This window comes from Lynx rufus, unplaced genomic scaffold, assembly GCF_022079265.1.
Source record: "Lynx rufus isolate CCGP_SWC_20201006 ecotype Redwood Valley unplaced genomic scaffold, mLynRuf1.p SCAF_5, whole genome shotgun sequence".
Taxonomy (NCBI): Eukaryota; Metazoa; Chordata; class Mammalia; order Carnivora; family Felidae; genus Lynx; species Lynx rufus.
The window spans coordinates 102130770-102202858 of NW_025814867.1; positions in this window are offsets into that span (position 1 = coordinate 102130770).

Consider the following 72089-nt stretch of genomic DNA (forward strand, 5'->3'; position numbering starts at 1 on the left):
GAAATAAATTCCATTAGACCCTAAGTCTTGAGAATAATACTCTGTGACACGATGCTCAGCCCCTCAGCCCCTTTAGGGTAGCAACATCAACGCCACTGCTCAGCATGACAACCTCATAGCAACTCTCTACCTGGGCACTGCCTCTGACTCTTCCAGGGGCAGCTCTCTGTGGGGGTTCTGCCGGTAGCTCTCCAGGGTCCAGATCCTATATCTGCCATGGCTCCGGGAGGCTCTATCCTTTGAAAGGTAGGCAGAGGCAGCCATGTCCCCTGGGCCTATGCACTCAGTCACTGGCAGGGACTGCCCTGCACAGACACTGCCAAAGTTAGCTACCTGCAGCCTCCAGGCAGCCAGTACTGGGGTCCACCAGAGCCACACCTGGGACAACTGAGGAGTGCTGCACTGGCATGTAGGAGAGGAACCTGCTACACAGGCAGTGTGAACTGGGGTCCCAGGTGCCAGTAGACTTGTCTTTGAAACTTCTCTGTCCCTTAGCCCTTGCACTCAGCCTGTGGTAGGAAACACAGCTCTGACATCTCTGAATCACCTTTGGGATCATCCTGCCATTGTCCTGGGAAACTGCTCCTGGCTTTTGTTGAGATGGCTGATCCATACTCAGCATTGTCACTTGGCCACACCAATAGCATTATAATTTTTTATGATATGGATAGGCTGAAAAACTTTCAAATCTTTAAGTTCTGCCTCCTTTTTTGCTTAAAGGTTCTGTCTATAAGTCATTTCTCTCTTCTCACATTTTACTATAAGCAGTCGGGAAGAGCCAACCCTCACCACCAATAATTGGCTTAGAAATAGCTTCAACTAAATATCCAATAGTATCACTTGCAAGTTGCACATTCCATGAAACACTAGGACAGGAACACAATTCAGCCATGTTCTCTGCCACTTTGTAACAAGGATGTCCTTTCCTCCAGTTTATAATAACACTTTCCTCATTTCCACCTGCCATCTCCTCAGAATGAACTTTACCATCCATATTTCTCCCAATGTCATGTTCAGGGTTACTTATGTTTTGTATTCTCTAAGAAGATTGAAGCTCTCTTTACAGTTCTCCTCTTTTCTTTCTGAGCTTTCCCCAAAATCATCCTTACTAGATGGTTCACAGCAATGGAGACTTCTTCTAGCATGTACCTCAAAGCTCTTCCAGCTTCTGCCCATTACCCAGTTCCAAAACCTTTTCCACGATATTTATTACAGTAGCATCTCCACTTTTTGGTATCAATTTCTGTCTTAGTTCATCCAAGCTGCTAAAGCAAAAACACCGTGGAGTGGGTGGCTTAAGCAACAAACATTTATTTTTCATATTCCTGGAGACTGGAAAGTTCAAGATTGAGGTCAGCAGATTCAGTATCTGATGAGGCTCCTTTCTTGGTTTATAGATAGCCATCCTCTCACTGTAACCTTAAATTATGGGAGAGCGAGTTCTCTGGGGTCTCTTCTATAAGGACCCTAATCTCATTCAGAAAGGCCCCACCTTCATGAATGAACCATCTCCTAAAAGACCTCACCTCCAAAATCCATCCATGAGAGTGGGGATTAGGTTTCCACATATGAAGTTTGGTAGGACACGAACATTCAGTTTATAGCAGTAGTCTTAAGCAAGCTTAACTTTCTAAATATTAATTTTCTTATCGTTTATTATTGATAAATTTGCACCCACCTATTTATTTATTTATTTTTTATTTATTTATTTATTTATTTATTTATTGAAAGAGAGCGAGAGAGAGAGTGAGCATGGGGAGGGGCAGAGGGAAAGGAGAAAATCTTTTCTTTTAAAAAATTGTACAAGTTTATTTATTTTGAAAGAGAGAGTGAGAAAAAAAAGACAAGTGGGCAGGGGTAAGAGAGAGAGAGAGAGAGAGAGAGATTGAAATTCCTAAGCAGGCTCCTCACTGTCAGCATAGAGCCCGATGCAGGACTCAAACCCACAAAATGTAAGATCATGACCTGAGCCGAGATCAAGAGTTGCATGTTTAACCAACTGAACCATCCAGGTGCCCCTTATAGATGAGTTTTAAATAAATAATATGCATGTCATTATGTAATGGCATGACCTATGTTACATATGATGTGATATATATTATATAAAATACATGATACATATAATAGTATTATAATGTGATGTATCATATAACTCAATAAATGACATAATAAAGTGCATTTTATATGAAAAGTACTTGAGAATATATTGTGAAATTAGTCATTTCATTAAATACTTTATCAATGAATAATGAATTAATTATTTAATAAATACTATTATTAATATTTTGGCACTATGGAATTCATGACTTTACCTCTATTTCTTAGAAAATCTTCAGAATGCTTAGTCCAATCTCTTGGTTTTACACCATGACTACTACAGAGAATTAGTCAGACTTGACACTATTAATGTTAGCAGCACAAAAAGATATTGATTATCTCATCTATCAATCCTTTTGTTTCTGCTTTACAGAAAAAAAAATTCTTATCCATTCCTTTGGTACCAACTTGAGCTGATTGAATCAGAAGGGACATTTTAACCAAGCTGGCTCAAGTATACACTATATGATATTTTGAATATGTATGACCTGGCGCCACTGAACAAGTTCAGTTGACTGCTTTACCGAGAAGCCCTCTAGTGCTATGGGTGAGGTGGTATACACACAACTAAAATAGAAATAACTCATCTGTAAAATGAGAGGGAGGAAAAGGAAGAGCAAGAGGGAAGGAGGGAAGGATAAGAAGGAAGGAAAGAGAGACAAAGAGAGAAAGCTGTGTTGATGAGAAAGTATAAGACTAAACTGAGTAGTGTAGGGGTGGAAAACTCCCCTTCTTAACTTCTAGGTTCTTTAGTTGGCATAATAATTAAATTGACATGAGATTAATAGGAGAAAAACAAATTTAATTTTGTACATACATAAGCTCCATAAAAAATGTGAGAGTCTGGGCACCTGGGTGGCTCAGTCGGTTGAGTGTCTGACTTCGGTTCAGGTCATGATCTCGGTTTGTGAGTTCAAGCCCCGCATCGGGCTCTGTGCTGACAGCTCGGAGCCTGGAGCCTACTTCAGATTCTGTGTCTCCCCTTCTCTCTATCCCTCCACTGCTCATGCTCTGTGTCACTCTGTCTCTCAATAATAAATAAACATTTTTAAAAAATTGAAAAAAATGTGAGACTCAAAGAAATAACCAAAGTAGGTAGCTTTTATATCTTTTAGACAAAGAAACAATAAATTTGTAAAGAATTGGCAAGACAAAGGGGTTTTGCCTTGGGGTGCAAATTAGTGAAGTAACAAATTTTGTTTATACAGTCTTCTCTGCCTTAAATTCCCCATCTCTGGTGATAAGGGTGTCTTCTTACAGGGAGAGTACCTTTCACATAAGGTATTTATTTCCTGCTTTCAGGGTAGCAAGAGAGGGTCAGTGTGTCTTTCTTGCTGTTTCTTAAGTAACTTTAGTTCAAAATAATCAATATGCTGAAGTGGCATATTTTGGGTGGCATATGCTTCTCTCTTTCAGTTGATTTCTGCCTCTTTGGTTACTGGTTCTGTCACCAGATGAGCCCCAAAGAACCCCACAGTATGCTGACTCACACTCTGATTCTTCTGTCACAGAGAATTTTTTTAAAGCTGTTTGTTTTTAATATCTCCCCTACAGGTGTTCCTGCCCATAAGGTTGCTGCCAGACCACAAAAACCAGATCAAACTAGACAGACCCAACATGGCCAACAAAGTGGGTCAAAGTTCACATTATTCCTTCCTTATACTACATTAATATACTAAAATCTCCTCTCTACAGGCACCATGCCAGAAAACCCCTGATCAAAGAAGAAAGGATAAAGGAACGTGACCTAAGTTTCTGAAAATCCCTATCCCTTCCCCAGAATCTGGCTGACACGAAGCATCCCCCACTGTGCCCCCAGCCACATCATCTACACCACTCAGCCTCTCAGTGAGAAGGTACATTTAGGGCATGAGGTCCCCTTGCTCATTCTCTGGCCATTGAATAAATTACTGTCTTGCCATCAAATACTCTCTTGCTATTTGGCTATTTGGCAAATGATACTGAGTAGTGAAAGAACCCACCACTTTGGTAACAATTCCAGTCCTCATGAAGTTCTTGTGCATTTCTGGCTTCCAGTTTTGAGCTATAGGCTCATAGGCTGCTTTATAAGATATTGAGATCAATTAAGAATAATGTGAAGCTTGAAGTGAGCTACTTTGTGGCTCATCAGAACCCTTCTTCCCCTGTCCTCTCTTATCCCAAGGAAGCACTGAGGTGCCTGATATAGGATCTCAACATTATCGTTCCTCAGGAAGCTAAAACACCATTGTTGTTGCAATTTTCTAGGAGCATTTCTGCAACAATGTCATATGCAATAGAAGAGTCATGTGTTAAATAGGACAGAATGGGCCTTCTTTACTGATACTATCCATGTCGACTTGACACCATCGATATATCAGATCAAGAAAATTTCAGTGAGGTCTCAGAAAAAAAAAAAAAGTGAATTTCTCATATGGAGTGTAACATGTAGCCTACTAAAGTAGAAGGCTTATTAGGATGCTGTCTGGAGGTTAGGTGAGTTGCTTAGCTTATTCACCTACAACAAAATAACAAAATCTTAAACTTAAATAATATGTCCATTCTATCCAGTTCACATGCAATTCTTTGACTTAGGGCTTTTTGAACGGACCATTTTCTTGCCTTTGTGCTGCCTCACACTCTGTATATTTCTACTGAAAATATGTAGCAAATACTAAAGTCTCTATAGTGGGGTGGTTCAGATATGGATCTCCAGTTCTTCATTAAAGATCTGCCTCGGTTCTATTTTTTATCACCTGTTTTTTTTTCTATGTCCCATAAATTGTTATCCCAGGCTCTTTGCCTTCAAAGGAGATATTTGTTTCAGAGCTATTGTTCAATTTTTCTGTCACTCCATAAGTTCACATTCAGTACTGTCTTTATTAATTGATTTATCCAGAGATTTGTTTACTGCAGTAAAACTATAAAATAGCTACTATTATTTACTTAATAACCTTGATGGCCTTTTTTGTCAATCTCTAGACACTCTGTTCTATGTCTGGGTTATAATGTGATAATGAGGGGATAGCAATGCTGGAGTTAAAACCTTTTTCAACAAGATAGTCATTTCCTGATTAGGGTCTCAATTGCATAAGGATTGCATTGGGAAAAAATGTTTCCTGAAGCAAGGTCTGTTTTGCCTGTAGCAGCACAGAGATATGGTGGGTTTAATTACTTCATAACCAATATCATGTGGCCTACTTAAGCATCCGGCCAAGAAAGAAAATTCTTATTCAAGTCTATGTGCTATGGATTTTTTTATCCTTAGCTTGGAGCACAGTGTCAGACATATAGTAAAAACTCAATAAATGCTTGTGCATTTCAATTGAATTGTTTAGTCACAAAACACATGTAACCTATGTACCTTTTCAGTCTCTTTATTCCTCATATAAAAAGCATTGACTAGAATAATAATATTCTAAGATTTGACAAAGTTTCTGGTGTATGACTCAAAGGCTTCTGTAACAAATAGGGTGGCATAAGGTAGTATATCATTTTTGTAGTGGGAACATGTCAACCTCCAAGATTAAAGTATTGAAAAACAGCAAAAACTTCAAATGCCAGAAAAAATTTGAGTAAGGCTGTAGTGACAGAAAATCAGGAAGGGTAATTACAATGTCTTCTGATCTGTATTTTGTTAAAAGGCATTGTTTATCAGCCAATGAAATTCTTAATTAAGGTATTCCTAGATGAAAACTATTACAGTATTAAAACCTATTTTCAGGTGCTTAATACACAGTAATACAGAATGGTATTATTTGTAAGGTTACACTGTGTTTTACTACAATATCACCACCTCTAAGATTTCACCTTTCCCTTAACTGGACATTTCCTCTTTTGTAAGAGTTATTTCAATCTATTATTATTAGTATATCAAAGGATGTTTTAACTCTGTTTCATATGCTTTTCAGTTCTTTGAAACCATAAACTTTTTGAAGGCAGGAGCTATGATTTATTTATCTTTTCATTCTTAATACTTAGCATAATATGTTCTCAATATGTATTTGTAAAGATAAAGTGACTTTTTTTCCTAGAAGAAAACGTTTTGATAATGTGATTTGAAAATAGGAATTATCTTGTAAGTAACTATACACAATACTGTCCCCTAGTTTAATAATAAAAGCCTATTTAGAATATATTATGGTTTATGCACATGAAAGATTGGAATGCCTCCCACTTAACATTTTTTTCAACATGGCTTTCACACTTAACAGCTCCTGAGCAAAAAAAATATCAATTCTGCATACCATTACAAGTTTATCTCCTGGATAACTACAAAGCAGTTTTCTTTATACAGTTTGTGGGTCTATAGCACATGTGTGCATGTATGCATGTCTCAGAGTGAGACAGCACAGATTTTAAGCAATGCTAATCTTGATCTCATAGACTTCATTTTACTTATCTTTCATTTGCTGTTTCTTATGACTCTATTTTCTTCTTTTTTCCCTTGTGGCTGCCAGAATGAACACTTACCAGAATTGAACACTTACTCTAAAAAGTGTTTACAAGTTTTATAATAGTATGATAATTGAAATGATGTAATATGGCTTCAAGAGGAAATGAAGTAGTTTAACAGAATGCATATACTGTATATGAATTTGGTGTATAATAAAAGAGCTATCATAAACCAATAGGAAAATAAAGTATTGTTCAGTAAACTAATTTTAAAGTAGGGGTTATTTGTGGAAAAAATCAACATAAGTTTAAATTCCCATCTCATATTGTTTACATAGTACATGTCAAGTATATTAAAGAAATTACGAAAGCATCAAAGACTAGAATTATGGGAGAAAATGTGTTTTTGAAATAGAGAAATCATTTTGTAGTCTTTGAAGGAAAGGAAGAAATCATTAAAAACATAATCTGCATGCCTAAAAACTCCTAATTTCTGCACAGTAAAAACACTGTGGGGGTGCCTGGATGGCTCAGCCAGTTGAACATCTGACTCTTGATTTTAGTTCATGTCATGATCTCACAGTCATGAGATTGAGTGCTGAGTGTGCAGGCTGCTTGAGATTCTCTCTCTTCCTCTCTTTCTGTCCCTTCCCCACTCACTCTCTCTCGATATAAATAAACATTTAAAAAATATGAATCATCTGTAAAGGTAAATAATGAATTTGGCAAATTACCTGCAAAAAAACCCATTATTATAGAAAAATTATTGACCACCACAATATAAAAAAGGGGCATACTAGCTGTGTAGCCTTGGGCAAATCTCCTCACTTCTGAGGAGTTTCCTGATACGTAAAATCTATCAACATCAAGAGTATTTATGCACAAGTCTATTGCTGAGAAAATGTTGGGTAATCCATGGAAAGCTTTTAAATGAGGCCTGGCCTATAGTAAGTGCTCCATAATATAAATTGTATGATTAGATAAAAATACTGAGGAAAAATCAAGGATACAAACACAATATTTATCCAATAAAATACAAAAATGGTTAAAAGATAATTACGAAAACTATGATTTCAAGACATCTTTATCACCTTAGCAAAGATGAACAATGATACTGTTCAGTGAAGAAAGGAATATCATTGAAGTCACATCACATACTGCTAGTTATAGGTTTATATGTCTTTCTAGAAAGGAATTTTGCATAATATATTTAGATTTTTAAAATCATTTCCTTTTTAAATAAAATAACTCTTTTCAAAATATATCCTAAAGAAACAGATATTTGAATAAACATGGATATATATGTGTTGTGTGAGTGTGTGTGTGTGTGTGTCTGTGTGTACATATATATATATATATATATATATATATATATATATATACAGTTGACCCTTGAACAACACAAGGGTTAGGAGCACTGCCCCCACCCCTGTCATAGTTGCAAATCTATTTAACTTTTGGCTTCCCAAGGATTTAACTACTAACAGCCTACTCTCAACCAGAAGCCTCACTGATAATATAAACAATTAGCAGATATTCTGTATGTCATGTATATTATGTGTATTCTTAATAAAGCTAAAGAAAATGTTATTAACAGTATCTTAAAGAAGAGAAAATACATTTACAGTATTGTACTGTATTTATAAGAAAAAAACTGTGTATAAGCACACCTATGAAGTTCAAACCTATGTTGGTCAAGGGTTAACTGTGTGTGTATGCGTGTGTGTGTATATATACATATATATATAGCCATATACAAATATACATATATACATATATATATATTCACATATTCACTGCAATATTATTTCATGTCTAAGAGCTTTATCGAGATATTCAATGTGATTTATAATAGCAATTAATTAAAAAAACAAAGATTCCAAATACTGGATAATGGTTAACATTAAGCTAACATAATATTAGGCAACGCTTGAGGGTAAAATGTTTATAGATGTTATAATGATATGAGGAAATGCTTGCCAGAAATAGTATTTTTTAAGTAGAACATATTCCTGTATGCATATCACATCACTAATAAAAGCTACACATACAACGTAAAAATATGCAAAGAGATGTATAACTACTTCAAATTATTAACAGTCGTTAACTGCATAATGTGCATAAGTACGTATGTATATATGTATGTATTTTTCCTTTCTTTTGCTTCCAACCTCGGTAGGTAACTATAAAATTCTAGGGGATAGAATATTAAGACTGTATTACATAATAGTTAAGAATGAGAAATGACTTTTGCAGATCTTACTGTGATTCCTGGCACCGTCACTTACACTCTGCATGACTTTGGCCACATTACATAGCTTCTAAAGGCTCAGTTTTCTCATTTCTAAGTGAAGACAGTAATATTATAGGCCCAGTGTAAGGACTACACAAGCTCAAAGCACACAGCTTGGTAAATAGAATGCACTCAATAATTGTTAGCTACAACTACAATTGCACAATTATTACAATTATCTTGTAGTCTCCAAAGAAAACATGAAGGCAAATCTATTCCCTTCCTTTTTCAGTATTTTGATGACCCAGCATACTTATTGTGAGCTCCGGGGTATGGGTACTGCCCTTGAGGACAGTTGTCAAGATCACTATTTCTGAAACTTACACAGTCACCACAATTTCCTGGGAACTCTGTAAAAATACAGAAGGCTGCCTCTGTCTTCAACCCATGTTAGCTAAGTTCTGATTCCCATATTATGTTTGAATATTTATGTATTTACAAAGTTTCCAAGTAATTCCATGAGATTGGAACCACTGGTACACAGTTACCTAAACACTGGATACAGGGTGTTACTTTTAAAGATAGATCTATTTTAAGTATCATGAAGAATGTTGGCTTATCAAGCTAAAAAAATGTGGACTGGAAGGTTTTAATTCCCAGAGCATTTAACCTGATGGTTTTTCTTCACAGCAGAGGCCTTCAGCAAGGAGCTTTGTCTAGGAATAGTGGCATCAGGGAGAACAAATAATTTATGAAAAATGGATATATTATTCAGAGAGTTTATTCCTTAGGTTTTTTTGGTCCAAAGAGTCTGATTATTTACATAATGGGGCCAGGGAGGCTGTGCAGGTAGGGAGTGACAAAGATTATCAAGCAGAGTTTGTGAGAGAAAATGGTGCTGCCTTCTTCCGTGGCACTCTCTTCCTCCAGATATGGACAAGGATCCCCACTTGAACCAAACTTTGTTCAGAGTCCTCTGAACACTTTTTTGGCCCCATCTTTGGCCTACTGAGCCTAATTTTCACAAGGAATAGTGCTAAGCCAATTTAGAGACAATCTCTTGAACCTTATTATCCAACAAAATTCCTCTTCCCCCACACTTGATACCTAACCACTTTCTTAATAATTTTCTATCCACTTTTTCACCCTTGCCTATCATCATTTATAAATCCCTGTCCCTCTTGTATTTTGCTTTTTTTAAAAATTCCAGTATAGTTAACATACAGTCTTATATTAAATTTTTTAAATATTTATTTATTTTTGAAGGAGAGAGAGACAGAATGTGAGTGGGGGAGGGGCAGAGAGAGAGAGAGAGAGAGAGAGAGAGAGACAGAATCTGAAGCAGGTTCCAGGCTCTGAACTGTCAGCACAGAGCCCGACGCAGGACTCAAACTCACAAACTGCGAGATCATGACCTGAGCTGAAGTCGGATGCTCAACCGACTGAGCCACCCAGGCGCCCCTCAAATATTTGTAACTTCATTTATTTTTAGGTGCCATGCTCCATCTGGATTTAATCCTAGCTCCTTTCCACTCTGAGAATATCCAAGAATCTATTCATCAGGTTACACATTCCAAGGATACATCAGTATTACCCAGATTAAAGGCAGACAAATCAACATTGAATTTAGCCCTACTAGCCTCATCCATCATGAGTACTTCCATTTGAGGATCATACATGTAAACTGCTCAGCAGAAAGTCTCCCTCTGACAAAATGTGTTATCGTATTACAAAGTAAAAATTAACAAAAAATTAATTCAAGTCTAGTGAGACTTGCCATACAATGCATAACTTATTTCTGTGTATTGCAGTTCCTGACCCCTTTATAAGTAATAAAAAAGGATATATAAATGCTACTAAGAGTTAATAGTTACATATAGTAGCTGTCTCTAACTAGGTATTAAGTGTTTATATGTTATATTCCAGAACGCTTATTTCAGAAGTAGGTGTCCCTGTCCTAATGCGCTGCCTCTGAAAACAATTATTTTTATAGACATTTTTATTTAGAGAAAGCTGTGTTCAGATCTCAAAGAACATACTTAGGCTGCCATAACATACCAAAGCATATAGATGTGAGCTCTTGTAACATACCTAATGGCACTTTATGACACAAAAAAGTTTTCACTGTTAAAAGCTTTTTAGAGTGGAGAGGAGCCCATTGTTCTACTTGCTTTTTGTAAAAGAAACTATTCAGTAAATGATTTTGTAATTATTTGCTCCTGCTATTCATTTGGAGTGTGTGTTTGCTAAACAAACACTTACTATAATGGCTCCCATATATGCCAGACACCGTGCTCCATGCTCACCATCAAAGGTGAATAGGTGAGGTCTTCGCCCCGTACCAAGCACAGCAAAAAAGCGTCCTCCAGTGCACACAGCCAAGCACAGCTGGGGCTGCTGGCCGTTCTGGATGCTGGAGGAGGAGGCAGCACAGCTTGGAAAGTCCAAATGCTGACAGTGCTTCTGACATTCTTCCATCACTACAATTCAAAGATTATCTCATCCTTATTATCCCATTTACTTCCAAAACTACTTAATTTTCCAGGCTCTTACGCTTCTGTGGGGGGGTGAAACTCATGACATTTCTTTGGAAGATTCTGCAATGGTTCTGTGAAGGTCATGTAGATACAGTAAATACTGTATTTTCTTTCTTGGAGAGAATTATTTCTATTCTAACATCCAGGCTCAAATGCTTGCCTATTTTTCCATATGCTAAATCTTTCTGATTTTATTTATCTTCTGTTCCTAATATAGCACTTATACAGAAAGAAAAGGAAAAGCTCCAACTGGAACCAGAAAAAGAAAATCTAACTTAAAATATAAACTCTCTTTTAATCAAATTGCAATTCACATTTGTGTTTTTATCTTCATGGCTTTCACCCTCAGTTTCTTCATCTACAAAATGGAGATATAATACCATAAAGGGTTGCTGGGGTTGAGTTATTGTATGAGAAACACCTAGAGTTCAATGGGTGTCAAATAATAATTACTATTAGCATTTGCAATATTGAGGCCTTCACAAAAGGAGGCTCCAATAACATTTTTTCCTTTTCTAAAGAATTATTTCTTTTTAGTAATGGGATAAATGAAAAGGAAAATATATAGCAACATTGGTTCTAAAGAATTTTTTCACTTAGTATCTTATGCTTTGTTCTTTGGCAAATTGCAATAAGAATCTCAAACTAATTGTTTCTAATTCTGAAGAAGAACCTGTTCTTTCATGATCTCAGAGTTAACTAAAGTTTCTTAAGAATAGTTATATAGGCTGCTAACACAGACCTCATTTCTAGTAATAATAATAATAATAATAATAATAATACAATAATATAGAAGAAAGATTTTGTGTTAAAATGGTATGTTCTGTTCTAAATATATTAAAAGATGACATATTTCAGTATTATAAAGTAATGCAAAATGCAAATAATGTAAAAAAAAACTTTTAAAATGATATCATGATGTCTAAGCAGCTATGGCAGTGATTCTAAATGTTCAAACACTCTGTAACATAATTACTAATAAAGCACACAGGTTCCAAGGAAGAGAGAATTCTCCATGACATTCTAACAATTACAACACAGTGTAAATACATTCCTGTTGTGTGTTTAAGTACCTGGCATGAAACTTGTAAATAATCAACAAATCATACTGCAGAGGCAGTGAAATACACATATGATTGTTATTTTAGAAATAGAGTTTACTTCAGCAAGGAAATACTAACTCTAAGTACAGTCAACATGGTGATTTGTTGACTTTAGAATATTCTGACTGAATCTCCCATATTCCTTATTATATATTTACAACAATATTTAATATTATATATTAGCAACTCCTTATATGTTTGCATGTCAATCAACTATTAATGAGGAGGGGTTTTTTTCTTTCTGTTGTAGGGGCTTAAAATATATTGGGCTGACAGCTGAAGGGATGAAATTATAAAATACTATAAATCCATGTTACCAGTTTGGACTGTATTATATCCCTTTTATTTCTCTAAATAAGTGACTTCCATAATTACTATTACTGCTTTCACCACTTCATATATGCTTTTCCTTCACACATTTTATAGTTCTTTTGTCATCAAAAGTTATGGGTAAAATTGGAATTTTTTATATTTGCTGTGTTGGATCTATGTACTCTGAGTTTGCTTATCTATTGAGGTTGTATACCAGGAAGGAGATGCATGGGTCTAAGAATGCCCATTAAGCCAAGAATACAAGACAGCCTGAATCATAAGGTAGCTTTTAGAAACTATTGGCATTTGCTACACATGTGAGTATGTCAATAGCATATGAAATGAGTGGATAACATAATGTACCCATTCTATCCTCTTTACTAACAACTACCCTGCTTATTATGGTACACAGGTGACAAACAGCAAGGTGGGAAGGTATAATACAGAGAAGTCAACCTAGATAAAATTTTGTGAAACCCTGTTTCTTTGATCTGGACCAAGACACATCAGCTGTCAGCATGACAGCGGTAGGAATTCTGAGGTTAATAAAGCCCCCAGATTTCTTGAAGCCAGACTGTTCTGTCCTCACCATATTACCTGATAATACAGGAGAAGCCACCATTACTGAAGATCGATGCCAGTGCCAGCTTTCCTGGGGAATTCTACCCTTCCAACTTGGTTTAAGACAATTTATTGGGCACATTCTTCCTTTACTTACCATAGTCGAGGATCATAGACTACGCTCTTAACTTACCATAGTCGAGGATCAAAATAGCTTCAGAAGCTTAGTTTGTTTCATGATCACAGGGGAAAAAGTCATTTTCACAAAGAGTTTATACAGTTTGTTTTTCATTCCTGCATTCTCTCTAATGACAGTGGTTTTAAAAGTCTCAGCTTGAAACTGTGTTATAGTTTAGCATTTTCTCTTTCAACAGGTGTATGTGTGTGTGTGTGTGTGTGTGTGTGTGTGTGCGTGCTTGTGCATCCATGCGAGCATGCATGCACACACGTGTGGTTTCCTTCAGATTACTTTCACATTACTTCTTTCCAAAAGAAGTTTAGCTGATATTCTAGTCAATTCAATAGCAGCTCTTTTTTTAGTGCTTAAATTTTCATATTTTCCTTAGACCATTCTCAAAAAAGTCAGTTAAATGGTTGCTTAAAGCCAGACATTCACTCACAAAATGACGCTGAGACTTGCTCTCATTGAAATTGGTTTCTGCATGATATTTGTAATGGAATTAGAATGGACAAGTAGCAAAATTTGCCAGTTAACTGATTGTATGCCCACTAGGGAAAGCTGCTCCTTTCTGAGTCAGAGTTTTGCTATGCAGATGATTGGATTTGCCCTGTCTTCATCTTACAGTTATTGTGGGGGTCAAGTAAATGAAGGACTGGGGGTGCTATGCAACTTGAAAAGTACTATGAAAATCTAAGGTATTATCACTAACACATTTTGCTTTCCAGATATTTGGCAATAACTGTTGTATTCAGTTTATACATTGCTAGTATCCTAGACATTTGCTATTTCTAGAATCTAATCTGTTTAATTATGACATCCTAACTCCTGGCATCTTAACTCCTTTATATTTTAAGTTTTAAAAATATTTTAAAATTCAATATTAAAAAAAAGTCTCCCTACTCTCAGGAATATTTGAAGAATTTTGGATAGTTAAAATAATGTTGAGTCATTTCTGACTGAAAACTACCCAAGTATTATTGATTGATGGGTCATTGTCCTTTGGAAGAAACACTATTGTGGTAATCTCAGATCATGTATTTGGTTCAAAAATATACTGCAATTTTAAGGGTGCCTAGCTGGCTCAGTTGTAGAGCATGCAACTTTTGACCTCAGGCTCATGAGTTCAAGCCCCATGCTGGGTGTAGATCCTACTTAAAAAAACACAAAAATATACTACAATTTTAGCAGTTATTTTAATAAGGTAATAGAAAGCATATTTGTCAAAATTGTAACTTCAACAAATCCAATAGGAACAAAAATCAACATTTAAAAAGATTTTTTACATCCTAAAAGAATAAGATTGGCTTGAAAACAATAACAAAGATGGGGCACCTAGGTGGCTTAGTCAGTTAAGCGTCTGTCTCTTGATTTCAGCTCAGATCATGATCTGAGGGTTTGAGATTGAGTCCCACATCAGGCTTTATGCTGAGGGCATGGAGCCTGCTTGGGATTCTCTGTCTCCCTCCCTGCCCCTCCCCTGCTAATGCTCTTGCACCCTCTCTCTCTTAATAATAAGTGAATAAACAAACAAACAAACAATTTAAAAAAGGTAAAGAAAACAGTAACAAAGATACATGCAAGTTTCTAGATATGGTCTGTTCCAAGCAATCAAAATCAGATAAATAAAATTATGCACCACATCTGTTGATATCTACTTTAAAAGGTAATTTTATTCTTATTAACTTTAACTCCAAACAATTAGACTATATTAATACAATTTCAGCCTCTAGCACAAGAAATAAAAATACTATTCTACTACATGCAACTATATGTATTATAAGAGGTTTCTTTAAAAACCCTGTTTCTCAGATATTGGATGAATAAACAATAGTATGTCCACACAGTGGCATACCGCAGTTATAATAAACAATATCTATATAATTATATCTAAGATATATTACTAAATTTAAAAAAGAGAAAGATTAAGAAAAGTATATGTGCCATTTATTTGATAAATAGGGTAATATAAATAAATATATACATATGCTTGTAATAAAAACAAATGGAAGAGGGACAGATGGGTGGCTCAGTCAGTTAAGTGTCTGACTTCAGCTCAGTTTGTGATCTCACAGTGCATGACTTTGAGCCTTGCATCAGATTCTCTCGCTATCAGGACAGAGCCCGCTTCACATCCTCTGTCCTCCTTTCTCTGCCCCTCCCCCATTCATGCTATCTCTCTCTCTTTCTCTCTCTCTAAAATAAACATGTAAAAAATTTAAAAAGAAAACACACAAAAAGCCACTGGAATAATAAGCCATCACTTTTTTTTCAAATTGATATTTATAACAGCGGTCACTCAATACAGGAGGCAAACAGAGAACTGGGACACCTGGCTGGCTTAGTTGGAAGAACATGTGACCCTTGATTTTAGGGATATGAGTTCGAGCCCCACATTGGGTGTAGAGATTACTTAAATAAATAAACTTAAAAAAAAAACTTAAGAGAAAAGGAGACAGAGAACTTAAAGTTCTTAGAATATGCATTACTTTAGAGATTTTATTTTGGAAATTCTAAATATTTATACAGTCATAAAACAAAATTACCCTTTTTATTAAATAAGTCTCCAAAAATTGAAAATAACAGAGATAATAATTTTGTATGCAGTTGATGGCATATCAATACAAAGGATCTATTCCAAGTGACATACATAAGAGAACACTGTAATTTGATTGCATATCCCAGGGGATTATAGTATAAAGATAGAAGAACTTCAAAAAATGTTTTTAGCAATCACATTGTTGTTGGTGGTGTCACTGATGGTAGTGTTATTTGAGACTTTTACCTGTAATGTACAGTGAAACAAATAACTAGATGATATTCTACTTCTATCTTTCCTGATAAAGAGACTGTCATTGATATTAACAGTAATAACCACAATAAATAAAATACATCATACATTATTAAATCCATTAGTTACTAAAATATTATTTTATAAGATCTAATTGTTCCCATTGGAAGATGCTAGGAAAAAAATACATTCTTTTTTTTTTTTTTTAATTTTTTTTTTCAACGTTTATTCATTCTTGGGACAGAGAGAGACAGAGCATGAATGGGGGAGGGGCAGAGAGAGAGGGAGACACAGAATCGGAAGCAGGCTCCAGGCTCTGAGCCATCAGCCCAGAGCCCGACGCGGGGCTCGAACTCACGGACCGCGAGATCGTGACCTGGCTGAAGTCGGACGCTTAACCGACTGCGCCACCCAGGCGCCCCTCATTCTTTTTTTTTTTTAACGTTTATTTATTTTTGAGACGAGAGAGACAGAGCATGAATGGGGGAGGGTCAGAGCGAGGGAGACACAGAATCTGAAACAGGCTCCAGTCTCTGAGCTGTCAGCACAGAGCCCTACGCGGGGCTCGAACTCATGGACTGCGAGATCATGACCTGAGCCGAAGTTGGCTGCTTAACCGACTGAGCCATCCAGGCGCCCCGGAAAAAAATATATTCTTTTGCAAACTGCTAATTAGGGAAAAAGGTAAACTTATCCTGTTTTCCTATACACATTCTGCCACAGAGAAGAGGAAAGTTGCTCTTTATAGAAATATCTCAGCTAGTAAATTAAGAATTAATGTTAGACTTAGCACATCACCATTTGCAACTTCTATTAAATGAATGAATCTAATCATTGAACATGAACAGCTGTTAACATTACAAAAATAGAGACAACCAGACATTATGTGTCTTCCAATGTTAGAACATTACATTACCTATAAAATAATCTTGCTAAAAAATTGAACTCAAATCAGATCAAGGCTGTAGATCCAAGTTATAAAAAACAGAGACCTCAGAGGAATAAGTTAAACTACACTGTATGAAACTACACAGGACAAATAGTACAATTTCTAGTTTCTTCAACAAATATACTTGTACTATATGTATAGATATATATTTTTAATATATATATGATTTTATTCATATATGTAGGATTTTATGAAGGATAATTGGATATTATGAATAATTAAAGGACAATTGCATATTTAATGATTTAAGAAATACATACAGAAACATGTATCCGTAAAATCATTTCATGTTTGGAATGGTTCAAAATAATAAGGATAGGAATATATGTGAAACAATATTGCTGTGATTGGAAGATGAATGTATGGAGATCCATCTATTATTTTGCTTATTTCTGTATGTTTGAAACATGAAACACTTTGTGTTTTAAACATTTCCTTCACATAGATCTACCACATTTATTTTAATTTTATTCCTAGGTATTTTAAGTATATAATACTAACAGTCTTTTCTTCGTTAGATTTTCAAACTGTTTCTTCTGTTTATAAATATGAGAGTGTCTTTAATAATAATCTTATACCCACACACCTTCCTCAAATTTCTCAGCACTTATAATAATGCTCTAATTAACTCTCTGGGTTTTTCTAGGTAAATAAATATGTCATCTACAAATATTTTGTCTGATTTTCAACTGTATGCCTTTTACTTCTTTCTTCTACCTGATTGGGTTCTTTGGATTCACTTGAGCGATGGTAAATAATAGTTGTGACAAAGGTTCTTCTTGTCTTATTTTTAACTGTGATGAGAATGCTGCTATTTATTCCCTCACCTCTGCCCTGCTATTAAGCATGATGCTGGGTATCTGGGTGTGTGTGTGTGTGTGTGTGTGTGTGTGTGTGTGTTGTCAGCATTGGATTCTGACTTTAGTGGGTTTTAATCAAGAATAAATGTCAAATTTTAATAAATATCTTTTCAAAATCTATGGAAATAATAAAATGTATCGATCATTAATTGAATATCCAATATGCTCATATGGCTTTTCTCTTTTCATTGAATTATATTCTTCCATTATTTCCTTCAACTTCATTTCATAAACACAATCATCTAGATTATAGATCATTGTGGTAAAATTCACAACAAATTATTTTTGTGACTTCATAAACATTTGTTGTTTCTTTTTTTTTAATTTTTTTAATGCTTATTCATTTTTGAGAGTGAGAGAGACAGAGTGTGAGTGGGGGAGGGGCAGAGAGAGAGGGAGACACAGAATCTGAAGCAGGCTCCAGGCTCTGAGCTGTCAGCACAGAGCCCGACGATGCGGGGTTCAAAGTCACTGACCACGAGATCATGACCTGAGCTGAAGTCAGATGCTTAACCAAGGCACCCCAACATTTGCTGTTCCTAACTATAATAGGCTGAATAATGGATTTATGACTCTATGATTTAATGTATCCCTATCTTATTACTTAGATAATTTATTCCAAAACTTTAGTCCCTCATCCTATATTCTCCCTTTATATGTAAGTTGTAAGGTTGCCTCCTGGTTGAGGCAATCCAGACCCTCTGGGTCAAACTCTGATCTTTCTTTTTCTTCAGTCCTTACTACTAACAAAGGTTTGTTTGTTTTTGTTTTGTGTTTTTTTCCTGCCTTCTTCCTTGAAAGAACATCTGTTTGTTCATGTTCTTAAAACACATCTTTTACTTTATGATTTAAACACTTATTTCTTATAATTTCTAAAAATTTCCATCATGAATAATATTCTCTTCTCCTCACACATCCAACTTCTTACACACCTGTAACTCGTACTATTGTATTCTTAAATATCTCAAGTTTCCCTACCTTCACAATGTCAAACAATTTCTTCCCTCAAGCCAAGGACTTCACAAAGAAGAGGCTATTGAGACTTTGCATAGAGGCATCTGAGTGTATATGCCTCATATTCTTGAACCTTACATTAGCCAAACTCTATGGGTACAAAGAATCATCTTTTTTCCCTCTTGCTAGAGTTGTCTAACTTTCCTAAAGACTGCGTAAGGACTTTATTTCAGATAGCTGTCTTAAAATACAATGTTCATCTTCCCCAAGGCCCTTCCCTGCCTTTCCTCTTTACCTCCAGTTCAATAACTAGGTGCCATTGCTCAGCATTTTTTGAGAGGGAAAATTTAGTCTTTGCTTATTTACCAAAAGAATTGCAGAAACTGACTAAAATGTACCTGCAGAAACTAGCAAAACACAAAGGAAAGCAGAGTTGACTGTACTGGACCAGGATGGGAGAGGACAATAAAGCCCGATAGGAGAAAATTTACAGATATGAGATCACTTGCTTATGATTCGGGACTTAGCAAGGTAGGAGCTTGTCATGATACACTCCTGGTAAGGGCTTCTTAAAGCTTAGAAATGACAATGGCCAAAATAAATAATGTAGAAATTCTGGACTGCCCTTGCAAAGTATTCAGAAAAAGGTCAAAAGACTCAGGAATGTAAACATGTTCAGAGAGATTTATGCAAGTGTGGAGAACTACCACCTGACTATATTCCTTGAGAGGGCCGAAAGCAAACTCCTTTCATTAAGGCCTAGAGGAGTTCTTTGATGAGGGAGGTCACTGGCATCCCTGAGAATCTCAGCAGTGACTATTCTCTAAAGGCCATTTTTGACAGTAACAAGTGCTACCATAAAACTGAATACACTAGTGTCAACAGGATGAGAAGATTACAGAAGAGCAGAAGCAAAGTGGATGTAATTACCACACCAGGCACCAAGATTACCAGGCTGCCTTGGCCATAGGTATCTGTGACCATGGCTAATGGTGTTCACAGAGGCAAAATAAATGGACAACTAGTGTACAATTCTGGCTTATGTATCCAGAAAAAAAAAATCAAGCTGTCATAAGCAAAAGGCTGTTGTCAGCTATTTGAGAACAAAGTTCCATTCTGAAATTTCATTAAGGAAAAATATTGATTCTTCTAGTTATAACGTCACCATGAATACCTACTATTATAGAAAAGTAAAACCCATCCCAACTGATCGGTGACAGCTTTGCTTCAGTACTTATGCCTCTGAAGTCAGCCAGTCAGTAGCAGCCCATGCTTCTTAAAGCCACACAATCAACAGAGGCTGCTCTGGTGGTTGTGCCTCCACGGCTAAAACCCAACAAATCCCTAAATGCTTATTTGGCTGGATGTTAGCTGATTCCTGAATTCTATACTTCTCAAATACTATATAATATCGTTGTTTGGAGACACAGTGCTTTCTAAGACCAGTTATCCCTTGCAAGCAATACATTCAGTTTTTATGTTTATTTGTTTCAGATTATTTGGGGGCTGAGGATAAGGAATTTTTTCATATACTGCAGTGAGAAAACCGGATCCCTCACCCTATTTTCTGATCTGACATGATTGTCATACACAGAGCCCATCAATTTAAGGGGAGGCCAGGTCTCCTTGAGGTAGGGACTTCTAACACCACCACAACTTTATATGATGAATACACCTGAAATATTTTCCCTCAGTAAAACCTGCAGTCATTTACCAGAGAAGATCTACACTGTAAAAAGGACAATATCCAGACCTGAGAGACTATCAAAGCCCTCCATAAGACTGGGGTTTATGAAAGCCATTATAAATGGAGCCCTGGCCCAGGTTCCTTTCATGGGCAGCCCAGTAGGTTTGTGGATTCACTCTGTAGCCATTTCCTCAAAAAGCCTTCTCTGACTTCTGGAGTAAGAATCATTATCGTAGGAAGGGCTGAGTAAAATGCTCGTCCCATCTAAAATCACAAATCACAATCAATATTCTATTTTGGGTAAATTTCACAGGTCACTTCCCCCTCAAAGAATTAATGTGTGTGAGGGTTAAGATTCCCAACATCTGCCATGTTTCTCTGTGTGGCAAAAACCAGATAGATCACAAAAGGCAAGGGTAGACCACAGACTTAATAAACAGTAGCCTCAATAACAGTTACTGTGCAAGATGTGATATCATCTGAAGCAGATCAATATAGCACGGGAACTTGGTGTGTAACTGCTGATATGGCAAGTGCATTCCTTCCTACCTTGATAAGTAAAGAGGGAAAGTAAAAGAGTTTGTTTTTACAAGGGAGTTCACAGTTTACTGCTTGTCCCAGGGACATATTAAATTTCTTGCTCTCTGTGACGTATGATCTGGAAGGACCTCAGTTGTCCTAACAGTTTGGAGAACATCACATTGGTTCACTATACTGATGATATCATGTTAATTGCACCTGGAAAACAGTGAGAGACAAGAACTCTTGACAGCCTAGAAAGACACCCTGTATGCCTATATACACCCCCAAAATATTCAGGGCCTACCATATCAGTGAATTTTCAAGGGTTTCAAGATATGAGGATGTCCTTTCCCAGGAGAGGATATGTTATTACACTCTGTATCCCCTACCACTAAAACAGCAGTTCTGGGTATACCTCTTTGGATTTTATACTTAGCATATACCATATTTAGGACTTATTGTCTTTCTAACTGTGTAACTTAGAAGGCTTCCAGATTTAGGTGGAGTCCAGAGCAAGAAAGGGCTCAGCATCATGCTGCAGTCAAACTTTCCTACCAGATAACTTAATAGGTCAAATTGAGCTACAGGTACTTATCATACTAAAGGATGCCTTGTGGAATCGCTAGCAAATCCTGAGACTTGCAGCATAGATTCTTAGAGTCTGGGAATAAGTTGTTTTTTTTTTTTTAATAGTTGCTTGAAAATATGCTCTTGTTATGTTCCTGTGGCCTAGGAGAACCTCAGCACCTGACTGAAACATCAGGAGACAAACTGGAGCTGTTCACAGTGAGGTGATATTGTCAAATCATCCAACTCAAACAGTTGAGCAGGAGTATCACCAATCTGTCATATGCTAGAAATTATACATTTGTCATGGAACCTGTGCAAGTCCAGAAGCCAAAAGTAAATCACGTGGATAGTTGGTCCAAGCCAACCATGTCATCCACCATTGTTACATTATAACACCACTGTCAGCTCACACATAAGGAAGGCTTCAAGGGGTAGGGGTGGTGGGGTTGGTAGGGGTAATAGCAAGGTATCTTCAAGCAATGAATGGAGAATAATACAACTCTGCCCTGGTTCATCTTTATATGCTGGTGTGAATAAAATATACTGGTATTTCATTCAACCTCACTTGTAGGTGGACAGATGCTCTAAGGACAGCAGCAGGAGAAACTCCTCTCAGGAAATAGAGATATATACTTGTTCACTAGTTTTATATAGGGGAAGAATAGACCAAAGTAAAACTTTCTGTTTTCAGCATGTGTGTGTGTGTGTATGTGTACATTCAGTATGTATATCTTATATATATCTATCATTATACACATAAGATATGCACACTGAACATATATACTTACTTATTCCTATATATCTTCATGTAGATATGAAATATATGTATGATATATATGTATAAAAAAGAAATATATACATTTACATATAAGTTAATATTGTTCTTACATAATAGAGGCAAAGAAGAGTACCTCTAGAAATGAGTAGATTCATTTTTTCCACTTCAGTGATAAAAGTAAATGGGCAATTGTGTCAGTGCAATCTGACAAGGTCAAGGCAATCAAGAATCAGCAATAAAAGTCTGGATTTCTTCACCAGGCAAATAACTTCGATCAATTGACGTGGGTTTGGGTAAGTGAAATCTGAGTGATGGAAAAGATGATGAATATCAATTACAGCCACAAGACTATGGCTCGTCCCATTAACCCTCTTAATTTAGGTCTTTTTTCTTAGCAATCACTATGAACCATGAAGACAACTGATTAATGTGTAGAATAGGCTGTTCCAAATGGTTGTTATGCACCACCCCACATCCCCATTACCCACCTGAGTTCAGCACAATACATAGCCAGCACTACAGATCAAATGGGTGGCATGATCTCAATCTATCTCTCTCCCTCCCTCTTTGTCTCTCTCTGTCTCTGTCTGCATCTCTGTCTCTTTCCCTCTCTTTCTTTCTCAGGCTTGCATCCTTCTGTGGCTACTTAGGTAGATAAAGTCTTAATCTAGAGGTTCAGAGAAGTTAACATTCATGAGGCAATCCTCAACAATGCTATTATTTACATATTTTCCAAATAGGATTTCTTGAGACTGTGTAGCCTCAAGGAAGTTAAGTACCTACATTTCTTATTTTTCTCTTCTTCCTGAACTTTTTCTGTATTTAATAGAGGAAAAATAGAGCATTTGAATTCTAAGTCAAGCAAATAGTAAAATACCATTATTTTTCTATGTTAGAAAAAAACATTAAGGTATTATATAGGTAATTCTGGTAGTATAAATGTGGATAGAATACACAATTAGGCAACATAATTACGTTAAAAAAGTATCATTAAATGAAAACGTATGGCAAAATTATCATGAGACCGTTTGCTTCAGGATGTGGTTGACTGTCATAATGTGATACTTTTCTTGTTTTTATTTTTTTTATTAAAAAAAATTTTTTAACGTTTATTATTTATTTTTGAGACAGAGAAGCAGAGCATGAACAGGGGAGGGGCAGAGAGAGAGGGAAACACAGAATCTGAAACAGGCTCCAGGCTCTGAGCTGTCAGCACAGAGCCTGACGCGGGGCTTGAATTCACGGACCGTGAGATCATGACCTGAGCCAAAGTTGGATGCTTAACCGAACGAGCCACCCAGGCGCCCCTACTTTTCTTGTTTTTAGACAACCTAATATGTTTTCTTGGATGTGGCTCTTATGTACGGAGTTATTCAAGGTTTTCCATTTTAGCCAAGATTTAGAAGCCAAAGATTATTACTCAAAGTGAGGCTTCTTTGGATTCATTGATCCTTTAGATGGCCACATTCAATATTCTATGGATAAAGGCATCAAGAGCATTCACAGACTCACAAGCTGTGGAATCACCCAGATATGTCCCTGAATGTCAATTCCAATTGTCACCAAGTTTTAGCTTTTATAAAATGTGAATTTTAATACTTACTCAGCAGTGTTCAACCTAGTTGTCTACGCTTTAATTTTAGTCTTTATAAAAAAGTAATAATCAGATTTTGTCATATTGTTGTGAGGATTATGTTAAAAACACCACAGGAGCATACCATTATCTATAAAATAATATAAACATATTATAAATATTAGATAATTTATCCTACTATATCTGAGGAAGGGTATAGATGAGCCACTATTCACAACTAGGCAAGTTGTTGAACTGAATAATATTAGGAAATAATTACTTAAGAATAAATCATTAACTAAAAAATCCTTTAAATATATTTGTAATGATGTGGGAAAGGAGGTCCAGAATTTACAAATTTATGTTCCCACCCAAAGGAAGGTGCTGGCATGAATATTTTAAATGAAAAAAGGAATACACCATTTTAATTTATTTTTTGTTTTGCATGTTGTGTCCATCTTTTAACTTCTGAATAATGTCTCACAGAGGTAAGTAGAGAAGTATTTATGAATTAAAAAAATAAAATCATTGATTCCCACATAATGTCAAAATATACACTTGAAAATTATTTTCTCCCAAATAAGACACACTGATAAGTAAGAGGCTTACTAATATCTACCAAAGTGACCATTTATCCGGTAACCAATTAGAATAATTGTCAGATATTTTCTAGTGATTAAACGTTGAAAATAAAATATTTCTTAGCATCCTTACAAGGTTCCAAATCAGTCTAATTAAATGATGATATTAGAATGTGACCTGTAAATAATGAATTTACAAATATTTAGCTGTATGAGATAGGATTTCAGAAACTTCATATAATCAAACCAACAAATAGAAACAATTAGATGCCAAGGCTTAAAATCTTCACTCTTAATGGCACCATAAGAGGTCCAAAACAGTGCTACTCAAAGTCAACGATCCACAGACCACACTTTGAAGAGCACAGTCTGAAAAACCCAACTACTTACATAAAGTAGTTGAAAGTACCTAGGTAAGTACAAAAGTTAGGTTTGTTTCTCACAGATCTGGCAAGTTCTTATCCAGTAATTGCAATGTGAAGGTGAACTTAAAAAAATAAGTGACAAGGTAGTGGAACTTTCATAAAACAAAACCCTGAATTACAGGTTCCTTTATGCTAATAATATGATGTATAACATTACAACTGACACAGTCTGGAGAAAGGAAAGAAGAAATATCCTGAAGAATCATTTTCCTGACAAAGAAATTCAAATTGTAGAGGACCTTAGTGGATATATTCCCATAGTTATGGTTAACTTCATGGGTCAATTTGGCTGGACTACAGTACCCAGATGTTTGCTCAAACATTATACTGTATGTTTCTGGAGGATATTTTGAGATGAGATTAACATTTAAATCAGTGGGCTTGAGTAAAGCATACTGCTCTCCACAAAATGGGTGGGCCTCATCCAATCAGTTAAAGCCCTAAATATAACCATCGTCTGACCTCCCTCTAGCAAGAATTCCCTGGCAGATGGTCTTTGGACCTGAACTGCCACATCATCTCTTCCCTGGGTCTCCAGCCTGCCAGCCGACACTGCAGATTTGGGATCTACCAGTGTCCATAATCACATGAGCCAATTCCTTAAATAAATCTCTGTCTCTTTTTCTCTCTCCTTATATACATCCTATTGCTTCTGTTACTCTGTAGAACACTGACTAATATACCTTTAATTAAATTTTTCTTCTCTATTTATAATAAACAGATCAATCATATCTGATTTTAAAAGTCATTAAAGGGGCGCCTGGGTGGCGCAGTCGGTTAAGCGTCCGATTTCAGCCAGGTCACGATCTCGCGGTCCGTGAGTTCGAGCCCCGCATCGGGCTCTGGGCTGATGGCTCAGAGCCTGGAGCCTGCTTCCGATTCTGTGTCTCCCTCTCTCTCTGCCCCTCCCCCATTCATGCTCTGTCTCTCTCTGTCCCAAAAATAAATAAACGTTGAAAAAAAAAATTAAAAAAAAAAAGTCATTAAAATCACCTTCTTATACCTATTCAGAAATTAAATGTCAAAAATAAATAAATAAATTAGTTAATTAATAATAAGGATTATGAGCAGGGAAAACACAGATATTCATCAAAGGAAAAGTGCAATTCTTAAAAATAAATGAAATATCACCCATCTTCCATGTTGGATTATATGCTTATTTTCTTAGGTTATTGATAGTGAATAGCTTTTATTCAAAAATAGATCGAATCAGGGCGCCTGGGTGGCTCAGTCGGTTAAGCATCCGACTTCGGCTCAGGTCATGATCTGGCGGTCCGCGAGTTTGAGCCCCGCGTCAGGCTCTGTGCTGACAGCTCAGAACCTGGAACCTGTTTCAGATTTGTGTCTCCCTCTCTTTCTGACCCTCCCCCGTTCATGCTGTCTCTCCCTGTCTCAAAAATAAATAAATGTTAAAAAAATTAAAAAAAAAAAAACAAAAATAGATCCAATCAATGGTGTGCCATAACATAGTATTTTCTTATCCCTTTGGACATCACTGATTCTCTCCACAGACATTCTAATATATTATAATATTGATTATTGATAAAGAATGATAAAAAGTTAAAAAAGAAAAAGTCACAGATAGAAAAAGAAAGGCAACCTGAAACCATTCAGTAACCAGATCAGAGTTTGGGAAACTGGAGGCTTGGTCCTTAAAGAATTCTAACGATGGAATCATAAGTTTTTAAGGAGCTTTAATGGTTCTCTAGTACTTGAGTCCCACCTGTGACATCTTTTCCAAGATTCTACTTGGCATGCTTAATGATGGCCACACTACAAGAAATCTGCTAATACAGTAAAAATCACCTCCTTTTTTCCACTGACCTTACTCATTTGAGATATATGAAATAAACACAATCCTTATCTTCAGATGTTCCAATATTTGAAGGCAGTCTGAAGAAGTTTCAGAAGAGATAGGCAGCCAAATATTTCCACTCTTCCATTCTCCAAAATATCCTCAGTGTGGTCTTATGGATTGTGGATTTGTCTCGCATATTTAGGCTTTACAAGATAGTAGTCCTGTGAATGTCTTTTTCATAGTAACTCTTAGGGATCTGAACAAAACTTCTAGTTTTGAATAGGATGGTGTATACAAAACTTTTGGCATTATGGATGCATTCTAGTTATTTAACCTCACAGCAATAGTGGCAAATTGTACTGACAGACAATAGTGGCAAATATGGGACAAAGTGTGGAAGAAAGACAAATCATATTGATAAATACAAGGTATTTCAGTTGAAACTCAAAAGGGTATCTTTGACAGCAGTTGATTGTTCAGAACAAATTTTCTCTCAGTTAAAATGGGTTGTTAAATAACAGCATATTATATGTGCTTTTACGTGGAACACTTCTGACGGGATTAAATTGTAAATAAATGTTCTCAATGTTCCAAAGATTAACTCAGAATGAAACCATGCCTCCATTGAATAAGCACTGTCTTGTTTCTGAAATAGCTAAGGGGATCTTGTGTGTTTCTCCTATTGTAGATTTCAACCTATAAATTCAAGCTAACTGCCAGAAAAATAATATACTTAGAAGTTTAGCTAGACTAGATCTTATATTACTTTGAGTAAGACTGAACCTTATTTTATTTCCTTTTTTATTTAATAGTTCAAGTGTGTTCATATTCTGTGATACTAATATAACCAGACAAGTCAAAGATTCAGCCCTCAAACTTCAGTATAACACTTACTTAAAAAAAAAAAATTGTGATCGAGTTATTTGTACACTTACAAAGGAAGAGGAGATAAATAACTAGATTGCAGGCTACAGAATCATGGCAACAGCCCAGAAAGCCCCTGGGAACAACTGAACACACAGTAGAACATCTTCCCACCTGTCACTGCTAGACAGCCACTCATTTTAGAATATATGCATGTGCAGAATTTATGGAAAAACTACACTCAGCCAATACACAACGGGTTGTACCAAAAGGGAAATTATCTAAAGAAAATAAAATATGATCCTAAAAAAGTTAGTGAATTAAAAAAAAAAAGTAGAGGCATTTATTTTCTCTCCAAAGCTAATCTGTCTTAATGTAACTACTACTTTCTCAACTACATTATAGAACCCTCATGAAAAACTTACAGCTGTATACATTTGAGGGATGAAGAGAAAAATGTTTGATAATGATCATTTTAGATGCCAATGCCATATCAAGCTCTAAAGGCAACAACTACAGGGAGGAAAAAAGACATTTTATGAGCGTTAAGTAAGTGGTACTTCTTTTTTCCTTTAAAAATTTTTTTTTAAATTCATTCATTTTTGAAAGACAGAGGGAGACAGAGCGCAAGCAGGGGTGGTGCAGAGAGATAGGGGGACACAGAATCCAAAGCAGGTTCCAGGCTCTGGGCTGACAGAGCAGGGCTCTGAACTCATGAACCATGAAATCATGACCTGAGCTGAAGTTGGACACTCAACTGACCGAGCGACCCAGGTGCCCCAATAAGTGGTATTTCTACTGCCATTCAATGGGGCATTTTTATTCCACAGATGCTATTTTTGTCTTCTTTTTCTTCCAGGCTCAACTTTGCCTCTTTTATGGATGAAGAAACTCATGTAAATCATATGAAAGAAATAAATATAAAGCATAATCATGAGAAGGTCTATGGAATGTGTGACCGTACCCAGATGGAATATTATAAATTGAATAACAACAATAAAAATATACTCCACCCTTTACCTCACCAGTTAACAATTCTGCTTAGTATAGTCTCTATCCTCCTATTTCCTTTTAAAAATCAAATGCTAAAGGGACGCTTGGGTGGCTCAGTAGGTTAAGCGTCCAACTCTTGATTTTGGCTCAGTTCATGATCTCACAGTTCATGAGATCAAGCCCTGCGATGGGCTCCACACTAACAGGATGGAGTCCGCTTCGGATTCTCTCTTTCTCTCCCTCTGTACCTCCCCTGCTCATTCTCTCTCTCTCTCTCTCTTAAAATAAATAAATAAACTAAAAAAATATCAAATGGCTAAATACCTCAGATCTCTTTATCCATTCCTACTGTAATGTTGTGACAAAGTAAACAACAACAAAAAAGGTGAGATGCTTACAAAGAAAAGCAAGACCTGTACAGTGGAGGTTGTGCATCTGGAGGAAATAGAACAAGCACGTAACAGAAGTTTCAGATCTTCAGTAGCAGTTCCCAATGTCTGGCCTGCACTGGACACTAGTGACGGAGCTTGACACAGATGAGACCAGGGAGGAAGTTCGCAAAGACTGACAGTGTAAATATGACAGACACTCAACTGTTTACAGACATGTCTTCTCTCCTAGAGAAACATAATTATAAGCCACTTTATACCTCAATCACAGCTGTTATTATATTTTTAAGTCATGAAAGGAGACAGAGTGAGATTAAGATTCTTGTGAGGAAAAAAATGCTCTACACAGAAGTGAAATCTGAGCTAAAGTTTAAAGAAGTGGCTACTTATGGAGATGAGTGTGAAGGGCATTCTTGAAAGAAAGAACAGGAAAATTAAAGGCATAGAGACTGGGAGCCAAAATGATTATTTGGAAAAGGAAGGAAAGTAAAAAAGAAGAGAAATTAATATTTACTGAATGTCTACAATGTTCCAAAAATTGCAGTAAGTGCTTCCATGTGTCGTATAATTTAATACTTACAAAAACTTTTCAAGTAGCATTATCCCCCATTACTGTGAATATAATTGTACACCAGTGAGTTACTTAATATCTGTATTTTGTAGATAAGAATCCTGACTACTTAGAGAATATCTTGTATGACAGCGATTTACAACACATGCATGAATATAAGAAGCTAAAAAGATAACTAAATTATAGAGCCTTTTTTAATTAGTTTTCAATGGCTGTGTAATAAATTACCACAACTTTAGTGCTTAAAACAACACACATTATTTACCTCAAAATTTCTGTGAATCAGGAATCTGGGCACAGCTTAACTGAATGCTTTGTTTATGGCCCCACAGGCTACAATCAATGTGTGGGTTAGCTGTATTCTCATCTGGAGGCTCAGCTGGGGAATATCCCATCTCCTGCTCAAAGAGTTGTTGGCACAGTTTAGTTTCTTGAAACTGTGGGACTGAGCCTCAGTTTCTTTTGCTGGCTGTTGGCTAGAAGCCACCCTCAGCTCCCAGCTGCTGCCCCAGTTTGTACATACCCACTACAGTTTCTTGCCACGTAGATTGCCCTGTTATGGCTACTTAACTTCACCAAGGCACCAAAAGGAGTCTTTAGAGTATTACACTAATAGAATATAACATAATCATGGAAATATATACCATCACCTTTGCTGGATACTATTGGCTAAGAGCAAGTTACAGACTCTGCCCACTTTCAAAGCATACACAGAGATGGGGATAAGTGGAGACACCCTAGAGTCTGTCCACTATGATTGCTATGTTAGGAAAATTAAAATTCTGTCTGAAACAATTAGGAATTCATTAAGGACTTTTTAAATTTTTTTAAATATGTATTGATTTTTAAGAGAGAGAGAGAGAGAGAGAGAGAGAGACAGAGGAAGTGGGGGAGGGGCAGAGAGAGAGGGAGACACAGAATCCAAAGTAGACTCCAGGCTCAGAGCTGTCAGCACAGAGCCAAGGTTTGTGGGCCTTGAACTCACAAACCATGAAATCATGACCTGAGCTTGAGTCAGTCGCTTAACTGACTGAGCCACCTAGGCGCCCACATTAAGAACTTTTGGGTAGGGGTGGGAAATGATCAGAGTCATACTAAAAAGAGGAGAAAATTCAGCTTTGCTTCCAAATAAATACAGGGATTAAAGAAATAGAACTTGATGGTAGTGCCTTGATTGCCTCTCTAATATTAGGCCACAGTTCAAGGACTACTCCCCAAAGCATTCTCCTCTGGTCATTTGCAAATTAAGGGGCCCATGAGTTGCCTATGAGATGCCTATTCTATGTGAAGAATTAACACCATCTCTTCCCTGTGTGTCCTGATGACCATGAATAACAAGTGCTGGAAAAGCAATAAAGAAGAGTAGCGTGCTCCCTTGAGAGACTCCTGGTTGCTAAGATGCATGATGCCTTGGGAATTCGGCATTGATTGAATTTTGCACTGTGGTGCCATTTGAAAATTGGTCTGTGGGGTCAAACAGGACCCAGGGAAAATAGCAACATGCAACAAAGGTGACATGTGAAATTTAACAAAGGGACAACCTCAAGTGAAGCCTATGCCTAGGTTCCCAAGCAAGAGAGTAGAGTGCTGAGTGTACCAGAGGAAGACACAGAGTGAAATCAGCTGATGAACCAATTAACCTAATCATAAACCAAGCATGTGGCAACTATATTGATAATTGCACTCTAGTGAGTCACTTATAATGCCATTACAGTGCACATTAGTCACCCTGCTGCCCTACTTGCCCAAAATATACTGCAGATTGCCAGTGTAACAGCTGTTCTCTGCTTTGTAGAGGTTATAAATGTTGTGGAAACAAAGAAGAATAAAGTATATACCTTCTTGCATTCTGCCAGCTTGACTGCTAGGAGCAACTCAGTATTTTCTCTACTTAATAAATAAAAATATATCTCGTGGAGAGCCTCCTTAGTTTTACAGATGTTTAGGATTAAAAAAAAATGTTTCCCAAGCACTTATTAGATTATTTTAGTTTCTGTTATCCAGTGTAAATTCTCAATGACAGAAGTGTAGTGAGATGAATGAAAATGACTCCTTAATGGGGGTGACAATGTGGGGCATCAAAGTACTCTGTCTTGGGGGAGAGTTCTTAGTGAACTTGCTGATGTAAAAACAAGACAAGGATCTAGAATCCTCTGAAATATGATACAGGAACCTAGATGATAGTGTACAAGGTGTGAAATAATTGTAAAATGGAACCTCTATGTGAGATGGGAACGGAGTTTTGAAAATAAAGATTTGTTCATTCAACAAATGTTTCTTGTGGGCCTGAATTTTTACACACACTGGGAGTTTTGAATGAATTAAACATGGTCTTTGCTCTCAAGAATTAATAATTCAGTAGCAATAATAAATATGTAAATAAATAATAAAAATAAATTATAGTAGTATTCCAGTGAAGTATGCATATAATACACCAAAATAAACTGTTCCTGCTATGTAGGAAGATTTCAGAAAAAAAAAAGGTGATATCTGAGCTGGATTTAGGGGAAAGTATGGTTTTGACAGATAGGAAAGGGAGGAGGAAGCAGGTAACATTTATCATGCACTCATTTTATGGGATACCAAGCATGTTTTTGTTTACATAATCGCACTTAATGCTTGCATCAGATGCTCGGCGTTGTTCTTCACCCTTTCTCAGCTAACTTCCAGCTGCCATTTTCTGCACCGCTATGCCTGAGGCCTTTATTCCACAACAGCAAAAGGTACTTCTCTCTCCTTATTTGAAAGGAATAAAGACTACAAGAAGTAGCTCTTACCTGAAAAAACTTACAAGATGGTATATAAATACCTTGGCTCTCTGTCCTTCAGGGGGAATGACTACCAGGTACACTTCTCTCACAAAATCTGTACTAGTTCCTCTTACTGCTGTAATAAATTACACCTAACTTAGTATCTTAAAGCAAGAGTTCTGGAGTTCAGAAGTCCAAAACAGGTTTCACTGGGCTAGACAGCATGTGCCAGCTGGACTTCATTCCTTCTGGAAGCTCAAGGGAAGTATTCTTGCCTTGCCTTTTCCAGCTTCTAGAGGCTGCCTGCATTTCCCAGCTGGTTTGCCACATCAGTGCTACCTCTGTTGCCACCATCCGATTGTCAAACAATTCTCTGCAGGTCTAAGCTGCCGTTGCCCTCTGGCTTAATAATGTGATTCTCATCAGCAGTCCTCCCTCCCCTGTATCACTTCCCCACTTCCCTTTGGGGCTCCTTACACTCCCCCTAAGATCAACTACTTCCACTGGAACCAACTCTTACTCTTGGAGAACACCCAAACTGAAGTAAAATCTATGTGGTAGGCCACTGCCAATTTCCTTGTGGAGATGGGGAAATAAGTTGTATAGAGATCAAATGACTTCTTCAGATTTTCATAGCCAGGAGCTGGAAGGCCTGCTCCAAGGCATTTACTCTATTAGCATATCACTCAGCTGCTCATTGTTAATACAACAGAAGGGGCAGCAGAAGCTTCAGTAGTAATAACAGCAATAGTAGTGGTGCTACTAATAATTACAATTATTAAGAAGTTTAGCAATGATCACAATAACAAATCCCCCCCAAATCAAGCATCCTGACATGGGGTGGCTCTTCAGAACCCACGCAGTCCTTCCATATGCATCGTATCGTTTGAGTTTTGCCACAAGTGTAAGACATCACCAGATAATTTTTTTTTCAGGGGGAGGACATGGAACCTATTCTGATCATTTAAATCATGTGGCTTCAAAGCACAGAGGCATGAAAGAGATCTTTGTCTTGTCCTGTTTTGTATTATTTTCAGAAACCTGAAATGCAGGCTGAAATGCAGAATGTGCGGTAGCTTGTGACAAGTGATGAGGCTGAAAATGCACATATACAGTGCAGCAGTGCAGTGGAGGGCCCTGGGCATGCAATTAGCCCACATCTCAGAACACCGAGGTATTCTCTGGGACATGGAAAATTCCCCCATATTCCTGCCTCAGAAACTCTTTAATATTTGATATCTCTCCTTCAGCCAGCTTCTAATTTTGAGGGTTTAAATTAATAAAGCAAATCAAGTTATGCTCCATTCCAACTGGTCCAAGAGCTTCTCAATTTAAAATATTTCATTAAAAAAATAGAACTTGTGTCTTTCATTTTGTTATGACAGTTTGTATTGAAGCCTGCATGGATCCCAGTTTAAATTCAGAAGTCAGATCACATGATTACTGAGCTACTTCTCTTATTCTAAGACTGTAAAATAGAGACATACCTAATATATTCCATTTGGTTCCCCATTCCCAGACCCAGGGAATGACTTATATGAACATAAACCTCATCTTCCAGAGACCCTGAGATGCTGTTTCTCAAACTTTAATGTTCATTGGAATCACCTGGGGTCTGTTAAAATGCATATTCTAATTCAGTGAAATTCTGGTGTGCACTCAATTCTGCACTGGTGATGTCCATTGCTGCTGCAAATGTCACATTTTAGTCTGTAGCCCTCACATAGCTTTCTTAACTTTGCTCAGAGTCCCTGTTCTACCTTCAGAAGGAGGCTTTCAGCTCAGCCTAAGCAGGGACTAAAGAGAAAAAAAGAAAAGGTAGTAGTTGGAGGATAAGAAGGGTGCCATCAGAATAAACACCCCAGGCAGAGTACAGCCTTTCTATATTTACTCATCCTACACATGTGCAAGCCAAAAAATAGGTGGGAACTGTCTGGACACTCCTAGCACTAGAAGCCAGCAAACACCGTACAGGGTAACACAAGAACAATCACAGAGTCCCTCCAATGTGTATGCTGCTCCAGGACTTAGATGTCCTCCCCTGCTGTTCAGAGTAAGAATTATATTCACTTCAGTATCACCATTCATTGACTTAAAAGTTCATTGAGCATGCCTACAATGCATGCTTAGTGGTAGGAATGCCATGTTTGCATTGATGTAATTCACAGCTAAATCTTCAATGCCTAGGGGGTAAAATCGCAGCCCTCCTGAAACTCAGTTCCATAGAGGCTGGCACACAACTAACACCAAGTAAGTGAAACTACAGGTTAATTCATGATGCAGAAAACTGTTTCCTCATAACCACTTCTCATGTATGTTCAAGTAGTAACATTTTAGCAACCATGAAGTAATGACATCTTATGACTGACATCATTTAGTAAAGAAGAGGGTAGGAGTGGCCCCCATACTGTTATCAAGTGGGAAAAATTGTGCCTTGCGTGTGTCATGTTTTTTTCCTCAAAATATCTCATATATAAAAAAGCATTATTGACCATTTTACAAAAAAAATCCTGCTTTCCATGGTGCCACGCAGGTACTTAGTATGAAAGCTGCAGTCTCTTTATGAGATTGTAGATACTTTAAATATGGGGAATTTTATTCTCAGGCGGCTATCAATAGCACATACTCCAAAGCAAAAACAGATAAATCTTTAATTCAGGAAAGTCTGGCTACAGTATTAAACATAAGCCTGAAAATAGACTCTATGTTTACTCATAGCCCTGGTACCCTTAGAACTGGGTCTCTGGGCTTGTGACCTTGACTCCTTTAGTAATGTTACTTGGCCTTCAGACCTCAGACCGGAGTTTACCTGATCCCCCAAACCTGACTCCCCTCAACCTAAATATCTAAATTTCTTCTCTCTCCTTTGCCTGTACTGTCTCTATACTAATTCTTCACTGTTATTCAACCAAGCAGGCAATGGTATATTCAGGCAATGGTAAGGAGAAATATCATTTTATAACTTAACAAGTGGCACAGTAAGTGTTCATTTAGTCATCCATACACAACTAATTTATTTAAATTATACTATGTCTAGGACACTTTGGTGGCTCTGTAAGTTAATTTCTTCATTCTGGCTTAGGTCATGATCTCACAGTTCACGGGATCAAGATGGAGCCCTGCATTCGGCTCTGTGCTGATACTGCTTGGGATTCTCTCTCTCTCTCTCTCTCTCAATAAATAAATAAACATTGAAAAAAACAGTATACTATATCCAAAACGTTGTGATAGGTTCTGTGAGGAATAAAAATATGCAGTAGATGTAGCCCATGTAATCAATACATATTACCTATTAAACAGCCAAAAGGAAAAACTGGAAACACATTATTCTAACATTTGGGAATTTCTTTGCTTTGAATGTTTTTTTTATCTGCCATGTTGCAGAAAATAAATAATTAAAAAATATGTATAAATTATTAGAAGGACCTAGCAATGGCAACTGTTCCAGGCAATCCTGATAGCTGCATTAGTAACTCTAGTCAAGCCTTCTGGGAACCATTTTTCACTGCAATGACTTTTCATATCTCAGTCCTCATTTACTATGTGTCGATTTTATAACATGACTTTCAGAGGACAAGCCTTTTTCTAAGGTCTGTCTCACTTTTCTTCTCACTTGAAAAACTCTTAGAGATTGTAATAGTAGGTAACATTTATGGAGTTGTTTCCATGTCCCAGTCATTATTCCAGCTTTACGTGTATGAGTTCATTTATTAATGTATTACAGGTATCACTTTAATGATTCCCTATAAGCAAATGATGAACAACTCTGACCTCAATTGTACATCCATGTCTAAACTTCTGTCTCCTCAATAGGCATCTCTACAAGATATTCCACAGTCCCTTCAATCATATATAGTGCCCAAAAAAAGATTTGTCATCTCGGAAAACTTGTCCCTCCTCTCTTGGTTTTATCTTGGGAAGGATTTCACTTCTACTTACCTGATCTATGATTCACCATAGGATTCTTTCTCCTCCTCTAACTTTGCATTGGATTAAATCATCAGCAAATTCTATAGACTCCAATTATCAAAAAGCCTCTTAATAAATCCTCTCATCTTTTCCCCACCACCTTGCCTTACTGGATTATTTTAGTAGTCTTGTAAAAGTTTCCCCTGACTCCTGTAGAAAACCTTCACTGCCAGAGTAATTTTTTTAACATGTTTATATCACTCTTTTGCCTAAAATTTTCCAGGGTTCTCCATCACATACCATTCAGGTACTCAAAATGCAAACTAAATGTGTAGATATATGCCAAGTCATACCCACCTTGCTTTAGGATATGGCCACCTTAGACTTTATAACTTGACTTAATTATTGGACTCCAAGCATGAGTCTTTGTCTGTTTATTTCTGTTTTAGATCCATGAAAAAAAATATATATCTTTGAAAAACTTAGGATTTGAAATCAAGTACCAGCATACAGTTTAAGGGATGGTTTCTGTGATTCACTCATTATTCAATAGATCTTTTAGGTCCTCATTATCATGTAGACAGACTTAATGACTTAATTTTCAGAATTTGATTATTAAGACCAAATTATTTTGGTTAAAAATCCATATATTTAACATTTAAACATTAAAAGTTTAGGGGAACCTGTGTGACTCAGTTGGTTAAGAATCCAACTCTTGATTTCAGCTCAAGTCATGATCTCAGGGTCATGAGATGGAGCCCCATGTTGGGCTTCTCACTGAGCACAAAGCCTGCTTGGGATTCTCTCTCCCTCTCTGCCCTTTTCCTGCCTGCATGTGCTCTCTCTCTCTCAAAAATACATACATACATACATACATACATACATAAATCCTTTTAAAAAATTAAAAGTTTAAACATCAAAACATTAAAATTTAGCATCATAAATTACTCATCATTTAATATAATATAATCAAGTGACATTTAGGAAAATGGATCATACTATTTCAAGTATTCAATTTTGTTACTATTCTCAATAGTCTTGTTTGCTTAAAAACAATATTTTAAATAAAATAATTAAGCTTCATTTGGACTTTTGCTGTGGTTCCAAAGAAGCTAAAATAGCAAAATGAGACATTATTTTAAACTATGAAATTCATCTACTTCTTTTTCTAACTTGAAAAATACATGTATTGTGCCTTCATTAAAAAATAATAAGAAGAATAACTTTGGATTGAGATATTTTGAAAACAACAGTTTTTTTCCTGCATAGTGATTGATAATGACTTATTTAAGATGACATACAGGTTGCTTACTTTATTATATTTTTTATACATAGGATTTTCCTATAGTGCATAAGCAGAAATTCCAACTGCCTCATAAGACTTGAGACAACCTGTGCATCTTTTGAATTTCTATCCCTTTTTTTCATATAGGCTGTTAAAGTGTGTCTCACTAGAATGCGTGACCCTGTCCTTGACTCACAAATTTCAGTTGCAGTCAAGTTCTCTCTTTGTATACTTTACAAACATTTCATCACTAAGCTGTTACAAACACTAAAGGATTAGCATATTGTTTCTAACAATACATAACTTGTTCTTTGTGAAATATGTAGAATTTGTTAACAAAAAATCTGCCTTAGATATCAAATGTAAGAGTCTATGGTCACTTATAGGAGCAGAAGCATTGTAAGCAGAAATATCAATATGCTAGAGAGGGCAATCCGGTGGGCTACTGAAGGTACAGTTTCAGTTTTTTCTATGCAGTTATATAGTCTTATTAGTTAATCTTTACTATATTCAGACCCTCTTTCAGAGGCGTAGTATGATTGTGGCAGTGGTGAGGGGTAGAAATCTAGAAAGGAGTTTGGCCTCATAACCTCTTTTTTTAATGTAACATAAAGCCTCATTTCTCTCTCTGACTGTAAGTATCCATTCTTCATGTTCCCTTTACCCATCATTGTCCTATTGTTAGTGTTCTGTGCCAGGTGAGGTTGAAAAGAAAATTATTTTGAAACTAACTAGGCTCAAGCAACAGGAAAGTTAGGATTGGAAGTCAAGCACATATTATTTATAGCCAGGGTGGGATGACTGTGTGTGTGTGTGTGTGTGTGTGTGTGTGTGTGTGTGTTGAATCCCTTTCTCTATCTATCTATGTATCTATGTATCTATCTATCTATCATCAAGAGGAATGGAGGGAGAGGAAGAGAGAAAGAAAGACAGAAAGAGAGAGAGTAAACAAGTTGTTCAATTATAGGCAAATAATCCCTCAAAGATGTTGAAATGTAGCTTCACCTCTGATGTGCAGATTGAGTTACGGGGCAGAGGGGAGAAAAAACATGTTGACATGTTGAAATGAGGACAATGTACTCTGCCACATTGGTTATTATGTAGTTTTATCAGGCTTGCAATGCCCTGGAACAATGCTCACTTCCTTTCCTTGATAGTGATTGAGGAACTAGGGTGGGGTGAGGGGCAAGTGGCACAGAACTTGTGGTTGTAAATTGGATCTGTCAGAGATGTTGGACATTTGAATGAAGAAAGGATGAGAAAGAGACTTGGATTAAACCTGGTTAATCCAGATCCGATTGTAATGCAGAAAAATTAGAATTCCATTGTAGAAAATGTTCCTGTCTGTAGAAAAATGGTCTATTTTAGCACAGTGAGGGTAATTTTTGTCCTTGTTCATAATTTTTGTCTTTGCAGTGCTCCTTAACTATTATATTTCTTTTAAATTTTACATTTTGAGGTAATATCTGTAAAAATGTTTTCTGCAAATGTGTTTTCAAATGCAGGATTTAATTTTAATTAAATAAATCTATGTTAAATAACTTTTATACCCAATTTTAACCCAGTTTGAACTAAATATGATTTGTTTGGGCTTATTCATAGCCTCCATTACTTTCACTCCACAATCAGTTGAGAAATAATTACAATTGTTTTTCAAAATAGTATAATACTACTAAGATGTTTATTAATAGTGATCTATAATTTACAGAGCTATTTATATACATGACTTTATTTTCACTTGTGTTGATTGAAGAGGATAAGATTATTATTTCAATTTTACAGTAAATATACCAGAGACTCTCAAAGATTAAGTAACTAGGGTACATTTTTCAGGGTCAGAGTAAAGCTTTAATAGCAGAATTAATAACAATTAGACAATGGCAATGTGATTCTATGGAAACGGTCAGAGAAATATAGATTTGGGGCTGCCATCCTTTCAAAGTTACTGTGTGACCTTGGCCAGGTAATTAAACCCAGTGAGCTTGCACCTTATTGACTGTCAAATAAAGATAATAATAATAATTACCTCACAGAAATATCTATAATGTAGAAATAATATATTTAAAGCAAATAGTAAGGGCATGGTGCCTACTATGTGATCAATAAATTTTAGTTCATATCATTGTTACTACCCTTCCTGATGAACACATAGTAGTGTGTCTTTTCTTCACATTCAAAAAACATGCATAGTAGTCTTCTTATTATAGAATCTCCCTCTGGGATTTTTCATCAGATAGGCCTATAGGAAAAGCTCTTGGCTTTGACTATTTCATAGCAGAAGAACAATTTTGCTAAAAACCTTCAGCTGAAAAACCTGCAACTAAATGGACCAGAGTAAATTCTCTCTCTCTCTCTCTCTTTTTTTAATGACAAAAAGTACAACAGAGTAAAGAGTAAAGAGTAAGAGCCACACTGGGTCTTAGACATCTTAGAGTCTAAGACATCCTGAATTTGCTTGGTTCCAAAGATGCTCATGGAAGCACCCAGAGTAGACCAAATTAAGAGACTTCATGGCAGGCAGGGTTCTTAAACCCAAGGCAAAAGGCAAAGTTGTATGAGCTTAGTGGAGAAAAAAAATGTAGGCCTGTGAGTTTCAGAAAAGTCATTATACCACCTTGAGGCCCACAAGAGAAGAACCTCTTCCAGAGGCTTTAGTGTTGCTGAAGAAACAGAGAACATACTCCAAGTTTCTTTCCTTTTTACAAAAATGTCAATAGTAGACATAGTATTCAACATATTTGAATGGAGAATTGTTATCTTCCTCCCTCACTACCACAAGTTTCCGAAATCTAAAAAAGCTGATAGGAAAGTACCTGGACATTCAGCACCACAAATCTTTATTTTAATTAATCAATTAATATTGAGAAACCAACAAACAGAAGACTGAAATAAACAGAAGTTGGATAGCAAGTGAAAGAGAGCCCTCTTTCTTTCTTTTTTTTTACATCAGTAAATTGTACCATGCAAACACAGTAAAAAATTTAAACATACTAGCCTAAATAGTCATCAAAAACAGCAGGAGAATCTAAAAGTAGTGTTGTTTTCATATTCTGAAGAGGTTTCTCAGGTTGAACTGGCAACCTTGGACTGAAAGATATTCAATTAACTTTCCCAGATTTTAGCTTGTATTCATTTATCTTAGAACAGAATTAAAAACAAACAAACAAAAAACAAACAAAAAGAAAACAAAAAAGCTTTACTCTTTCATAACATCTTATTTCTTTATGCACTCTCTGTTGTAGGTGCTGCTTCAGGTATCATCATTCCATAATTCATTTATATGTTAAGTCTCCTTAATATCTTCACTACTAGATTACCTGTGTCATTATTTAATTAAAGAATAACTATACGACGTTTACATAATAAAGCTCTTGAGATGAATGAGCAATTCACTTTCAAGTGAAAAGCATTTGGACACATCTGTGCAACTGGAAATTAATTTATTTCAATGAGAACACCACAGGCTTGGGGAATGATAGTGATCTTCAGAAACAACATACATACATTTGACTTTGAGAGGTTAGAAATATTCAGAATCTCTTTCTCATTTACAGAGGAATAGAAATTCCTAATTATAAGCATAACTTAAATGTGTCCTGTTGACTTAGATATGGAGATGTTCAAGAACTTTGGTATGTTTTGAAGTGATAAAGCAGGAAATACGGAAGCAGACAATAAAATTACAGAGCAAGAAGTGTTCTATTGCAAGAATTAGGCTAGCAGACAACACATATATAGCAGCAAACAGAGATTTCTATATATACACTAAACTAAGCCTGTTTATGTGTGTTGACAATTTTCATGTCAGAAGCAGAGATTCCAATATAGTGGAAAGGATACATGACAAAGCATAGAAGCAGATTATACATGTTCATCAGGTTGTAAGTAACAGAGTGTCAAGAGATCTATATTGTGCTTTTGGAATCAAAGATAGGATTAGAGTTTTTAAGTATGACTATCAGGGATATCTCAGCATAATCACACTCATTGATGTTAGTTCAGGGCTGGGTCCTAATTAATCAAATTTGATGTCAAAGAAAGCTATTTGACATAGATTTTAAGTAGTTTCGTTTTTAAAATAAAGTGCATGTTGTATTTCAATATGATCATGAATACGGTCATGATTACATTCCTTACATTGCAATTGTTAATTTCTGTTTGGGGATAAGAATGAAAAAAATTCCACTTTCTTCACCATTGGGGAATGAATGGACCTGGAGAATAACATCATTTTCCATAAATAAGATTCCAAGAACAATGCTGTAACTATGTACATGTTAGAAGTATGACACATGCTATTATACAAGTTTTCTGGTAATTTCTAAATAGGCTTCTCTAATTTCTACTCTTTGTCATACTGATTGGAATCAATATTAAAAATCAGGTGCAAATATCTTTATTTTTTTGTTTATTTATTTTGAGAGAGAGAGAGAGAGAGAGAGAGAGAAGAGAAGAGCAAGGAAAAGGCAGAAAGAGAGGAAGAAACAGAGAATCCCAAGCAGGCTCCACACTGTCAGCACAGAGCCTGACGCAGGGCTGGAACTTACGAACCCTGAGACCATGACCTGAGCTGAAATCAAGAGTAGGATGCTTAACTGACTTACCCACCCAGGTGCCTCAGGTGCAAATATCTTTAAAAATCAACTGCATCTTAATGGAGTTTTGATGTATGCATTACACAGGGAAAGAGTCACAGGATGAAAACAACTCTGTCATTCCTATCCACTTAGGAACAAATTCTGTCTAAATTGCTGTTGGCCATTAGTATATCTAAACCTGTACTCACCAAACAATCAAGGAATAACTGGCACTTTGTTGTGTGATGGCCTATCACAAGCCCTGGCCCTTCTTAATGTCTACTGCTTCTTGTATCCTCAGACTCCCTCTCTTCTATCAACCAGCCACTGTAGCAAGTAGGAAGTAGGGCAACAGTGAGCCAGACAGAAGGAAACACACACACATCAAGCAATGTCAAAAGCAGTAATACAATACTAACATCTACAACTTAATTAATCTTATGTACTAGATATTATATACAGACTTTATATCAGAGTGTTGTTTGGTAAGTCAAATGTTATAAATAATGTAAATGGTTTATTATTTACTATCCCTATTTATCAGAAGAGGATACTGAACAGAGGCATTAAATGACTTGCCCAATATTCCACAAGTTGGTGAGCTGAATTCATTGGCAGTATGACTCCAAAATTCAGATTCTACCACTCTGTTTGAATTTGAAAATGTCACAATCAATTTTTAAAGGTGCCTGAAAATAGATTGGAGGTTAGTGGTTTATCAAAGCCTAAAATGTTTTTGGCCCTCTAAGTTATGCAGTGTCCTTAAGAAGAGACCTAGAAGAAATCTGGTAGATTTCCTTCTCAAAATTAAAAAAAAAAGTTGTGTATCTTTCACTCAGTCCAATGAAAATATATCCATTTATCCAACAAATACACTTTTAGAACCTATTACATGCCATGCCATGCAACATACTATTCTAAGTACTTGGTATAGTACTTGAGTACTCCCCTACCCTTGTAAATTTAAACATTCTATAAGAGAAAGACAGACATTATAATATTTAGAAGGTAGTAAATTTTATAGAGAAAAGAAAAATAAAGAGGGTGATGAAGAGTTGCATTCTAAGTAGGGTGGTCTGGAAAATCCATACAAAGCATGTCATTGAGCAAAAACCTGAAGTGAAGGAGCAAGTCTTACAAACACAGGGAGGAAGAGCACCCCAGGCAGAGGTAATGTGAAGACAAAAGCGCTGATGTGGGAGAATACCTGGCATGGTAAAAGAGACAGGAGACCAGCATGGAAGGGACAGAGATAGCAGGGGACAGAGTTGGAATATATAGGGGCCAGAAAATCAATGGGGAGATGGATCTTATAGGACATGTACACCATGAAAAAGGCTTTGATTTTTATTCTGAATGAGATGAAGAGACATCAGAGTGTTTTGAAACATGGAAAGACATGATCAAATTTACATTTAATAGTATCACTCTGGTTTCTCTATTGAGAATAGGCTCCAAGGGGGCAAGACAAAAATCAAGGAAAGAGGGAGGCTAATAGCAGTGCTTTCACTGAGAAATGAAGGAGGCAAACCCATGGTGACAAGTGGTACAATTTGAGATATAATTTGAAGGTACAGATGAGAGAAATTGCCAGAGGGTTTGATGTGAGCTATGGAGTTTCCTTTTCCACATGTTGAGTTTGAGGTGTCTATTAGACACCAAAATGGAGATGAGAAGAAGGTTCGGCTGGAGATGAAATTTTAGGAGTGATCAGCATATGGACACTATTTAAAATTATAGCATTGTATGAGTGAGTATGAACTGAGAAATGAAAAAAAAGTCAAAGGACTGAATTATGGAACATTCTCAAAAAGTTTAGAAGTCATGAAAAGGAAGAAGAACCAGTAGAGGAAAAAGCAAAGGAGGGGCCAACTGGTAGTAGGAAACAAGGAGTGTACACCATTGAGGGGGAAAAGAAAGTATTACTTACTAAAAGTCTAAGTAAGATCAGGACTGCGTATTAACTATTGGATTTAGCACCATGAAAGTCTTCGGTTATGTTAGTCTCAGTGTTGTGGTGGGAATGGAATGTTTATTAGAGTAGTTTTAAGGGAGTCTGGGAAGAAAATAATTGCTGGTAGTGGGCACTAATTCCATTCTAAGCATTTTTCTGTAAGGACAGTGAAATGGGTCATAACTACAATGGGCTTGAAATCACAATAATTTTAAGATATAAATATTAGCATATTTTAATGTTTGATGGTCTTGACCCAGGAAATAGAGAATTTTGCTGATACAGAAGAGACAGAAGAAAACTTGAGCAACATCCTTAAGTAAGAGAGAGGGGTAGGATCTAGTACATAAGGGAAGAATTTATCCTTAAAGACTAATAGGGTTGGTAACAGAAGGGAAGCCAGAGTGTGCAGGTAGGAATGCTGGGAGGAGACACTCCGTGCTGAGCATTCAGTGGCTTGAATTTTCGCAGCAAGGGAGAAAGCAGAGACATGCCTGTAAGGAAGAGAACTACATGACCTCAAGCACAAGGCAACATTTTTGGTTTTCCTTTTGTCCCCACCACAGCTTGACACTGCTGTTTATTGCTATACATATTGTTTTTTTCTCATCCACTTCAGTTTTAAATGCCTTTAACATCTTTCTAAATGACTTGCATGCATTAGGTCTTTTGGTAGTAAATACCCTCATGGAGAACTGCAGCAACAGAGAAGCTACAGCAGTACTGGACTTGAGCCAGAGGCACCAGGAAACCCTCTTAAATCTCTGACTCTGCATTCTTTTCAGCAGTAGCAACTTCCAACAGGGGGTGAACACCAGGGTCCCTGGCAATAGCTGCTTAAGGTGAACATAATAAAGAAGACAGAAAAATAACATTAGGGGAGGCACTGTTGCTCAACAGGAGGTGTCCCTTCAAAAAAGCCCTTTTTTTTCCAGTGTTAGTCAAGTTGGCAGAAGTGCCAAAAAAACATTATAACCTGAGCTGGATGCTGAACTGTTTTATTTATTCCCACTATTAACAGTGCAGAATTTAATTCCCCTAACCTGAGAGGTAACTGTGGCCACCACTGAAAATTATCCAGTTTTAGCATTATTCAGGAAGTGAGGAAACAGCCAGAATTTACTGAATTTATTTACATTCAAAATAAATTTCAGAAGCAAAGATAGCCACCATTTCCTATGAAATAAACACATTTTCCCTTGTTTATGTAAACCTTCCATGTTACTGGATAGTTTGAAATAACGGTGGACTCTTTTGTCCTCAATTTAAGAAAAAATAAATATCCTTTCTGGGTTTACAAAACACATTTGCCGGTTTACTAAGGGCAGAACTAAAAGATGATCTCCTATACATTTAAAAAAAATTTTTTATTTAAGCTTTTTTGGGGAAGGTTATTGTCTCTGGTATAAGATCCTTACTGCAAACCCCTATTACGTACTATGTTCTGCTAACAAGCTGGTCTAAGGAGAGAAATAATATGCATCTTTACCACTGACAGCTATAAAGAAGTGAAATGTATCTGTTAAATTCCCCTCCATTATCTCCATACATTTGCATATTCTTAAATGATTGGCCTAATAATAGGAACATGGGAAATACTCTAATTCTATCACTAATCATTTTTAGCCAGTTTTTTAGCTTAATCATTGCATATAGATGTGGATGACTGAATAGGACATATAATTAAGTATTCAATCTATAGTTATTAATAACAAAGCAGGTACAACTTGACTTATACTGGCCCATTACTTATCTTTAACTTTACTCTACTGATATTTTTTGAAAGTTCAAATAAGTAATATAAAAAACACTGAGGTTCAAATAAAGATTGAAAGAAATTTTACACCACAGTGAGTTGAGTCAAAAGGAGAAAATACTTTTACATTTACATAAAATACCTATGAATCATCAATGACCTTTCAAAAATTGTGTCTTAAATATCTACTCTAAGACTCTTTTATCTAAACCTTGATCAAAGAGCAATAAATGGTCTGCATGAATCTATAATTTGAAGAATTTTAATAATTCCATTTAGATGCTAATCTGCCATGTAGATAAATTCATCATTTAGATGTATCACATCAATATGTGACCCTAGGAACTACCAGAAATTATTTTAGTGTGTGTGTGTGTGTGTGTGTGTGTGTGTGTGTGTGTTGTTTTTCCTATATAGACTCTAGAACATGGATTAGAAAACCTTTCAGTATAAATCCTGTTTGTAACACATAAACTAATTTCAATATCTTTTTATATGCCCGTTTTTAGAAATAATGAATTGGCTTCAATCACCACTGAGTTATCTGCATTTACTCTTTTTTTTTCAGGCAAGTGTCTGTTTTTTTGTTTGTTTGCTGTTTTTGTTTTAAAGACTCTGATACAGTCAGTGTCTAACTTTGGAAGATATGTTATGCCTGTTAGACTCCAAGCTTCTAGGAGGATTTAATCAAAAGAGAGAATAAAAATGTTATTTTCAAATGATGTAATACAACTCTCTTGACAATATTCTATGCAGTTTCCATGTTCTAAGCAAACTAATAGGCACTTGTTCTTCAATGCACTGTAATTTCTCATAATAGTTTTTATCTTACACATTTAGCAAATTTTCCTGTTTTATTTTTTTCTATCATCAATCAGCTATTCCCTTCTCTAACTCTTCTTTCTCCAATATCATTTATATAAGGCAGTATACGTGTTCAATAGTTCATCTGTCTCTCAATCATCTCTCTTCCCAATATTTCATGTAGATCATGTTCTCTTGTTCATTTTTTTTTTCATTTAGATTCTCTTTCTTCCCACCATTTGCCTTATGTTTCTTCTCTTTGGTTCTTAGTCAATACAGAGAAAGGAGAGAAAGAGAACTAACATTTTGAACTCATTCAACAAGGAAGGCACCATGCTAGGTGCTTCATATCCACTCTGCAATTTAATTTGCATAGCAAACATATAAGGTATGCAGTACACAACTGTATATATATTATGTGTGCGTGTGTGTGTATGTATGTATATATATATATATATATATATATGGATTAAAATGATTAAAAACTCACTCAAAATTATAATTTATCCAAGTTATACATTTATTAAGTGGATAGAACAGAATTCAAACCAGGTCACTTGTCAAAGTTGGTTCATCTCACTTTGCCATTTTCCTACCACTGTCACTAGGAAGAATATAGTCACAAACCACTTGTCCTGGTATTTCTGTTCCCAACAGGGTCCCTTTGTCTACTGGAGTGACACTAGGATTTCCTCTTTTAGACATTGTTACTAGTAGGCAGTTGATGCTTGGAACCACTGGGTGTCAGAAAGTGATGTGTTCTTTGAAACACTCCACGTGATCGTGACCAGGCTTATTCTATCCTGTGGTAAAGAAATGCTTTTCTCCATTTTATTATTTTACTTTTCCAAATGGATATCCAAAAAGTGCTGTTCATGTACTAACATTGTCACAGAGTTTTTTAATGAGATTTCTTTTATTTTTATTTATTTTTAAAATATAATTTATTGTCAAATTGGCTAACATACAGTGTGTACAGTGTGCTCTTGGTTTTGGGGGTAGATTCCCATGGTTCATCGCTTCCATACAACACCCAGTGCTCATCCCAACAAGTGCCCTCCTCAATGCCGATCACCCATTTTCCCCTTTCTCCCACCCCCCCCATCAACCCTCAGTTTGTTCTTTGTATTTAAGAGTCTCATGGTTTGCCTTCCTCCTTCTCTGTAACTATTTTTCCCCTTCCCTTCTGCCATGGTCTTCTGTTAAGTTTCTCAAGTTCCACATATGAGTGAAAACATTTGATATGTGTCTTCTCTGACTTATAATGAAATTTCTTTTAGCACAGAACACTAAAACAAACTGAAAGAGATCTGGGTCTGGCAACAAATCTGAGTAACCATCACTATACTAAAAACTAAAAATTTGTAGGGGTCATATTTATTCACCTGACTCCCCTTTCTCTTAGGATGGATTTTCTTTTAAAAGACACCTCAGTCTCTCAAGCAAATGTGCTTCTGGTAAGACACATGTCATAGCTATAATTTAAAATAAAAATTACTGGGGTGCCTGGGTGGCTCAGTCAGTTAAACATTCAATTTCAGCTCAGGTCATGATCTCATGGTTGTGAGTTTGAGCCCCATGTCAGACTCTGTGCTGACAGCTTGGAGCCTGGAGCCTGCTTTGGATTCTCTGCCTCTCTCTCTCTCTTTCTCTGCCCCTCCCGTGCTTGTGCACTTTCTCTCTCTCTCTCAAAAAAAAATTTAAAAAAATAAAATAAAAATTACTAATGATAATTTATTTAAGTAATCTATGATAATCACAGTTTTAAATCATAAACTGGGGAAATAGAGTTCTTAGCCATGATAAACATCTAGTATATCTAGAAACAGGCTGAAAGACTGTAAATACATTTTCTTTTAACATCCATAGACCAAAAGCAACTCAGCAATGAATCTAAGCCTATTCTGTGTGAGAAAGACATGAATAGTTTCTCTTCTCTTAGAGTAGAAACCAGCCAGGACCTTATTATCCTATTAGTTTCAAGGCAGATAAAACCCTTTAGGAAACCTCAAGGATAAAGTAATCAACTAAATTTTAAGAGTGAGTAATGTCATATGTGTGCTGCATACATTAAGCGTTGGATGGTGTGTGTGTGTGTATATATATATATATATATATGTTTTTTAATTAAGTCATTGATTCCAAGTTCTGACTACTCCACAGCTGATTTATTTATATACTTCCTAATCAAAGAGCAATTAAATCATCTTGTGCTAAAAATTCTCATCAATTAATGATATAGCACATGACTATCTGTATGGGCTCAACTTTAAGAATCATCAGCATAATTGAGAAAACAATCCTAAATATCAAATATCCAAATATTCATGGGACAATGATATTAGGAGATCATAAGAATCAAAGATATTCAAATACAACTGCATTTAGAGAAAAGTACTGTGACCCTGAATTTGGTTCTTTCATCTGTCTTAGAAAACTGTAATTAACATAATTTCATAGCATTTTTCCACAACACATCCTACCTCTCTTTGCAAGTAAGGACTCAGCTTTTGTATTCTATTCACAGACCACTGACGTGAGCACAGCTCACTCCTTTTGTATTCTATTCACAGACCACTGACGTGAGCACAGCTACTCCTTATATCTGAAATCAATACATGTTGGTCCATACGGAGAAATCAACATGAGAGACGATAGAGATGGACAGCATTGTGGCTCCATATGTGCTCATAGAACCAAAAATGTGTTGCTGTGTTATTAAATTTGTGAGACATTTCTCACACGTTTTAAACCAACTTTTCAAGTACTATCTTGTGAAATAAGTATCCTAAGGAATGTCTCTACATATCTACCTTCAGGATTGTCAGAACTAGTTGTGCCTACTAGAATCAATACAAGGTTATGGGAATTAATAAATAGAGAGGATAAGGTCGTTTGTTACCAATCTCCAAGAGAATGCCCCAGACTGGGGTGGTGGTGTTGGGAACTGAAATAGGAAAGAATCAAGGTGCTTTGACAATATACTGGTAGAATTTATGAGGAATAACACTGAATGGGACACTGTGATATATCACTCAAACACCCTCACAAACAGATACAGGAAAATTTTCATAGGTTCATTAACTTTTTCATTAATATTTTCATTCATTTATTAACTCACTCATTCATTTTTATTGTGAACCCACTGTCTCAAAAAATCACAAAACAAACCATGTAGTTACTCAAGCTAAATCCTACATACCACTCTTGATTCCTTTCTTTCCCTCACTCTTTCCCTACAATTTTCTTGTTTCTACTTCTATAAGCCTCAAGCATCATCACTTCCTGAAGGGAACTTCAGTCACCATCCTGCCCTAAAATAGCTTCCCACAACCAGTTTATTTCCATCACATCTCTTTGTTTATATATTTCCTTCTAATTGTTATCACCATCTGTCAGTTTCATGTTTGTTCTCATTCATGTCCATTATTCCCCAAAAGTGACCTAAAAACAACTTTAAGTATTGTGGGTACTGTATACATACTTATTGACTAAATGTTTTTGCTAGATGTCTCAAATTCTCAAATTATTTAAGAGAAGGCTATAAGGCTGAACTGCTGCTGTTCATTTGGAAGACTAATAAAAGTGAACAAATCTATTAAGGAGAAAGCCCTCTGTCTCCTCAGTGGGAGCAATATCTGCGTCAATGTAAAGAGGGATGATACCATGTCAAATCCCAGTAGCGATATCTTATATACTTTTGAAAGGTAGTAGCAAAGTCAGTACAATTACATATTGAAATACCACCTCATGAATTTAGAGCGTTATACATGATGGAAGGGATGAAAGATAATGGCAATTGAGGATCCTACAGGGCAAAGGCAGGCCTGGGAGTTCAAAATGATTCCACCAGATAGGGACTTGTGATCTAAGCAAGTGAGAGTTACACTTGAGCATAATCATTTATTCAACAAATATTTATTTAAACCCACAATAGGCTATTTATTGTTATATACCTAGTATTTAGCTGATATCATGAGCCATGTCATTCCCTGAAGGAATGAACAGATTTGCTTATAGTCTGCATTTTCTTTTGCTCAATTTTTAGCTAATTATAGTGTCTGGCATCAAGTAAGGGATGTTGCCTTTAACTATGTTACAATCTGTAGAGAATACACTATATAATCCTTCAATCAAAAGGCTTATTTCTTAACTTTAACTGAGGGAACTCATTTAAAATAAAGCATAGCAGAGGGGAGGTAGATGGGAGGGTGGCTGAAATATGTAAAGAAAACTAAGAGTACACTTAGTATGATGAACACTGAGTAATGTATAGAATTACTAAATCACTGTATCGTACACCTGAAACCAATATAACACTGTATGTTAATTACACTGGAATTAAAATAAAAACACCTATTTAAAAAAAGGCTGACTTCTGACAACAGGAAATCCCTGATAAATTTTTATATACTTGTATATGTAAAAAAATTAAAGTATGATTTGTACACATCCAATTGTAGCCTTAATTTTTACACGGGTATCTCCGGTAATTTCTAAATTATAAACCTCAAGAATACAGCTATACATATACATATATCATATACATAATAATGCAGCTCCTAATTTGTCAGAATTAAAGAACAATTATAATTACCAGCTAAGAAGTGAAAAGACATCTGCCAATCTAATACCTTCTAATAGAAGGTAGTTCTTCTAAACTTTAATGTACAAGAGATTACCTCAGGATCTTACTAAAATGCAGACCCAGTAGTGCTGGAGTGGGGTCTGGGACTCTGAATTTCTTACAAACTCAAAGATTATGCCAATGCTGTTGGTCCAGGACTATACAGTGGTTTAATGTTTGTGTTAGTGGCTACTCATTTGAAAACTAAGACATTCAAAGGTGGGATTTTGATTATTATTTTTTGCTAATCTAGATAAATAAATTGCTAAGTCTTACTGAAAACGTGTTAAGAAATAAGACAAAAAGAAACAATGGGTAGATCTACTCTTATAGGAGAGAGTTACTTTCCATTACAAGGAAAATGGTCATAACTAAGTTTGCATCCAGAAAATGAAGGCTTTTAAAAATTCACCTTGTACCTTGAGTGATTTCTCTGTAGATCTCCTACTTGTGTTTCAATTTTGCTACATATTTGGGTCACATCAGAGTCACAGAAAGCCCCCAAACGTCTCAAGCAAGCTGAGCTACATCCAGTTCTCAAGGAATGGCTGCTTGTTCCTGCAGAACAGTAACTTGTCATCAATAGTCACTTCCCTTCCTAAGTTTGTGTTTGTTAACATTCATCTTCCCCACCAAAGGAATTTTGTTTAGAGATCCTTGTTTAATGCCAAATCTCCTGTGACACCACAGGAAGAGGTAACCTACTGAAATATGAAACAGAGATAAATAGACTACTAGTGAACTTGGCTAACATTTTAACACTACGAGAACCCAGGGTATTATGTTTTCAGGGGGTAAAATTCTCAACCAGAATCAATAACTGTTCATCTCTTGAACTCATTCCTTTTCAGAAACCATAGGTATACATATGCTGTGGCTGAAGCACTGTCCTCACAGTGGAAAGTTAATGTGGTTTAAAACATGATTTCACAAGAGATTTTCTGTTTTGTTTCTGCCTCACTCTGGGAAAATCAGACTCCTCCTTAGAGAGAAAAACATGACAATCCAAGAGATCCTTTGTGAAATCAGCCTATTTGTAAAAAAAATCCTTTTCTATTAAAGGCCATGTTTTCTGTGTCCTCTAGGACCATTCTTGTGCTCTTGCAATTTTTCACTTACTGTTTTAATAATGTTATTGGGGGACAAAAGCACACACAGATGTTGCTGCCTATGAACTCACAAAAACTATCAGAGTTTAAAGGCATTCCGAGTGCTTACCAGTATTTTCAGCTTGGCCATTTTACTTAAAAAGGATCTCTCAGACCAAAGACAAGAATTCTAAGCAAAGAATTCATACCCTCACTTTCCACTTAGTGTATCATTTTATTATTTGATAAGAGGAAATAAGTGAGGGAATTCTATTCTTCCAACTTGGCATCCTGAAGAGTATTTTCAGATTTCTTTTTCACCTGGTGGACTCTATTTCTCAAAACTCAAACATGGTGAGTTTTCTCACTTTTTCCAGCAAACCAAAAAGCTTCTTTCTATACAGAACAGTGACTAAGAAAATATTTACGCCTTGCTTCCTAGAACTTAAAATCCTTCCATACATTATCAAAACTCCATTTATCAAAACTCCCATAATGTAAAACTAATAATAATAAAAAAAAGTTTTAATGGAATTATCCCACTTTTAGGCATTTGGGAACTAAGATATTTAATTGCCCAAGGTTGCAGAGGTGAATCAGTACCAATGTTCAGGCAAAACAGAATACCTGGCTCATAACAAGTTTCAAAAATATTTCCTACCTAGATTATTTGCAAACTGACTTGAGCTCAAATTCATACACTAATAGTCTTTTTGTTGTTGTTGTTAATTTACATCACTCTTACTTAACAAGGATTTTATTTCTTGAATGTCATTAGATTTTCAGTGTAGAAGTTTCTAAGCCTCAGGCTGTGTCTCATTTAGACTTTTCTTTCAGAAAACCTCTTTCCATGTGCCCTTTTATCTTAATCCATGGATTTACATATAGGTTTAGTGGAATTTGACATTTTCCCACAATTTCTTTCTTCTGGTTGTTGCAAGTTAGGGATGCCAGGTCATAATGGAACGGATGTGACTTTTTTTTTTAATGGTAACTTACCACCAAATTTGCCTTGATAGGACATGGTCAATAACTCAGTCTTATTAGAAATATCTAATCCAAATTTATATATGAGCTCTCTTGCTGATTAGATAGATTTGACTGGTAGTATTTCTAAGAGACACTTTGATTTATTTTATTTAAGTCATTACTTGTTTTGGGATTCTTTTCTGCTTATAGTCCATTAATGTTATTAAAATATTAATATTAGGACATTTATTTATGCAAGTTGCAAATATTTCAGGATAATATAAAAAGAAGCATACAAACTTACTTGCTTCACTAATTAATCTAGAGAATATTCACTCTGACGGGGATGTAGTGTACTGTGTGGAAAAGAAAACTAGGGATTTGGGCTCCCGTAAAAACTTTTCTACTATTCAACTTATAAAGCTGGTAAAAGTTAGAAAAGTTTTTAAACTTTATATATTAAACTAAATTTAGACTTAACGTTGCAAAATAATATAGAGAATTCCTATATATCCTCCATTCAGCTTTCCCTAATATTAGCACCATATGTAACCAAAATACAATTATAAAACCAGGAAATTAATATTGGTACTACATTATTAACTACACATTACAGATTTTATTCAAATTGCACCAGTTTTTTTTTTACTATGCCTTTTTCCCTACTATGTTTTTCCACATCTTCTTTTTGTTCAAGGATCGTATCTTAGATCTCATGTTGTATCTGTTATTTCTCTTGGTTCTTCTCCAATGTGTGACTTTGCTTTCTCTCCCCTTTTCTTTCATGAACTTGACTTTTTTTTATGTTTATTTATTTTTGAGAGAGAGAGAGAGACTGAGCACAAGTGTGGGGAGGGGCGGAGAGAGAGAGGGAGACACAGAATCCTAAGCAGGCTCCAGGGTCTGAGCTGTCAGCACAGACCCCAACGTGGGGCTCGAACCCACAAGCTGTGAGATCATGACCTGAGCTGAAGTCGGAAGCTCAACCAACTGAGCCACCCAGGCGCCCCTGAACTTGACATTTTGAAAAAGACTCATTATTTACTTTGTATGGTGCTCCTCAATTTAGGTTTGCCTGATGTTTTGTCATAATTAAAATAAGGTTATGATATTTCAGTGCAAAAACAGCACAGAAATGTTCAGTCTCATTTGCTCCATTGCTAAAATAAGTTAAATTTTAAAAGTTTTTTTAATACTTTCTATTATTTTGTTCTGTTTTGCTTTTATTATTACCTTTTTTGCATTCTTTTTTTTTTAATTTTTTTTTCAACGTTTATTTATTTTTGGGACAGAGAGAGACAGAGCATGAACGGGGGAGGGGCAGAGAGAGAGGGAGACACAGAATCGGAAACAGGCTCCAGGCTCTGAGCCATCAGCCCAGAGCCCGACGCGGGGCTCGAACTCCCGGACCGCGAGATCGTGACCTGGCTGAAGTCGGACGCTTAACCGACTGCGCCACCCAGGCGCCCCACTTTTTTTGCATTCTTAAGGTAAATCTTGTCTGTAAGAGAAGTGGTATTTAAAGATAAACATATTTTAGTATTATGGTCTCCTTGGGATGGAAATAGTACTTTATTATTCAATTGCACCTATGTTAAACACACTACTGGCATTCTTTAAACAGATAAATGAATAGGTTTTTCAAGAAAGTCATCTTTTAAGAAAATGTATACAGAGATCTTAGAAGCCATGCCATAAAACAAAGTTAGCTAAGTTCACCTAAATCATAGCATGACTATGTGCTATTTTCCCTCTTTCAGTAGCCTATTATATTTATAGGTTCCTACTAAATACTGGCTGTCAACTTTCTGGTCACCATCAACTTAATTTAGTATATTTGAAATGATTATTATTTGCATTATAATACATCTCACAAAATACTTTATCTTTTGGAGAGAGACATGGATACTTAGTGTATTTGAAATGATTATTATTTACCATTATAATACACCTCACAAAATACCTTATCTTTTGGAGAGAGACACAGATATTGTTGGTATTCCATTAGGCAAGAATTGTCAATAACTAGCAAGAACTGAGCATACAATAGTTTTCAAAAGTTATGAATAATGCGTATAAATAATAATAGGCATTACAAATGCTTGCAATATAAATAATGCCTAAAAAGTGGGGTAAGTCTTAATACAAATCCAAAAAGTTCCAAACATCTATGAAAATATAAGAGAATAAATATTGTATTTTTGAGTGGAAGGAGAATTCCAAACACCTGCAACAGAATTCAGGAAAATATAAAGAGTTTCTGAATCTGTTCTTGCTATTCTTTCTTTCCTCCCTCTCCTGTTCTTCCTTCCCTCTCTTCTTCCTTCCAGTTTTATTGAAAGAGACATTACAAAACAATTACAGTGTAAAAAGCATGATAACAGAGTTATGCACAAGATACTATGAGAACATTTGAAAAAAGGAGTATTTTATTTTACCTGAAACCTTCGACTGTCACTGCTGTAGTATTAAGGGAGAGAAGGTTGTAACAGGGATGAAGGGAGTAGCAATTATAGAATGATTTACTGAAACATGTAGACTAATGCTTATTCTTTGTGGCATGGCAAACTTCCAAGATATGTATACATGACTGATTATAGCAAAAAGTCTTATGGACAATCTTTACTTATGTGTTAACCCGAAGTGGTAGGATGATTTGATTTTGTAACCAGTTCAGAAACTACACCCATCTTCACTTTACTATAAAAAATGAACATCCTGCTTATTAATAGTATTAGTAGATAACTGTTTTTAATTTTAACACTTCCTATGTAACATAACAAAGCTGAGAACTTTGTATTATCTCAACCTCACAAAAACACACTGAGATGAATATCATTATGACGGCAATTTGACAAATGAGGCATTGAATTCAGAAAGGTAGGGTAAATTGCCCAGAGTTGCATAGCTTGTAGGTATCATAGTTGATATGTGAGTGAAGACCATCTTTCTCTAGAGATTGTCTATAGACAAAAAGCTATAGATGCTTTTTCTTCACCCAGAAAGGAAGTGTACTTACAATAGGTACAATCGTGGTATCTAAACTCATGAGTCTTGGATTCATCAGATTCATGTTTTAATTTGGGGCTTAAAGGTTAAAAAAATGTCTTGTTAGTTCATTCAGACTAAATAAAGATAAAAAAAGCAATGTGGTGGGTGAAGAAAATCATTTATAAGAAATAAAGGGGAGAAATAAATAAATATCTCTCTCTCAAAAAGAATGTTTTCAATCTATAAAATTCAACAAATCCAAGACATCATGGTTGATAATGTCTGCATAAAAGTAACAGTTGAAGTTATTGTTAAAGGAAAACACTCGAAGAGGTCTGAAGAGGGGTTAAGGCAATTGATAAATGGTAAAAGGAATTATAACCATAACATGGAATTTTGTTTGTTGATACTTGTTTTCGTAGGTTTATGACCCACACATACATACATACACAATATACTGGTTCATGTTTTTGTTTTTGAACTTTTTTTTAAGTTTATTCATTTATTATTTCTGAGGGAGAGAGAGAGAAAGAGGGAGAGCACAAGTGGGGAAGGGGCAAAGAGAGAGAGATACAGAATCCAAAGCAGACTCCAGGCTTTGAGCTGTCAGCAGAGAGCCTGACACGAGGCTCAAACTCACAAACTGCGAGATCATGACCTGAGCTGAAGTCGGACTCTCAACTAACTGAGCCGCCTAGGTGCCCCTGTTTTTGAACTTCTTAAAAAGAGTACCGTAGAGTAGGGAGTCTTCTAATACTTGCTTTATTGCCTTTTTCACCTCAGATTATGATGCTAAGATTCATCCATGATGTTTAATTATAGATCAATTTTTTATTGCTGTATGCTACTCCATTTTATAAAAATTCCATAATATAGTTATTCATTCCAGTGTTATGTATGCTTTTGTTGTCTCCAGTTTTTTGCTATTATGAGCAGTGACATGATGAACATTTTGTGACATCTTCCAGCACATACGTGCAAGAACTCCTGCAAAAATATGTAAGAATGGTATGTATCCAGGAATGTTCAGCTTTATAAAACAATGCCCAAACTGTTTTCCAAAGTGGTTGTATCATTTTACACTCTTACCACAAATGGGTAAAAGATCCGTGTCCTCTCCAAATGACAGTTCCATCAGAAGATTTCTTAAATTCTATTGGTGAGTGATGGAGAATGATATCTCAAGTTCTTTATCAACATTCTCCCAATTACTAGTAAAGTTGGGTGACTTTTCAGAAGTTTATTGGCTATATACATCTTTTGTGATGTGTCTATTAATATTTTTGCCCATTTTATTAATTTTCTGTATTATTTTAATTTATAGGATATATGTATACTTGATTATAGTCCTCTGCTGACTATAAGAATTTCAAATAACTTCTCACACTCTCCTCACTCTCTTTAAAGTGCATTGTGAGAAACAAAGGCTCTTAATTTTCACATCATATGATTGTTCAGGGTTTTTTAAGTTTTGTACTTTTGAAATCTTTTATAAAAAATTATCTGAACCAAAATCATAAAGGCATGCAGCTATATTTCTTTCTAAAAGTTTTAAAGTTTTGGATTTTGCTTTTTAAAGTTCTTAACCTATATAAAGCTGATTTGTATAATTTGTGTGATAAACTCAATCTCATTTTTTCCTTATTGACCCATTCTTAGCTCTATTTATTGAATATTTCTCCTTCCCTCAGGAATCTGAAGTAAGTCTCAGTGATATATCAAAGTTTTATTCAAGTAAGTCTCAGTGATATATCAAAGTTTACCATATGATCCAGCAATTCCACTTTTAGGTGCTTATCCAAAGAAAATGAAAACAGTAATTCAAAAAGATATATGCACCCCTATGGTCATTGCAGTATTATTTATAATAGCCATGATAGGGAAGCAACCCAAACCCAAGTGTGCATTGATAGATGAATGGATGAGGAAGATAGGACATACACACACACACACACACACACACACACACACACACACACACACACCAGACTATTACTGAGCTGTAAAAAAGAATGAAATCTTCTCATTTGTGATAACATGGGTGGACCTAACAAGGTATTACGCTAAGTGAAATAAGTTAGACAGAAAAAGACAAATAATATGACTTAACTTGCATACACCATCTAAAAACAAAACAAATGAAAAAAAAAAACAAAATAGAAACAGACTCATAGTAAACAATCTGGTGGATGGTGAAATAGGGAAAGAGGATTAAGAAGTACAAACTCCCAGTTATAAGATAAATAAGTCACAGGAATGTTATAAAAACAAAACCAAAGTTAAATCCAAGAATGAGTCTCTCCTTGGATGTCTGTTTAGTTCCTGTAGTTTGCTTTGTCCTCTTCTCGCAGCAGTATTATTCTGCCTTAATTAATGTGTGACATATAGGGCAATTCCTCACAACCTTTTTTTTTTGTTTTTAATCAACACTATGAACTCATTTTATGTCAAGTGTTGTTCTAAGCCCTTTGCAAATTAACTCATGTCAATGCTCAAAGCAGTCTTATAAGATAGGTATTTTTGTTTTCCTGATTTTACAGATGAGGAAACTATGGCACAGAGAGGTTAAGTAACATGTTTAAGTTACAATGAGTAAGTACCATAGGTGGGATTGTAAACCAGGCAGTCTGGCTCCAGAGAACATTATTACCACTAACATGCTGTATACTGCTTCTTTGTCTCCACTAGTGCTGTGGTTACTTTTGGTCTTTTGCTTTCATATAAATTTTATAATCATTCAGTGCTAAGAACAACCCTTCTGTGATTTGGGGATTCTTACTGAAGTCCCACTTTAAACACACAGACACACAGATGCACACAGACATAGACACACACACACACACGCACACACACACATACACATACACACACAATGATTTAGGTATAATCAACCACATTAACATTTCTGCTGCAAAAACATACTTAGGAATATTACTGGGGAAAGTGGGATATGTAATATCATAAATTTCTTCTGGTCAGTTCAGGTCCAGTTTTGCTGCCAAATGAGTTTGTTGTCAGATTAATGAAAAATCTTTCTGTTTAGACCTCTTTGGATTTTTGGAATTGTGTGTATGTCACAGCCATTTAGTAAATGAGGAAAAAAGTCTCTGGAGGTTTAAATCATTAGATCAAATCAACATGCATTCTTAGTTAATAAACTGCCTGTAATCTGCCCCAGGTTTCTTTATTTTTTTTTTTAATAAATGTTTTTGTATGGATTTTTAAACCTCAGAGTAAGAATACAGCATTTTAGGGGCGCCTGGGTGGCGCAGTCGGTTAAGCGTCCGACTTCAGCCAGGTCACGATCTCGCGGTCCGTGAGTTCGAGCCCCGCGTCGGGCTCTGGGCTGATGGCTCGGAGCCTGGAGCCTGTTTCCGATTCTGTGTCTCCCTCTCTCTCTGCCCCTCCCCCGTTCATGCTCTGTCTCTCTCTGTCCCAAAAAAAAAATAAATAAACGTTGAAAAAAAAAATTAAGAATACAGCATTTTCCTTTCGATCTAGACCTATAATGACTCCAGATCTCTGTCTAATTTACCTTGTTCACTAACCTTTCCTTGACTGATAATCTGTTCTTTTTTTATCTATCCATACATATCCAAGCATCCTCTGCCAGCTAGTCTGTCAGAAACCAGTGAAACAAAACACAGTTGATGAGTAAGTAATGAAAATGCCTTTGAAGCCTGCATCTAAAACAAAAGATGACTAGATGTCAAACCCATTCACAGAATTTTACTTAACCTACAATTCAAATTCTAGATTTTGTAATGTAAGTAAAGTCTTATTTTAGAGAGTATATCGTTAATCTGGTTAACATTTCCAAATAAGTAATGCATATTTTTTCCATACTGAAATTCCATTTTCTTTCCCATTCTTTTATTCCCTGGCTTTTAATTGATTTTGCTATGTCAAGTTGTTAAAAGTTTGTCCCCTTTTAAAGCAGTAACTTACTTTTCCATTAAGGTGAGCTGATTTTGTAGCCTCTTACATTAGAAAAGGAACATTATTCATGAGTCACTGTTCATTTGTCTAGTGCCTGGCATATTGCAGGTATTCAATAAATGCTTGATAAATGAATAAAATAGAATGGCCTCTTAAAATGTTGATGTCCATTCCTACCAAATTGAAGTTTAATTTAACAATAGCTTCAGGATTACATATTAAAGGTCTTAGGAAAAAGTAATAAATGGAAATACTTGTTATCCTGCTACAGACTGAAATACAGGTACTGAATTTTTCATTGAGGTACAAATGAAGCCCTAAATACAAATGGGTACAAGAAGACATTCAATAACATTGTTGATTTAAACTGAACACCTGAAAGTGTTCAAGTCTGAAACTTTAGCGTTCCTCCATATAACACCCTATAGTTGTAACTGATAATGCTTGAGTGTAATTATTATCATTCAGTAACATATCTTGCCTATATTTTCTTATATCTTACCAATAAATTCACATCCCTTAGGCCCGTGTGTACTGAAGGGTTCAAAGCTGTACAGCACACCTTAGATCAGCTGTTTCCAAACCACACTCTACTTGGAAAAAGAATATGGATCTCAGTGCCTTATTCTGATCTACTGTGGGTGTGGGGCCTGGGATTCTATACTTTCTAAAAGCTTCTTCAATTGAGCACAAGGTGCTAGCTTGCACTGACCTATTGAGCAGTGTCTGAGAACCACCATTTATGCCCAAACTTGAGAACCTATCTCTACCACTCTGCAGAATGTTACAGATCTATTCACTGGTACAGAGGATTCTAAGATACCTGGTTTGGATCATCCTTGTTAATCTTAGAGGGGAAAAATTAGTTTGCAAATGATATAAGAACATGGAGATATTTAATGTTTGTTCAGCATTCTAGAAAGGTAGAATAACAACATGTGCTCCAAAGATGTCTTCTTTGTCCCATGTCACTTACAAGACCCTTCCATACATCTGAGAAGGATCAATGGGAAAGACAGCTTTATTCATATAGGCATTCATCTCAGTATGATCCTGAATCTGAACATGTTAGAAGTAATTAGGGGCTCCTTTTAACATTAGAATCATAAAATGCAATGTTTGTTACAGAACTGGACTCCATTTTTTAAAAATACACTTGTAGAAATTTGCTATAGTTACAAGAGAAAACTGAGAAGAAAGTCAGTTGAATGTTTTTGAAAAGTTCATATTCATCATATCAGTAGATACCTTTGTTAACAGACTAGAATATTCTGGAAACATGATATTCACTCCCCACCTGTTGTCTCCTGACATTGTTTAAGCATGGGTGTCAGAGTGAATAGCATGGCTTGGTCTCATCTCACCCCTTCATTTGCCATGAAATCATAAGCCTGTAGATAGACCCGAAGGAGGAACTTCCAGTCCCAGGATGACATCATTAACCTGTACTTTACTACTGGTGATTCAGCTCTACCAAGGGATGCTATGAGAGTCAGCCACAGTGCTTCTTCTATCATCCAAAGAGTATACTGTCTGTCCTAAAACTGACACAGCTCACTGCAAAACAGAGAAAATTTGATGCCTCTTTCACAACATTTTTTCTCTTTGTCTGCTTTTTATTAGATCCCAGAGCCATTTTCTCCCTTTGGAACACCATTTTAAAAATTGGTAGGAGCCAATGAGAAAATGATTCAAATGACAGATATCTTTATACCCTTTCTTCTCAGGATATGTCTACTTCATAAAGCACCTATATCAACTGCTGAAAGGACTATATATTCATCTATCTGACTAAAATGTGTTCTACTGCTTGGCCATAATCTCAAAGGTACTTTCCAAGTGAGTTAAAATATTGATGTTCAGATGACAGGATTGAGATATCCAGAATACTTGGTCTGTAATATCCAGGTATGAGTTTACATCATTCATTATGTCCTACCATTAAATTTCAAGTACATTTTAACAACTACATATCACATGATACTCTAGGCATTTTTAAATTTATTATCATCTTTAATAATCATAATAACGCCATATGTGTGCATACTTGAGTAGGCAGAGAAGATGGATATAACTGTCTCCATATTACAGATGAGTACACTGAGGTTCAGGAAGGGTTAGTAATTTACCTAAAGTCACCTTGTTGGAAAGAGACAGACTGGTAATTTAAATCCAGACTTTCTCACCCCAAGTTTACAACTTCCTCCTCTACTTTCTACCCTACCTTCCATTGGGATGTTGATAATAAATAATCACATGTGAATTTGTCTTTACCTCTTGAAAATACATGATTCTGCCTGTTGTTATTTTATCAATTTAAGAAATAAATTGCCTTAGCTCATGGCTATGTCCAGTTTTCTTTGAACTCAGACGTTAACATTTACATCATAGTTCCTTTCCCATCCTTTGCTTCACAACATGGCAAAGCCCCAAGGTTTGAGTTAGTGACCTGAAAATGTAATGTTACCAGTTCTATGGAAGAAGGAATAAAGAGAAGTTGGACTGAACAAGATAATACGTTTAGTCATTGTTTTAAAGAGTCATCTTTTTAAAAGCGGGGATCCTGGCCCCCTTATATGAAAACTAAGTGAGAATTTAGATTTTAATTATAGGCTTCTTCAAAGTTCACTCTTTGTACTAACCCAATAGGAAGCAGCTTTTTATAGATACCAATTTATTCAACTTTCTTTAACACTCCAAACTGAATCATCACTTTCATGTTTTTTAATATTAAAATAAGTTTCTTTTTGAGCTGCTGCTATAATAAATAAGGTAATGTTTCAATAGAATTGAAAGTTATGGAACATTATAAACCTCCTGTGCTCAGGACTTAACTTACTGTGAACAGTAAGTGTCAAAGTGACACAGAGGAATAAACAAAGAATGGGTAACCATGGAGCCCAGAACACCAGCAATTCCATTTGTCTTGACCAAGTAATTGGTACATAATAGTGTGGAAGTCATCTGCAGAGGCTCTACTGTCCATTCTCATACAAATCACTGTGCAAGTTTTCAAAGTCATGCCTTCCTCTGGGTATGGGTTTCCCTCATCTGTGAAGTGAAAGTTGATCTGTATGTACTCAAAGATTCCTTACAATGTTAATATTCTAAAATCCCAAAAGTTTATGATGAGAACGACTGACAAGGATCTCAGTAGTGATTAAATAAGGTGGAAAAAAAAATATCATGGAAGCTGGAAGCATTCAACCTCACATGTGAAGTCCTTTAAAAATTTATTTTTCCCCCAGAGTAGGCTGGTGTTGCTAATAAGGGGATATTTGTCAGAATCTAGAGATAATTTTACTTTGATTAAATGTTTGTGATACTGCTTAAGATCATTCTACTCCTATAGCCTGATGTGATTGTCTCGTTTTTGGTTTCACTTTCTATTCTTAGGAAAGTGTATCATAGTGGTATTTCACAGGATGATTCTTAAAATAACACAGAAATTCTATACATAAGTTATTCTGTAAGAACATTATGTTTTTGAGAGTTCAGTACCCAGTATAATGTGATAAATGCACCAGAAATATTGACAAAGTAAATTATGTAATATGTCATTTCTTGTACTTATGAGATGCATGTGTTTAGATGGATATCTCTATTTACTACTATGATTTGGTGACTATTCATATGCACATACTATGGTAACTAAATAAACCATTGCTACATACTTCTTCCTGAAAGTCAACAATGCTAATATCTCCTTTTAAGCTTTCAACTATTTATAGTCTAAGCATAAAGATAAGAAAGTTAAAGACTGGAGGCTACAGATAAAAAGAAGAGAATATTTTCTACATTGTTTTCCAATATAAGAGTCATACCATTTTTATTGGTCACCATTCTTTTTGAATTTATGCTTCTGAAATGGGTAGTGACAAAAATACAATTCTAGAAATCACAATACCTTGGTTCTAATAAGGCTTTTTGCCAAATTGGATTGTGGAACTTGTCATTTAGAACCTCTGAAATTCAATTTCCCTTTCTGTAATTGGGATGATTCACTCTATAATTTTTAAATTTCATTTATTTATTATTCTATAACTAGCTTGATCCCTTACCCAAATTCTTGAACCTAGGTTCCTACGAACCAAAATAAAAAATGTCATTTTATAACTGATACTTAGTATGTGACAGTTGACTCTAACTTGTTATCTCGATAATTCTAAAATTCACTTTATTGATAATGGATATTAAAATAATCATTTTTGGAAAGGTAAAAAAAAGTTATAAAATCACCACTAATGAGATTACCTTTGAAAGATAAAGGATTGAATATATGTCATTGTGTATGTATGGGATGTGAAAGGGACTATCATTGTATGATTGATATTCTTCATGCCAAACAGTTGACCCCAAAGAAACATCAAATTTCCCATAAAACTAAGCCATGCTTATTTCTTGTGTGACAGAGAGGAAATCACATGCCTTATCTCTCTACTTTATGTAAATGTTACATTTTACTGTACATTATGTTTGTAACTGCAAGTGTTACATAAATACACTGATATTATAATGGCTAAACAGTGGCATATATACATGTATATATATCGTGTGTGTGCTCACATACATATGTATGTGTGTTAGAAAGGAGAAAACAATAAAGAAAGAAAGAAAGGTTTAGTAAGAAGTCTAAATTAGCATATAATTGAATCAAATGTGTTAAAGAGAGTGATCTTTTAGAAGTTGATGAAAAGGCTTTAATTAATAATCTACATTTAAATTTATTTCCATTTAGCAGTGGAAAATAGTACATTATGATCAGTGTGTGAAAGAAAGGAACATGGTGTGAAAATCTTAGACCATATTGTAGAGAAAAGGGAAAAAAGAAGTTATTGGTACAATGTACAGTTGAACTGAATTACTGACTTATAGCACTCTAATTTACATATCACAGTGCAGGCATATATTCAGAGCAAATTCATAAATCAGACCTGGCCTGGCAAAGAAAATAAACAAACATAAAACTTGTATAAAATACAAAAGCCTAGGCTTTCCTAGAATAAAGAACCTTTTTAGTTGTGGAAAGAATTATAATAGATGTAAACTGCATCATCCCCAAAAATATCATTGTTACAAATACAGTAATTAAAACACTTACACTTAGGAGAAAATCAGTATTTATAATTCATTTTCAAAGGCAGGCAGTTAGCCAAGTGAGCAAATATATTTACTACTTGTGGAATAGTCTGCCTAAAGAACTAGTTTTTTCCGATAATACGGTTTCCTGGCGCATTGCTCCTCCAAGCACCATCATCACCACCTGGGAACCTCTCAGAAATGCAAATTCTCAGGCCCTACCCCAGACCAACTGAATCAGCAAATCTGAGGGAAAGCCCACCTTCTACGTAATTATCATGTACATGAAAATTTAAAAGCACTAGCTTTGTGATACAGTAGGGAAATTGGAAAGTAATTCTATTCTGTCATCATGAAAATATTTGATTTCATAGTGTTTCCTAAGAACCCTCAAAAAATTCTGAGATTGCTAGACAACTAAAGATATTTCTTTAGATTTAATATATTTTATTAATGTGTAAACTAAGTCATCATGATGGAGAGTCTTTTAATTGCTAAGCAATAGTCAATAGTTCAGAAAAATACAATATGCACAGATAAGTTGTATGTACTGAGCATTAGCTTTGTTGCCAGCCAATACCACATGCTCCCTCCTTTACTGCATAAATCCCATTAAGCTGGCCAAGGAAAAGAGAAAGGAATGGGGACAAAGAGGGCAGTGAACTGCAGTCCATCTAAATTTATGTATTCTGCTATATAAAGTGAAAGTTAAGTAACTTTATACTTCCTTTAAACACCTTCTTGTGTGTCTAGCTATAATAATACTGGGCTGGAACAATTTGACCAAAAATTTTGTGGGAGAATCTAGTGAGAGAATCTAGAAATGACATAAATTTCTGTGAGACAGTTACATTCCTCATTCAAAACTCTTAGCAATATATATAATTTTTGTGATAAAGATTATGTGGCATAAAAAAAAGTCTTCATTACCACAGTCAAAGTTCAGTAATGTACATTACTTCTACTGGATAAAGACAGGGTAAAAAATCCACAATGAACAATTTTTATGGTTCAAAAATAGTGTGACTTATAATCTTTAAAAAGAGCTGTTTAAAAGAGTGTGTGTGGGAGGGGGAATGGAATAAGTTAAGTGAAAAACTTTCCATAGAGGCAAAAGTTTATCTTATTTTTAAAAAATTTTTTTTAATCTTTATTTTTGAGAGAGAGAGACAGAGTGTGAGTAGGGGAGGAGCAGAGAGAGAGGAAGACACAGAATCTGAAGCAGGCTCCAGGACCCGAGCTGTCAGCACAAAGCATGATGCAGTTCTCGAACTCAAAAACCATGAGATCATGACCTGAGCCCAAGTCGGACACTCAACCGACTGAGCCACCCAGGCGCCCTGCAAAAGTTTATCTTCTGAAGATTAGCTTATTCCTTGCACATTATTACACTTCAATATATCTTCAAATTTATATTTTTAACACAAGGTTGCTCAGCATTATAGGGTAAGGCATTCAGTTATTTACTAGGTCTTTTAAGAATGTGTATGGACTTCTATTTATCATGAAGGACCCTCCCACATATTCTGTATGCATGTATTTAATATCCTGATACCTGAAAGTATATTAAAGTATTTGCTCCATTTGCTTCTATTCTGGACACCATATGCTGAGACTCTATTTTGACTTGAGAAAAAGCTGATATAGAGCTCCAACTAGAACAGAGCAGTGCTCAGTAGGATTTTTCAGAGTATACTTTAGAGCTTCAGACATCTAGGGATTTAATTTTATAAGATGCAATCACTTAGAAAGAATGGTGTTGCAGCTTACATTTTACATTTTTAAAATGTTTATTTATTTATTTAGAGACAGAGAGAAAGTCCACATGAGCGAGGGAGGGGCAAAGTGAGATGGAGAGAGAGAATCCCAAGCAGGCTCCATGCAGTCTTCATGTAGCCCAACGCAGGGCTCAGTCTCATGAACTGTGAGATCATGACCTGAGCCAAACAAAATCGAGAGTCAGACACTCAACTGACTGAGCCACCCAGGTGTTCCTACATTTTACTTTTAAATACCTATTTCAAAATTGAATCAATAGTCTATTATAGAACTTCTATTTGAACCTTGATGCAATAATTGGCACTGAACTTGCCCTCTTACCATACCCACAAACGGGAAAAAATATATAGAGCCATTGTTTTTCATACATTGGGTAACGAGCAGCATATAGCTGTCATCCTTGAGAGAAGGGAAATCAATTAGGTGAGCTCAAAAGTCACCCAGACTTTCTATGATACTTCCTGGACTGAACTCTAAGCAGAGCATAAAAGATTCATAGTGAAGGGACACCTGGGTGGCTCAGTCGGTTAAGCGTCCAACTTTGGCTCAGATCATGATCTCACCGTTCATGAGTTCAAACCCCGTGTCAGGCTCTGTGCTAACAGCTCAGAGCCTGGAGCCTGCTTCAGATTCTGTCTCCCTCTCTTTCAGTCCCTTCCCTGCTCACTCTCTGTCTCTCTCTCAAAAATAAAGAAACAAAGAAATTTTAAAAAGACTTATAGTGAATATATTAGAGTGTTCAGTAACTTTAGTAACTTAGCTCAAGTGATTTAGGAACTTAAAAAAAAAAAGAAAGAAAAAGAAAACCTCTTGGTAAAGACTGGAGTTCTGGAATGTAGAAACAGATGGGATTTACAGATTCTGTGACTACAGAACACAGAATATCATAGAGAAAGGTTTCAGAATTCTGTCTAGGACTCTCACTGAGGCTGTTGTTGAATATGCAAAGATTTTTCAGTGAGAACACACACAAAAAACAACATTAAAAAAACTGAATTGGAGTACATCAAATAAAAACTTTTGCTCTTCCCAAAACACCCTCAAGAAAATTAAAGACAGGGGCGCCTGGGTGGCGCAGTCGGTTAAGCGTCCGACTTCAGCCAGGTCACGATCTCGCGGTCCGTGAGTTCGAGCCCGCGTCGGGCTCTGGGCTGATGGTTCAGAGCCTGGAGCCTGTTTCCGATTCTGTGTCTCCCTGTCTCTCTGCCCCTCCCCCGTTCATGCTCTGTCTCTCTCTGTCCCAAAAATAAACGTTGAAAAAAAAATTAAAAAAAAAAGAAAATTAAAGACAAATGAAGAAATAGGAGAAAATACTTGATATTTGTAATTGGATTACAAATAGAAGAGTTCTTACAAATCAGTAAGAAGAAAATGAACAACATGATACAAAATGAACAAAATATTTGACACATCACAAAAGAAGATATATGTATAGCTAATAAATAAATAAAAACATGTTTGAGTCATTAGGGAAATACAAAAAATAAACCATAATGAGATATCACTGCATACAAACTAGAGTGGTAAAAATTAAGAAACACAATCTCAACTATCGATAAGGATGTGAAACATCTGGCACTCTCACATGTTGCAGGTGGAAATATTCATTGGTACATCCACTTTGGAAAACAGTTGGGCAATTTATTATAAAGCTAAATAAACATAAATAAAGTTAAATATAATCATATGGCTTAGCAACTCTAACCATAAATACTTGCCCAAAAGAAAGAATAGCAGATATACAGTCCACAAAAAGGCTTGTAATGAATGTTCATAGCAGCTTTATCTCCAAACTGAAGACAACCAAAATGTCTATTGTTTGGTAAATGGATAAATAAATTTTGGTACATAAATGGCAAAATTCACAGCAATAAAAAAACTACTGATACACTCAACTTCATAGGTAAGTATCAAAATCATTATAATGAGAAAAACAATCCAGACACAAAATGGTTCTGTTATAGCAAGGTTCTGTTTACATAAAATTCCACAATAGGTAAAAGCATACTTTAGTGACCAAAAACAAAAGTAGTTGCCTGGAGTCATGTTAGGGGGGGTGCAGTGCTGACTGCAAAGAAACATGAAGGAACATTTTATTTTTTTTTTTTTAATTTTTTTTTCAACGTTTATTTATTTTTGGGACAGAGAGAGACAGAGCATGAACGGGGGAGGGGCAGAGAGAGAGGGAGACACAGAATCAGAAACAGGCTCCAGCTCTGAGCCATCAGCCCAGAGCCTGACGCGGGGCTCGAACTCACGGACCGCGAGATCGTGACCTGGCTGAAGTCGGACGCTTAACCGACTGAGCCACCCAGGCGCCCCAGAAGGAACATTTTAAGGTCAAGAAATGGGTGTGCCTGGCCGGCTCAGCTAGAGGACCATGCAACTCCTGATCTCCAGGTCGTGAGTTTGAACCCCATGTTAGATGTAGAGATTACTAAAAAATAAATAAACGTAAGGTGAAAGAAATGATCTATATATTTATTGGTTTGGTAGTTACACAGATGTGTATATATTTATCAAAACTCAGAACAATACACTTAAAATAGAATAATTTTATTAAGGTATGTTATATTGCAAAAAAATTAATTTTACTTCCTTTTTTTGAAAGAGAGAGAGAAAGCAAGTGACAGGTGGGTAGAGACAGAGAAGGGGAGCTCACCTGAAGTGGGTCTCATGTTCACCCAACACGGGGCTTGTGTTCACCTGAAATGGGGCTGGAACTCACCCGAAGCTTGGGCATAGAGCTCATCTGAAGCAGGGCAAGAGCTCACCTGAAACAGGGCTGGAACTCACCCAAAGTGGGGCTCCAGCTCACAAACTGTGAGATCATGACCCCAGCCGAAGTCAGGTACTTAACCAACTGAGCCACCCAGTCACTCCCAAAAACATCGTTTTTAAAGCAAAGTATATAATTAAATAAATAAGAATAGTCACTAATTTTCACTCATTAAAGAAAATAGAAATCTAAAAGTCCACACTGATAATTGAGACTAGTGAAACTGTCACATACAATAGAATGTCAATGTCTGAATATAGAAGGAACAATTCATTTAGAAAATCACCATTTGGAAACTTTAAAAAATGATTAATTCAACCAAAAAAACATCAATAGATGTTAAGATTAGTAGGTAAATATTTGCAGAGCAATGTGATATTTCAATGTGATGGTTTCAAAAACCTCAAAATAAAATATGTATTGAATACATAGGAAAAAAAGAGTGATTTAAAATGGAGAAACATGACAAACGCTACCTTAATAAAGTGATTAAGGTTAACAAATTGTGTACTACCTGATAAGATACAATAAAAACAAAGCATTACTTCTGGGATATTCCTGGCAAAAGTGCATAGCCTGAATCTAATCATGAGGAAATATACAACAACTGCAAATTGGGGAATATTTTACAAAATTATTAGAGGAATCTAAGGAAATGTGACAAATACATGCAACATGCACTCATGCATTGGATACTTTGCTTATAGCAAAGGACATTATTGGGAAAACTGGCAAAACTTGAGTGGTGTCTGCTTATTAGATGATATCAAGTATCACTGTTAATTTCTTGACTCTGAAGACTATAGTCTAGTTATGTAAGAGATCCTGTTTGTAGGAAATATATTCCAGAGTCTTCTGAAATGTTGAAGTACATTGTCAGTAACTTACCCTTAAGTGATTCAAGATAAAAGGAAAAAAAAAAACCTCTCAGTACTATTTTAGTTATATTTTACTAGATTCCTAGAGCGTTCATTAGAGCCATGAAGTAAAGAAACTAATATTTTTCCACACTGAGAAAAAAAATTTTCTATTTTTACTAAATATAAGAAAAATCTTTTTATGTTTTTATGAGATATAGCATAGAGTTATGCTTACAAATGCACAGGAAGGTAAGTTATGTGTGTCAATGTAAAACTAATAGTAATTATTCATGACTGGAAAGCTAATATGACATATATACTACACAGAAATAGTTATTCTGAATAACTCTTTATGAATAGTAACATTATTCACCAGGATGTTCAAAACTCATCATTGAAAGTAATCACTGTGAATTATTCTTATATTTAGCCAGTTTTTTTTTAACTTAGCCACTTCCACAAAGTAATTAAGCATTTTCACCCCCTTTTTCAGACCGATTTAACACAGTTAAATAGTAGGTTGTGAAAGCCACTGAACTATTACTATTTTGCAAGATTACATGCTAATTTTGGAGTACTTGACTCTGATTTTAATTCTGAAATTCTACCATCCAATCTCTACTACTGTATTGATACCTCCAACCTTCCAAAGCATTGATCTAATTCAAATCCAGACATTGCATTTTATGACATTTTTATATTTTCAATGTAATGTATTAAAACTAATTAGTTATTTAGCAGATGCATGCGATCATGAACTTTCCAAAGCCAATAAAATATAGCCAGGGCTGATCTTCCTCAGTATACAGCACTACATCCAGGCCAGTTGTGAAATACTGAGAAAGTGTTGAAATCAACACTCCAAATGACATTTACTGGGTTCTCTGAAACCTTCAAGTGGGCTTTGCCACCCAGTGCTACCACAATATCCCTCTTCTTGTCTCTCATCATCTAGAAACCAAAGAGGCAATACTTGGAACACTAGAGAGCATTTAGAGTTTACGTTTAGCACCAAGCCAGTATCTCCAAAGACTTGCCCATGTGTAACAATACTGTATCATATATGTGAAAGCTGCTAAGAGAGTAGAACTTATGAGTTTTCATCACAAGAAAAATAAAATGTAACTATGTGAGGTGATCGATGCTAACTAAGCTTATTTAGAAATCATTTCACAGTACAAACATACCAAATCATTATGTCATATACCTTAAACATACAATGCTATATGTCAACTTTATCTCA